We start from the raw sequence: 68,984 nt of genomic DNA on the forward strand, positions 1-68,984 counted from the left end.
GAAACCAACCATCATCCATCCAACCAGCATCCAACCAACCAGCATCCATCCAAACAGCATCCATCCAACCATCATTCATCCAACCAGCATGAAACCAACCATCATCCATCCATCCAGCAGCCATCCAACCAGCATCCATCCATCCAACCAGCATCCAACCAACCATCATCCATCCATCCAGCATCCATCCAACCAGCATCCATCCATCCAACCAGCAACCATCGAACCAGCATCCATTAAACCAGCATCCATCCATCCAACCAACCATCATCCATCCATCCAGCATCCAACCAACCATCATCCATCCATCCAGCATCCATCCAACCAGCATCCATCCATCCAACCAGCATCCATCGAACCAGCATCCATCCATCCAACCAGCACCCAACCAACCAACCAGCAGCCAACCAACCATCATCCATCCAGCATCCAACCAACCATCATCCATCCATCCAGCATCCATCCAACCAGCATCCATCCATCCAACCAGCATCCATCGAACCAGCATCCATTAAACCAGCATCCATCCAGCCAACCAGCATCCAACCAACCAACCAGCATCCAACCAACCATCATCCATCAAACCAGCATCCAACCAACCAGCATCCAAACAACCATCATCCATCCAACCAGCATCCAACCAACCATCATCCATCCATCTAGCATCCAACCAACCATCATCCATCCATCCAGCATCCAGCCAACCATCATCCATCCAACCAGCATCCAACCAACCATCATCCATCCAACCAGCATCCAACCAACCATCATCCATCCAACCAGCATCCATCCAACCATCATCCATCCAACCATCATCCATCCATCGAGCATCCAACCAACCATCATCCATCCATCCAGCATCCAACCAACCATCATCCATCCAGCATCCAACCAACCAGCATCCATCCATCCAGCATCCATTATCCAGCTTCCATCCAACCAGCATCCAACCAACCATCATCCATCCATCCAGCATCCAACCAACCATTATCCATCCATCCAGCAACCATCCAACCAGCATGAAACCAACCATCATCCATCCAACCAGCATGAAACCAACCGTCATCCAACCAACCATCATCCAACCATCCATGATCCATCCAACCATCTATGGATAATAACATAAACATTAGCATGCTAACCCCTCAGGTCAGTTGTTTTTCATATATTGTATTCATCAGCCACTTGAATTTCAAGATGGCTGCTGTTTATGAGCCTTTTAAATCAATTATTGACATAAACATAAAATGTCCTCCATTTTCATGACTTTATAACCTTCATATTTCTTCATACAACTTCAAAGTGATAAAATGTAGAAAATCAGATGTTGCTGTCATCAAGTGGAAGGAGAAGAAGAAGAGAGACAATCGACTTAATAGTTAACATTAGCTTATGCTAACACCTTCTGTAATGTGTATAGTGGCTTAGTATTAGCTTCTGCTAACTTTTAGTGTGTTTAGCAGTTTACCACTAATCCAATTCCAGTCCATTTGTCTAGTCAAAGTCCAGTTCGGTTGGTGAACGCTAATTGACCTCTGCCCTCTGGTCCTCCAATCCGCAGTCTGGGTTTGGTTTGAATGTGAACGCGAAGCGGACCAGAGACCGCTCTAAAAACAGGGAGTGGACTACAGCGAAGGGTATTCTGGGTAAATTCAACCAAAGCAAACATGTTAGCTTAGCGCTAGCAGCAGAAATGGCTCCTGGTCTCTAGCCAAAGACTAAAGAGAAATCTTCCAACACTAAAATCTGACGCCTCCATCTTGTTTCTGTTTGATGAAGAAGGAAGTTGCCCTCAGTGTCTTCAGAGACCCAGCAGGAAGGTTCTGGTTCTGCTCAGATGCAGACAGTTTGAGTCTGTTAAAGACTCAGAACCGGTTCTGGCCCAGCATGAGTGATCAGAACCTTTTAAATTCCATTCATCCTCTGTTGCTGTGAGGTTCTGTTACTGTTTTCAGAACCGAGCCAGACATGACCCTGGTTCTGTCCAGGAACGGGTTCATGGACCCAGAGGGACACGCTTTGGTCTCTGCCTTCCCCCCCCGTCTGGAACCGGCTCAAGGTCCACTTCCTGTCTGGCAAGATGGGAGTTCTGAGGAACCAGAACCAGAGATCTGGGTTCTGATTGGCGGTTTCCTTCCTCCCCTTAACAGAACCTCCCAGTAGAGGTGCTGACCCGTTTTCCACGACCAGAACTGACTTCTTCAAGAGGAAGCTGCTTGAAGATGACGAAGATCCTCTGTTCAACCTGTGGACCTACTGCCACACCGTGAGCTTTGACCCAAAGGTCAAAACCTATTGCCACACGGTGACCTTTGAAATCCTGAGTGCTGTAGTAACGTGTCTGTCCTCCAGGCGGTGCCGGTTCTGGAGGAGCGATCTCTGGTCCTGCGTCTCTCTCTGGAGAAGGTCCGTTTCCTGGACGACCCCGAGGCGTTTCTGCGCCGCTCCGTCCTCGTCAACAACCTGCTGCGCCGCCTGTTGCAGAGCGCCGTACCCCACGTCCTGCCGTCGCCCACCGGAGTCTCTATCGGACCGGACCGCCGCTCAGGAAGAGGTTTCGGGCTGCACAGCTGCCCCGCCCACACCTGTTGCTGCCTCTACGCAGCGGGACGCTTCCTCCTGCCGCCGCCGTCCGCCTACGGTGCAGAGGAAGAAGAGGAGGAGCCAAGAGACGAAGGCTGTGCCGCTGCTGACACGGTGAGACGTCTGAACAGGACGGAGACACTTCCTGGACAAAGAGACACGAGGACAGAGGAAGAAGAGGAGGAGGAAGAGGCTGACGGACCTGCAGGCGTCCACAGGTTCAGCTTCTGGCCCCACAGGACTCATAGACAGTTACCATCTCTGTCTCCATGGCAACAAGGTCCATCTGGTCGGACCTTCAGTCCCAGCAGGTCCGGTTCCACAACCCCGACCCGGTCGCTAGGCAACCGGTTGGGTTCTGATGTAGCTTTTAACAATAGACCCGACGCACCAGGCTGCAGCGCCACCGTGTGGAGGAACGCAGCGACCTGCGGGTTCTATGTGGTTCTGCTGCTCTGTGGTCAGACCCGGTCGTGTTTCCAGACCTTCATGTCCATCAGAACCTTTGGTCAAAGTTTAACCGGGTCACAGAAAGTTGGACTGAGCCCGACCCGGTTTTGGTTCTGATGTCTTTCCCAGGTTAATCTGAGTGAACTTGGCCTGCAGGTTCTGAGGAACCGGTTCAGGCCCGTAACAGAACCACCACAAGGTTCTAACCCTCACCATCTTCGAGGAATATACATTTTTTCACATCTGTTTCAAGTTTGGGACATCGCCATGGCAACTGCTGATTATTAATGTGTAGCCCCTTGAAGTTTGTTTAAACTGTTTTTGCATGCTAACCTCTCAGGTTTGATGTTTTTCAGATTTCCCATCAGCCACTTCAGTTTCAGGATGACAGCAATTTTTCAAGATGGCCACCGTTTTTGAGCCTTTCCAGGGGAGCCCAAAGTGGGTCCTGGAGGGCCGGCATCCTGCAAGTTTTAGTTCTCTCCCTGGTGGGGAGAGAACTAAAACCTATTCAGCTCATCAGTGTTGTCCTAACGATCCATCATTGGATCCAGGTGAGTTAAAACATGCCGGGCCTCCAGAACCCACTTTGGACTCCCCTGGTTTAAACCAATTATTTTTCTAACCTGTTGTGAGTTGGATGAATTACGTTTTCCACTTTGCTCATCCTGTTTATGAGACTTTAAAGAAATAAAATGGAGCAGAACCAGAACCTGATTTTCAGCTAATTCTGTTGGGTTTAATGTTAGCTAATTTCTGAAATGTTTATCATCTTCGTGTTAGCTTCTGCTAATTTTTCTGTTGCTGTTTTGATTAGCAGTGGCTAATAACTCCTGCTGATTTTCACAGAAACAGATACACTTCATTGCAGTCATGGTGGCCATTTTGAAAAATATCCACCAGAAAAAGGAAATAAGATATGACACTAAGAATATTCATCTAATTGATGATTTAAGTGCAAATTTTTATTTTCCATCTTGAAAAATCTAAATATTATTAGTAAACATGATTTTTTTTCTGTCTAATTGTGTATTATTTGACACCAAATTATACACAATTATTCACTTTTAGTGATTTTTATTAGTTTTTTTCAACAAAGCTAGCTCCTGGCAACATCAGTGCTAATTTTGGATCTGGTATCCATATGTTTTCTTTGTTCCTCCAACATTACGTGTTTCTAATTTTATGACACCTTAAATCAAATGATTGCTGAAATCTCCATGTGATGATGACTAATTTCTGTTTTGGTGTATAAAATCAAATTAATAATAATAATAGTGGCTAATTCCTCCTGCTGACCAGCACAAAGTTTTGACATTTTTAAACCCAGAGCCTAACAGCGTTGCTAATGAGAGCAGCGTTAGCTTCTGAGTGGCGCTGTAACAAAAACAAACTCTTCCTCCAGTCAACACTTAATATTAACAATTTTTATTTAATTATAAAGCATAAATATTAGGAGTCATTTTAAAGGTTAAGTTACAATTTAAATTAGAAACGACACTTTCAAACTAAATATTTAGTCAACAAGCTAAGCTTTAGCTCCAACCTAAAGAATTAGCTCTGAGCTAGCTAAATATTTAGCTATTGCTGAGTTTGAAACTGACATTTATAAATGAATGAATAATACGCTGAAAATATAACTTTAAAAATGAATCCTCAGTTTTGTTTCTTTTATGACAAAATAACCCAAATTATTGGCATTAGGTTTTGACTGAAACATGAGAGAATATTAAAGCGTCACTCGGAGCAGAACCCGGCCTGCGGGTCGGCCAATCAGAACCCGGTCCCAGTGTTCTGTTGTCTCCTTCACTGCTTATCCAACACCCCCCCCCCCACACACACAGAAGATGGGGTGTGGGGGATTTACCATCATTTGTCAACAAAGAACTGTGGCAGCTCTGCGTTGCCATGGGAACTGTGTTGGCGAGGACTGGCTTTACATCACAACGTCTGGAAATGGCCTCCATTCAGAACCAGAAAAACGGTAAAAACCCGAACCCGACCAGAACCAGAACCCAAACAGAACTGAGCTACGTACAGTTTCCACTGGAAGCAGGCATGCGGTGAAATGGCGCCCTCTAGTGTCCTGGATGAGTTTTGAAGTGTTTTCTACTCAACACGGTTTTGCTGCAGAGGTCCAAAAGGTTCTGGAGCATTTACTGATTTATCTTCAGCACCAAAGAGCAGTAACACAGTCTGGTCTGGTCCAGTTCAGGTTGGGTTCCGGGTCCGACTGAAACCGCTGGAGAAGATGCTCCAAGGTTGTAGGGTCTCCATGGCGATGGCTGCAGATGAAACGGGTCCAGCTGGGTCCATCCAGAACCACTTTGCCGCCACTGCAGAGCATAAGGCCTTTCAACCATGACTCAGCAAAACACGACAAGCAGCCTCATACTTCAGAGTTTTATTAAAAGATCAAGAATCAGAACCACTTCTGGACCGCAGATTAATCAGAACATTGTTTCAGAACCGGCCGGCCGGCCAACAGCAGCTCTTTAAATATCTTTGGCAGATTCATCGTCTTCAGTAATTTCATCACTGCGACGTTTTGGTCGGTGTTGCTTCGGTTCGGACCGCCGGCAGAAAGAATAAAAGGTCTAAAACATGAGGAAGCAGCTTCCTGTTGGCTCTCAGCAGCTTCAAGGCAGAAAGGAAACCGGTCTCTGCTCAGAGGAGGAATTATTGCCGAGACGCCCGGAACCGGCTTCAGGCTGTTCTCTTGCAGACGTGGATGAAGTAGCAGGGCGGTGGGTCCTGGCCCGGCCGGAAGGCCTTGAAGTCTCCGTAGACGGTGTGCTCCATGTTGGCGCTGAAGGCGTCGCTCAGCAGCTCGCCGAAGCTCTGCAGGCGGTGAGGGTAGTAGGACAGCCGGAACTTACTGCACAGAACCAGAACAGGGATTACTCAGGACGGTTCTCAAGAGTCGTTTACTGACATTATTCTGGTTGTCGGGTCAGACTGGAGATAAACAGCTCAGCGACAGACTGCCTGGCGACCGACTGCCTGGCGACCAACCGCCTGGCGACCAACCGCCTGGACCCCGCCTGGCGACCGACCGCCTGGCCACCGACCGCCTGGCCACCGACCGCCTGGCGACCGACTGCCTGGCGACCAACCGCCTGGCGACCAACCGCCTGGCGACCAACCGCCTGGACCCCGCCTGGCGACCAACCGCCTGGCGACCAACCGCCTGGACCCCGCCTGGCGACCGAGTGCCTGGCGACCGACTGCCTGGACCCCGCCTGGCGACCGACCGCCTGGCGACCGACCGCCTGGCGACCGACTGCCTGGCGACCGACCGCAAGCTCACCTGACTTCAGGAAGCTTCTGCAGCGCCGCCTGAGGCACCTGGATGGTGTAGTCCAAGGTGATCATGTGAGGCTTACTGTTGACCCATAGAACCGAGGTGGTGATGTCCTGGGTCAGGTCACTCTGCAACAGAACCACAGAACGGGTCAGACACGGTTCTGCTCAAGGCTCTGATTAGACCTGCTTCTGTGGCGTTAACTCTGATGAAACTAGTCAAAGAAAACTAAAGCTAATGAAACAAGCCAAAGCTAACTAGCTAAAGCTAATGAAACAAGCCAAAGCTAACTAGCTAAAGCTAATGAAACAAGCCAAAGCTAACTAGCTAAAGCTAATGAAACTAGCCAAAGCTAACAAAAGCTAATGAAAGTAGCCAAATTTAATTAAAGTAGGCAGAACTAATGAAATTAGCCACAGCTAATTAAACAGCGAGAAAATCATCTCCAGATTATTTTAATCCGCACTAAAGAAACTAAATCTGCAATTTGGGAAATTTATCAAAGTTTAAAATAATATTACATGATATTAATCAGGTGAATTCCCATAAATAAATCAAATATGGCAAAATATAAAAACAGAAAATAAAAATAAACTGAAAAATTAAAATAAAAACATGTAACCTGTCTGCAAAGTGTCAATTACAAATTTAACATGAATACTTGGAAAACAAAAATTTATTTAAAAAGTGATAAAAAATGAGAATAATAAAACTAAAATAGATATAGTTTAACATCTTAGCTTACACTTAATAATAAATTAGGGAAAAAGATTTTTCTAGTTTTATAGATTCACTGATAAAATCGTTCATCCAGAATCAGTTCTGATATTTGGTTCTGTTCGGACCGGTCCTGTTCAGCAGCAGAACCGGTTCTGGTCGGCACCACCAAGCAGGCCCTGGGTTCCAGTTAGCATGCTAACGATAGCATAAAAAGTTAGAATTAGCATGCTAACAGCTAGCATGCTAACACTAGCAAACAGGGTTACTACCACTAGGCAGCATGTGAACAATAACAAGGTTGAAGTTAGCACGATAACACTAGCATAGTTCTGTATGCTAGTGTAGGGTTAGCTCTGTTAGCAGAGCTAGCATCAGCATGCTAGTTAGCTATGACTCTTTAGTTGTTTTGCCTGGATGAGATGAATCCATGTGGAGCTCTGAGCCTCTGAACCAACGTTTAGCTTTTGCTGTCTGGATTTCTGAAGCTGCGAAAAACGCAGAGAGAACCGACTTCCTGTTACCTTGTAGTAAATGTTCTTGCCCTGCGGGGCGCGCCCCGTCTCCAGGATGTAGTCGTAGTTACGGTGATCGATGATGAGGATCCCGCCGGGTCGCACCATGCCGGCGATGTTACGGAGCGCCAGGCGCTGCTCGCTCTGGTCCCCTACAATGAACGGCAACGCATCACTGTCTGAAGGTCAAAGGTCAATACCGCACAGTACTGTCCAAACCTTTGAAGTCCGGCAGGTGAGCGAAGGAGTTCCCGAGGCAGATGACGGCGTCGTAGCCGTCCGCGGGTCTGTGGATGTCATCAGGCAACGTCAGCCAGTTGGCCTCTTCGATCACTGGACACACACCGAGAAGCTTCAGGACCGGTTCTGGCCAGTAGAACCGGTTCTGGTTCTGGTCAGTAGAACCGGTACTGCTCGGTAGAACCGGCTCTGATCGGTATAACCGGTTCTGTTTCCGGTCGGGTTCTGGTCCTACCCCACTGGTCGAAGGCGGCCTCCTTGCGGCGCTCCCAGCGCGCCTTCAGGGCGAACTTCAGCATCTTGTCGCTGGCGTCGACGCTCACCATCTGGAAACCTTCCTCCACCAGCATGATGGAGTCCACTCTGCACAGACGGGTCAGAACCGGGTCAGAACCGTGTCGGATCTTGCCGTTATTTACACTGGTGTTTTATTGAAGGCTGCCGCTGTTCGTGTGGTTCATAAATCATCTTGTTGCTAAGTGACAGCTGCTAACGTTTCTGGATTTAAAGGCCTGCGTCACCAGCCCAACATTTTCAGTTTGTGTGCCGTTGCATTGCTCTTCTTTGTTGTGTTGTTGCCAGTTTGCTAAAGAAAGCAACCTGGAAGGTAAACATCCTGCCTGGGGCCCTTCTGGCCCCTAAAACATCTGGAGACACACCTGGATTGATCTATTATTCACTCAGCTTCAGGTCGCTCAGAAAATCTCAGAGAACATTCAAAATAAAACATCATCCGGGTCACCTGAAACCCATCAGCTCAGCAACAAGTGGAAAACGTCACTACCGTAACTCATGGAGATGTCGCGCACAGCGAACCGCGGCTGGCCGCTTACCCGGTCCCGCAGGCCACGTCCAGCACCTTCCGCACGCCGTGCCGCTTCAGCAGGGAAACCACCCAGCTCTTGTATTCCTGGGTCCGGCTCTGGATATCTCCGATGTACAACTCCCACACTTTGGCCGCTTTCCCGTCTGCGTACTGATCCGGAAGTCCCTCGGCGGCAACGCCGAGAGAGCGGGTCCTGAAGACGCTGTCGACCGACATGCTGCCCGCCTGTTCCCCGCTGCGAGGGTAGTTCTGTGGGTAGAAGATGAGCTGGAGGCAGGCTGACCCTCCGGCGGGTTGCTGGTGTTTATATAAGAACCGCATCACGACAAACTTTCAGCCAATGGCGCTCTGCTGCGGAAGGACGCCTACTTTCTGATTGGCTGGCTCTCGGAAGCTCCGCCCCTTTATTGTTGACGTCAGCGGAAACTCCTCTTCAACTCTGCCCTGAGTTTAGTCTCGCAGGTTCTCCTGAAGCCGAGCTTTCTCATTGATTTTGCGCTAAAATCTGAGCAGATGTTTAGAGTTTTAAAGTGTTTTGGAGGTTTTTAGAGGTTTTGAGCTCACGCTGGATGTTATGAGGATTCTGGGTTCGTTTCCCGTGTCTTACCTGAACACTCACCTCTGACCCCGCCTGTCATCTGGAACATTTCGTACCGTTAACTGTGGAACATGAGGCGTTTTTTAGTATTTCAGTGAATTCAGATGACAGATTGTTAAAATAATGTTCAGAGGTAATTATTGAAGCAGTCGCAGAGTCCAGGAGCAGAAGTGGAGCTGGACCTATTCAGAACCTGCTCTGATAAAATAAACAAACTGTTTAATTATTAACAAAGATGATAAAAACTGACAGAAAAATATCCAACATTAATACTGAGTGTAGTGACTGCGATCACGGCGGCCGGATGCTAACTTACAGTTCATTCATTCTTCCCTAAAAATGAACCATTTTCAAATGATCATTATATAAACACAAAACCACTGTTTCTTCGTCCTTATGATCTATGTTGATTATAAAATGCTAACAATATTCAGAGAAAAATCAGTGTTGACAGCAGAATAATTCAGTTTTTCTTCATGAGGGATGATAATCTGAGGTCTGTAGGTTTAATGCACAAAAAGCTAAAAAAATACATAAAATTATTTCTGTTATTGGAGTATATAACCAAATTGATAAAAATATATATGAAAATGAAAAACAACCTGATTTTAGGATGATTACGTTATATCCTGACATGAATGTAGATAATTTAATAATCTTTATAACCAAACTGATCAAACAGAAAAACTCCAGGTAACAGAAAAGAGAGCGTTACCATGGAAACCATTAAACCCTGTCAGCTTGAACACTTCCTGTTTATGCAGAATAATAAACATATTTTCTTTTCGGAAGTAATCTTATTATTTACCACTAAATTATGGAAAAACTAATAATAACAATAATATTTAGTAACAAACAAATTCAAACAAATGATGCTAAACTCAATAATTCAACTGAAAGTGAATGAAATCAGATTTTAGACAAAAACATTAAATGAACTAAAATATTTTCTAAAGAAAACAGAATGTTATATTATTGATTAATATGTGGACATCTGAAAAAATGAAACAAGAAAAAATAATTTTAACTGCATCAGATTATTTTCTTCCTACTAATGAAATCTTTCTTACGTTGCATTTACGTTTTTTTACAATGTTATGATTTAGAAAAGCTCAGAACAGCAAAGACAACGAAAGGAAGAGATTCAAAATGAAAGAAACAAACGACGAATTAAGACAGAAAGTTTATTGGATATTAAAAATAACTTCCTCAGAGGGATTCATGTGTGAAAATATTTCTGAGTAAAAACTGAGTTTTTCCACTCTTTAATAAAATTAAGTAATTTGATAAACTAATACAACAAGGCTTGATTATTGATATAGATTCCTTGGAGGTTTAGAGAAATCTGCAGAAAAGATTTTCCTGTTTTCAGTTTAATAATTCTTCAGAAAGTCTTTGTGTTGTTGCCGTGGACAGGAAGTTAAATGTTATTTATTTTTTTTAGCATTGTGTGTTTCTGACTTGTGGATATTAAAAAGTAAATCTCTTAAACTGCTGCAGGATGAAGCCTGAGCCGTTTCTGCCCCGCAGGTTCAACATTCAGCAACCGCTGAGCCTCCTCCCGCTCTGATTGGCTGAGCCTCCTCCCGCTCTGATTGGCTGAGCCTCCTCCCGCTCTGATTGGCTGAGCCTCCTCTCGCTCTGATTGGCTGAGCCTCCTCCCGCTCTGATTGGCTGAGCCTCCTCCCGCTCTGATTGGCTGAGCCTCCTCCCTCTCTGATTGGCTGAGTGCAGCTCGGCTCGACTGCAGCCGGTACCGTCCGGGTTCGGTTGGAGCAGCCAGTCTTATCAGCGCCGAGCCGCAGCTGCAGCCGACCCGGTTCACTCTGAGCAGAACCTAAGCACCGGGTCAGCGGCCGCCCTACTGGGCCGGTTCCGGTCCGGTTCGACCTGAACCGGCAGGCCTGCAGGTGGAGAACTGAAGCAGTTTTCCTCCGCTAGAGGGCGCCGCATTCAGGGGACGAGAGGCTCCAACCAGAAGCAACATTATGGGATGCATCACCATGGAAACATCAAATCTACAGCTGGAGAATTTCTTCAAAATGTTAGTCACTGTTCTGGACCTGAACAGAACTCAGCGGGTCGGTTCTGTTCGGTTCTGTATGGAGCTAAATTAGGGCCATGTAGTTTTATTTTCTTTGAAACGGAAACAAATCTGAATTTAAACTGAACTGAAAAAAATAAGATGGGAAACAGAACAAAATGTTTTGAAACGTTTTTTCCCCTCAGATGAGAAAAACCGATTGAACAAACTAAAGTCCAACTCGGCTCCGTGGGGCAATGAGAAATAAAAGCCGTTGAACAAAAACAGAAATACTTTGTGTAAAAGCTTTAAACATGAGCAATAAAAACAAACAGTTACAGTTTGGTTTAAAATCCTAGTAAAAGCAGAAAATATAAAATAACATTTACTTATTGATTACTTTAGGAATCAGATCATTTCATTAGAATGAATGTTCAGTTTGTCTCTATACCATCAAGATTTGATCATTTCTCATAAACTAAATATCTGGAGATTTCTAAACATTTCCTCTGAAGGATTTTTCTGAAATTGCATTAAAGCTGCAGTTTATAACTTTTCTAAAAATATTTTCTACATATTTGTTTAAACTGCAGAGACAATCTGCTCTTCCTTCTCTGAGCGCTAACTCCAAACGACCAATCAGAGGCAGGAGGCGGGTCTTAGTGCTAGCGATGCTCCGATTGGTCTGTGCTGATTTACCTCATTTTACCAACATTTTAGACAAAAAAAATTGGTATTGGCCAAAATCGGAACTGGCAGGTCAGGACTTTTAATAGATCGGTGCAGCCAGACTTAGCGCTGTTAATCACAACCTGCTGTGGCGCTGCTCATCTCCCCCTGCTCTCTGCTACACTCCAGCTAGCACAGGCTGTCATGAATGCTAAGGCTAGTTAGCATAGCCACCGATGACGGCCAAGTTGTTTCTCTGCCATTAGCACATTTAGCGGCGAGTACATGGTGGTGATTAGCAGCACTAAGCTCCGCCTCCTGGCTCTGACTGACTGTTTTTGGAGGAGATTGATGTTTCAGATGATCTGTCTCCTAACAAACTGTTACGGTAACCATGGCAACAGTTTGAAGAAAAGTTACAAACATAATTCTACATGGAGAGAAGGCGGCCATTTTAATGTTTAACTACCGCCCTGAACGCCGACTGCCAGGTTCTGTCCTCCACAGCGTAAAGGTTCCAAAGCTGTGGTTCAGAGGTCCGGGGGAGGAGCGGAAGCGGCCGGCTGCTGGCCGGAGCTTCGCTCTCTGCGTTTCTGACGCCGAACAACGTAAAGTCTGAGCAGAAACACGGCCGCCACCAGAACCACGGCGGCCCCCACCCAGACCCAGAGGAAGGGCCCCGACGGAGCCGAGGCGGCCCTCAGAGTGCTGTCGCGATCCGGCGGGGTCACGACCTCACCTGCTGCCACGGCGACGCACCGCACCTGTCCAGTCAGCAGGAAGCCTCGGCGGCAGGAGCACAGGAAGCTGCCGAAGGTGTTGAGGCAGATCTGGTCGCACTGCCCCATGTGACACTCGTCGATGTCCTCACACCGCCGCTCCTCCAGCAGGAAGCCGTCTGCGCAGCGGCACGCCGCGCCGCCCGCCGCGCACACAGCCGGACAGCTCTGCTGGGCGCAGTGCGGCCTGCAGTGCCGCGGGTCCTCGCCGTCCGGGACGTAACCATGGAAACAGGAGCATCTGACCCCGCCCTCGGCGTCCGCACACCGCTGCTGGCAGGGGGCGTCGTCGCACCGGAAGGGGCCGTTGAAGAAGAGCTCCTGCTCCCAGCATGCATTGCTGTCTGCGGTTCCGCACAGAAACCCGTCGGGTCTGTCAGAACACGGCTGCTCCGTCCAGACCTGGTACCGGGCCAGCGCCACGCAGCTGGGCGAGCAGACCGCGGCGCCGGCCGCCCACCGGACCCAGGACGAGTTGAAGGTGCCGTTGGCGGCGCCGGAGGTCCAGCTGTACCCTCTAAGCGGTTCTGCCGGGTCGCTGCAGGACCCGGCCGGCAGCCTCAGTCCCATCCAGAAGCTACCGGACAGAACCGGAGCCAGCCGGGCCAACAGCCGGTGGCTGCTCTCAGCCTGCAGCGTCAGCAGCTCTCCGCCCCGCCTGCGGCACGCCGCCGCCGCCGAGTCAAAGTCCAGTCCGGCCCGGTTCACCGTCAGGCAGCGGCCTTCAGAACACAGCGGCAGGCAGGCCTGCTGCTGGCCCGGCCCGGCCTCCAGAACCGGCAGCATCAGAACCCACAGCAGAAGAGCCATTCCAAGAAGCAGCCGGCCGCCGAGGTTCTGAGCCTCGACCCGCCTGAGGCATCCGCTCCGGAAACCCGGGCCCCAGCCGGTCCCGGGGGCCCAGAGAGCAGGAAGGAAACCAGAGGCAGAGACCCGGATCGGAACCAGCACGGCTAAAACAAACACTCCCATTCTGTTCAGGGATCTGGTCACAGCTGGGCTGAACAGAACCACCAGAACTAGCAAAACCCAACAAAACCAACAGAACACAATGGGACTGAACAGAACCAGCAGAACTTCTAACCGTGTCTGTTGAGTCTGAGAAGGAAGCAGAACGTTTAGTTTTTTTTTTTGTTTTTTTTTTACCCCTCCAGGGGGTATTTTGTGGCTCTAGTGTCCCTTATATGACAGCAGGCTGACAGGAAACGGGGAAGGAGAGGGGGGAAGACATACGGCAAATGTCGGGAGTCGAACCCGCGACGGCCGCGTCGAGGACTCAAGGCCTCCAAATACGGGTCGCGCTAACCGCTACGCCACCACGGCACGCCCCAGAACGTTTAGTTAAAACCTGACAGAACCAGCAGCCCGGCCGTGTTCCTCTGTGGGTCAGCACCAGAACTTTAAACCGGCTGGGAGCCGGAGGAGAGACAGGAAGGACTGAGACAGCAGGAGGATTTATCCAGCAGGTCAAAGGTCGTTACAGTAACAGAGCAGGAGAGACTAAAGCAGGAAGGATTTCCTGCAGATCAGCTAGAAAAGTTTCTGTAATCAAACACAAACGGCCTCAACGTGAGTCGCAGCCTGATGACGAGTCAAACGAGTCACCTGGAGTTTTTCCTTCCATTTCACTAAGAAGGTTCCAGCATCAGGCCGATACTGTGGTGCAGAAAACCAGTTTCTGACTTACAGCAGTTTAAAACCAGAGAGTTACTGGGGCGACCATCACTGACCAGGAAAACATGAGGACATAAAAACACGTCCAACAGGTTCAACAGGTCCAACACGTCCAGCTGATGGAGTATAAATGAAAATACGCCTGAATGTCTTCGGTGTAAATGTGATCAGAGATATCTGAAAAGGACTGAATAATGGCAGCAAGTGGAATAATATTAAAAAAAAACCCAAAGCGGACCCAAAACGGAGCCTTGTGGGACCCCACAAGTTAAGGGGGCGGAGTCAGACGAGAACCGGTCCGTCTAAACGCAGAACGTCCTGATAAACACGAGCTGAGCCAGAGACACCAGCCAGGACCTGGTGGACAGAGTCACAGAGATCTGCTGAAACCAGCACCGAGCATTTCCCTCATCAGCGCCACTAACGGGTCGTTATGGACTCTCACTAAGGCAGATTCAGTGGAAAGGTGTTTAGAAAGCCAGACTGAAGGATCAGAGATCTGAGACTCACTAAACCAGGATCTGAGTCGAGTTTCTACAACTTTTTAAAGTAATTTACAGAGAACAAGAAGCTTTAGGTGAGACCGGGGTCAGGAAAAGGTCCTTTAAGAGGAATCTAATCTTTTAGCTAATAATTAATGTTAATTATTGACAAAACTGTTGGAGCGGTGGCAATTAGAGCCTGGACAAGCAGAGAGGGGGGAATATTTCCAACAAACAAGTAGAAAGTTTCATTCGACCAATTAGTGAATTCAGGCCAGTTAATGTAATTGGAAAGAAAAAAGAAAAGGAATCTGAACACTGAGGCTCAGCAGAGCTGCTCTCAGGTCCATGAGAAACTGAGCAACATGTTGCAGCCGTCACTTGAGGTCAAACATGATGCGCTGGAAGAGAAACAATACTGCTGACGGTATTAAATAACACTGTTGGGTTATTTTTGTTCTGGTGAATAATTTTGCTAAAATAAAATGATCTGGCATCACTAACGGCCTTGTTATAAGACTCAAGGAGATCTTTGAGATGTTCCCAGTGGAAAACCAGACCGGTCCTCTTCCACAGGCCATCTGTTTCCCACAAGAGCCTCTGAGCTCTCGGGTTTGATAGTTTAACCAGGATGAACCGGGATGAACAGACAGACCGTATCCTGGTCATTAAAAGAGTCAACCAGAAGCTCCACATCATCATCAGGAGCAGCTGTAAAGGAAAAGAGGGACGAAAACTCTGCAACTGCAACATTGTCAATAAAGCGTCTGCCTTGCTGGCAACTCGAGAAGAAGTCTCCAAATCAGAAGACATTTTAAAACAGACAGCCTGCTGCCACTGAAAACAACATGGTTTATAGCTGGATCGTTAAGACTGAGTCGGTAAGTAAAAACCAAAGTCAGACCTGCAGAGTGAGGCTCAGACATGCTGGGAGAAGTTAAAAGTCCATAACATTAAGAAAGTCCACAGCAGAACGATTTGAAGGATCATCAACATGAATATTAAAATCCCCAGTGATCAAGATCCTATTTAGCTCGACTGTCGAAGATAAAAAAGTCCTGGAAGTCTAAAAGAAAAGATGAAACCGGACCAGGTGGTCGTAAATCATATATAGGTTCTATCTTGCCGATTCAGCCCACGATCATCTCAAAGGAACTGTAGGAACTGAAGCGATCATTGGACATAAAAAAGTCTTGAGATGACAGAAGTGGCTCCACGACCTGTCAGGCCTCAGGACAGATTTACAGGATGTGAAGCATCATTTCCACACTGCCATGTCTCAGAAATAAACAATAAGTCCTGCTAGCCTTCAGAGAAAAACAGGTCATTCAGAATGAAGGACTTCTTGGCAATAGAGCGTGAATTAATTACCGACATTTTGGCGGAGAAATCCGCTGCCGGTGTGGCTCCGCAGACGCCCACAGCTTCAGATGACAACATGTCGGATCGTCCTGGAGCGTACAAACCAGCCCAGCACCAGCACACCCGAGGCTGAATCTCCCGGCGGCGCACCTAGAAAGATCCCACGTCTCCAAAGTCGCCGGAGCCACACGACAAAGCCGGGCCTCTTCCATGTTTCCTTCGCCTGCGCGTCCAAAGCAGCGGCGCGTCCACAGGTCAAAGATTGGAGATGCCGGGAGGAACACCGGAAGGAACATAACAGGAACATAGCAGGAACATAGCAGAAACACAGCAGGAACATAGCAGGAACACAGCAGGAACATAGCAGGAACATAACAGGAACATAACAGGAACACAACAGGAACACAGCAGGAACATAGCAGGAACATAGCAGGAACATAACAGGAACATAGCAGGAACATAGCAGGAACACAGCAGGAACAAAACAGGAACATAGCAGGAACATAGCAGAAACACAGCAGGAACATAGCAGGAACATAACAGGAACACAACAGGAACACAGCAGGAACACAGCAGGAACATAGCAGGAACACAGCAGGAACATAGCAGGAACACAGCAGGAACAAAACAGGAACATAACAGGAACATAGCAGGAACACAGCAGGAACACAGCAGGAACACAACAGGAACACAGCAGGAACACAGCAGGAACACAGCAGGAACACAACAGGAACATAGCAGGAACACAGCAGGAACATAGCAGGAACACAGCAGGAACACAACAGGAACACAGCAGGAACACAGCAGGAACACAGCAGGAACACAACAGGAACATAGCAGGAACACAGCAGGAACATAGCAGGAACACAGCAGGAACACAGCAGGAACACAACAGGAACACAACAGGAACATAGCAGGAACATAACAGGAACATAGCAGGAACATAACAGGAACATAACAGGAACACAGCAGGAACATAACAGGAACATAACAGGAACATAGCAGGAACATAACAGGAACACAACAGGAACATAACAGGAACATAACAGGAACACAACAGGAACACAGCAGGAACACAGCAGGAACATAGCAGGAACATAACAGGAACATAACAGGAACACAGCAGGAACAAAACAGGAACATAACAGGAACATAGCAGGAACATAGCAGGAACAAAACAGGAACATAGCAGGAACACAACAGGAACACAGCAGGAACACAGCAGGAACACAGCAGGAACATAGCAGGAACATAACAGGAACATAACAGGAACATAACAGGAACATAACAGGAACATAGCAGGAACATAACAGGAACATAGCAGGAACATAACAGGAACATAACAGGAACATAACAGGAACATAGCAGGAACAAAACAGGAACATAGCAGGAACACAACAGGAACATAGCAGGAACATAACAGGAACATAACAGGAACATAGCAGGAACATAACAGGAACACAACAGGAACATAACAGGAACATAGCAGGAACATAGCAGGAACATAACAGGAACACAGCAGGAACACAGCAGGAACATAGCAGGAACATAGCAGGAACATAACAGGAACATAGCAGGAACATAACAGGAACATAGCAGGAACATAACAGGAACATAACAGGAACACAACAGGAACACAGCAGGAACATAACAGGAACACAGCAGGAACACAGCAGGAACATAGCAGGAACATAACAGGAACATAACAGGAACACAGCAGGAACACAACAGGAACATAACAGGAACATAGCAGGAACACAGCAGGAACATAACAGGAACACAGCAGGAACACAACAGGAACATAACAGGAACATAGCAGGAACATAACAGGAACATAACAGGAACACAGCAGGAACACAACAGGAACACAACAGGAACATAACAGGAACATAGCAGGAACATAGCAGGAACATAACAGGAACATAGCAGGAACATAACAGGAACATAGCAGGAACATAACAGGAACATAGCAGGAACATAACAGGAACATAGCAGGAACATAACAGGAACATAACAGGAACACAGCAGGAACATAGCAGGAACATAACAGGACCACAACAGGAACACAGCAGGAACATAGCAGGAACATAACAGGAACACAACAGGAACACAGCAGGAACACAGCAGGAACATAGCAGGAACACAGCAGGAACATAGCAGGAACACAGCAGGAACAAAACAGGAACATAACAGGAACATAGCAGGAACACAGCAGGAACACAGCAGGAACACAACAGGAACACAGCAGGAACACAGCAGGAACACAGCAGGAACACAACAGGAACATAGCAGGAACATAGCAGGAACATAACAGGAACATAGCAGGAACATAACAGGAACATAGCAGGAACATAACAGGAACATAACAGGAACACAGCAGGAACATAGCAGGAACATAACAGGACCACAACAGGAACACAGCAGGAACATAGCAGGAACATAACAGGAACACAACAGGAACACAGCAGGAACACAGCAGGAACATAGCAGGAACACAGCAGGAACATAGCAGGAACACAGCAGGAACAAAACAGGAACATAACAGGAACATAGCAGGAACACAGCAGGAACACAGCAGGAACACAACAGGAACACAGCAGGAACACAGCAGGAACACAGCAGGAACACAACAGGAACATAGCAGGAACACAGCAGGAACATAGCAGGAACACAGCAGGAACACAGCAGGAACACAACAGGAACACAACAGGAACATAGCAGGAACATAACAGGAACATAGCAGGAACATAACAGGAACATAACAGGAACACAGCAGGAACATAACAGGAACATAACAGGAACATAGCAGGAACATAACAGGAACACAACAGGAACATAACAGGAACATAACAGGAACACAACAGGAACACAGCAGGAACACAGCAGGAACATAGCAGGAACATAACAGGAACATAACAGGAACACAGCAGGAACAAAACAGGAACATAACAGGAACATAGCAGGAACATAGCAGGAACAAAACAGGAACATAGCAGGAACACAACAGGAACATAGCAGGAACACAGCAGGAACACAGCAGGAACATAGCAGGAACATAACAGGAACATAACAGGAACATAACAGGAACATAACAGGAACATAGCAGGAACATAACAGGAACATAGCAGGAACATAACAGGAACATAACAGGAACATAACAGGAACATAGCAGGAACAAAACAGGAACATAGCAGGAACATAACAGGAACATAACAGGAACATAGCAGGAACATAACAGGAACACAACAGGAACATAACAGGAACATAGCAGGAACATAGCAGGAACATAACAGGAACACAGCAGGAACACAGCAGGAACATAGCAGGAACATAGCAGGAACATAACAGGAACATAGCAGGAACATAACAGGAACATAGCAGGAACATAACAGGAACATAACAGGAACACAACAGGAACACAGCAGGAACATAACAGGAACACAGCAGGAACACAGCAGGAACATAGCAGGAACATAACAGGAACATAACAGGAACACAGCAGGAACACAACAGGAACATAACAGGAACATAGCAGGAACACAGCAGGAACATAACAGGAACACAGCAGGAACACAACAGGAACATAACAGGAACATAGCAGGAACATAACAGGAACATAACAGGAACACAGCAGGAACACAACAGGAACACAACAGGAACATAACAGGAACATAGCAGGAACATAGCAGGAACATAACAGGAACACAGCAGGAACATAACAGGAACACAGCAGGAACACAACAGGAACATAACAGGAACATAGCAGGAACATAACAGGAACATAACAGGAACACAACAGGAACATAGCAGGAACATAACAGGACCACAACAGGAACACAGCAGGAACATAGCAGGAACATAACAGGAACATAACAGGAACACAACAGGAACATAGATAGATAGATAGATAGATAGATAGATAGATAGATAGATAGATAGATAGATAGATAGATAGATAGATAGATAGATAGATAGATAGATAGATAGATAGATAGATAGATAGCATTTATTGTCATTGAACAGAATTCAACGAAATTTCCATTGCAGCTCCCGTGCAAAAGGTCAAATATATACAGTAAAAATAAGCAAACACACAATAATAATAATAACAATATATACAACTAAATTAACTAAAGGCACTCAACCACACCAAAGAAGTAGCAGCAGGTCCAATTATGGCAAAGTACAGATAATGTGACAGTGCAAAGTACAGAACAATATGGCTGTGTGGGGGGTGGGGGGGGGGGGGGGGGGGGGGGGGGGGGGGGGTGGGGGGGGGGATATGTATGTGTGACTGCGAGGTTATGATATGTGTGGGAGGGGGGGGCGGCAGGGAGTAATGGCTCTGACGGCTGCGGGGAAGAAACTGTTTCTCAGTCTGTTTGTTGTAGTCCGTATATTCCTGTACCGCTTGCCTGATGGCAGCGGCACAAACAGTCTGTGGCCCGGGTGGCTGGAATCCATGGCTATGGATCCAGCTCTCTTCTTGACCCGGTCTGTGTAAATGGAGTCCAGGTCTGGGAGGGGGCATCCCACAATGCCTTGTGCTGTTCTCACCACCCGTGTCAGTTGTTTCCTCTCCAGTGCTGTGCAGCTACCATACCACACAGTCATGTTGAGGCAGAGGATGCTCTCGATCGTCGCCCTGTAAAAGTTCACGAGCAGCCGTGAGGAAAGTCCAGCCCGTCTCAGTTTCCTGAGGAAGAAGAGCCTTTGTTGTGCTTTCTTCACCAGGTGGGAGGTGTTTGTGTTCCAGGAGAGGTCAGAAGTGATGTGGAGGCCCAGGAACTTGATGTTGTCCACACGTTCCACCACTTCTCCATCTATGAGAAGGGGAGTGTGATCCGTCCTCCTGGACCTTCTGTAATCCACAATGACCTCCTTGGTCTTCCCTGTGTTCAGCACCAAGTTGTTGGCTGAACACCACTGAGTGAGCTGCAGAATCTCCTCTCTGTAGTGGGTCTCGTTGTTGTCTGAAATGAGACCCACTACTGTTGTGTCGTCCGCGTACTTCACGACTGTGTTGGTGGGGTGGATGGCCACGCAGTCGTGTGTAAACAGGGTGAAGAGAGCTGGGCTGAGCACACAGCCCTGCGGCGTGCCTGTGTTGAGGACCAGTGGGGACGATGTTGAGCCACTTATTCTCACCACCTGAGGCCTGTTGGTGAGGAAGTCTCTGATCCAGTGGCACAGTGAAGCGGGCAGCCCCACCTCGAGTAGCTTCAGCACCAGCTTGTCTGGGATGACGGTGTTAAATGCTGAGCTGAAGTCTACAAATAGCATCCTGACGTAGGTGTTGGGATGCTGCAGATGGGTCAGGGCTGTGTGCAGAGTGATGGAGACAGCATCCTCTGTTGACCGGTTCGCTCTGTAGGCGAACTGAAGGCTGTCCAGGTTTGCGGGGATGAAGTCTCTGATGTACCTCAGAAGAATCCTCTCAAAGCACTTCATGATCACCGGGGTCAGAGCGACGGGCCGGTAATCGTTCAGGCTGGTGATGGACCTCTTCTTCGGTACAGGGATGATGGTGGAAGACTTGAGGCACTCAGGAACCGTGGCGAGCTGCAGGGACAGATTGAAAATGTCCAGAAACACTCCTGCCAGCTGGTCGGCGCAGGTTTTCAGCGTCTGGCCTGACACCTTGTCCGGTCCTGGAGCTTTGTGGGTGTTGATCCTCCTCAGGGTGGACGTCACCTGATGCTTCTGTAAGACGAGGGGCTGGTGCTGCTCTTCCAGTTGGCGTAAATGTACGGCTTCTCTGCTGCCTGCCGTGTCAAAGCGGGCAAAGAAACTGTTTAAGGTGTCAGGCAGGGTGGGGTCGCGGCTGGTCAGCTGAGTGCTGTGTTTGTAGTCCGTCATGGTTCTAATGCCTCTCCACATGCTTCGGGGGTTGTTGTTGATGAAATGTTCCTCAATCTGCTGTTTGTACTGGAGCTTGGCCTGCTTAATACCTTTTTTCAGTTCCGACCGGGCCCTGCTATAAGCCAACCTGTCTCCAGACCTGTAGGCAGCATCCCGGGCTTTCAGCAGGGCCCGTACTGTGCTGTCCAGCCATGGTTTCTGGTTTGGAAACACTTTTATGGTCTTAACAGGGAGGACAGCGTCGGTGCAGAACTGAACATAGGACAGAACGGACGATGAGTATTCCTCCAAGTCTGCGCCGTCCCTGAACACACTCCAGTCTGTATGCTCAAAGCAGTCCTGAAGAGCAGAGGAGGCCTCCTCAGTCCAGACCTGAACTATTCTGGTGGTCGGCTTAGTTCTGCAGGCCAGAGGCTTGTAGACAGGAATCAGCTCCACTGAGATGTGGTCAGACATGCCCAGATGTGGAGCTGCTACAGCCTTGTAGGCTCCGGGGATATTGCAGTAGACCTGGTCCAAAATGTTATTGTCTCTGGTGGGAAAGTTTATGGATTTGTGGAATTTGGGAAACACAGCCTTCAGTTCCACGTGATTAAAGTCCCCCGCCACAATCACGGCCGCCTCCGGGTTGGAGTTCATCTGCTCGCTGATCAGGCAGTACAGCTCCTCTAATGCTAGCTTAGCATTAGCCCTCGGTGGTATGTAGACGGCCACGATCACAATGGACGAGAGTTCTCTCACCAACTTGAAGGGTCTGCATTTCACCGCCAGATATAGCAGGAACATAACAGGAACACAGCAGGAACATAGCAGGAACATAGCAGGAACACAGCAGGAACACAGCAGGAACATAGCAGGAACATAGCAGGAACATAACAGGAACATAGCAGGAACATAGCAGGAACACAGCAGGAACACAGCAGGAACATAGCAGGAACATAGCAGGAACACAGCAGGAACACAGCAGGAACATAGCAGGAACACAGCAGGAACATAGCAGGAACATAGCAGGAACATAGCAGGAACACAGCAGGAACACAGCAGGAACATAGCAGGAACACAGCAGGAACACAGCAGGAACATAGCAGGAACACAGCAGGAACATAGCAGGAACACAGCAGGAACAGAACAGGAACATAGCAGGAACACAGCAGGAACACAGCAGGAACATAGCAGGAACATAGCAGGAACACAGCAGGAACATAGCAGGAACACAGCAGGAACAGAACAGGAACATAGCAGGAACACAGCAGGAACACAGCAGGAACATAGCAGGAACATAACAGGAACACAGCAGGAACATAGCAGGAACATAACAGGAACACAGCAGGAACATAGCAGGAACACAGCAGGAACATAGCAGGAACATAGCAGGAACACAGCAGGAACACAGCAGGAACAGAACAGGAACATAGCAGGAACATAGCAGGAACACAGCAGGAACATAGCAGGAACATAACAGGAACACAGCAGGAACATAGCAGGAACATAGCAGGAACATAACAGGAACACAGCAGGAACATAGCAGGAACATAGCAGGAACACAGCAGGAACATAGCAGGAACATAGCAGGAACACAGCAGGAACATAGCAGGAACATAGCAGGAACACAGCAGGAACATAGCAGGAACATAGCAGGAACACAGCAGGAACATAGCAGGAACATAGCAGGAACACAGCAGGAACATAGCAGGAACATAGCAGGAACATAGCAGAAACATAACAGGAACATAACAGGAACACAGCAGGAACATAGCAGGAACACAGCAGGAACACAGCAGGAACATAACAGGAACATAGCAGGAACACAGCAGGAACACAGCAGGAACATAGCAGGAACATAGCAGGAACACAGCAGGAACACAGCAGGAACAGAACAGGAACATAGCAGGAACATAACAGGAACATAGCAGGAACACAGCAGGAACATAACAGGAACATAACAGGAACACAGCAGGAACATAACAGGAACATAGCAGGAACACAGCAGGAACATAACAGGAACATAGCAGGAACATAGCAGGAACACAGCAGGAACATAACAGGAACACAGCAGGAACATAGCAGGAACATAGCAGGAACACAGCAGGAACACAGCAGGAACACAACAGGAACATAGCAGGAACATAGCAGGAACACAGCAGGAACACAACAGGAACATAGCAGGAACACAGCAGGAACACAGCAGGAACACAACAGGAACACAACAGGAACATAGCAGGAACATAGCAGGAACACAGCAGGAACACAACAGGAACATAGCAGGAACACAGCAGGAACACAGCAGGAACACAACAGGAACATAGCAGGAACATAACAGGAACACAGCAGGAACATAGCAGGAACATAACAGGAACACAGCAGGAACATAGCAGGAACACAGCAGGAACATAGCAGGAACATAGCAGGAACACAGCAGGAACACAGCAGGAACAGAACAGGAACATAGCAGGAACATAGCAGGAACACAGCAGGAACATAGCAGGAACATAACAGGAACACAGCAGGAACATAGCAGGAACATAGCAGGAACACAGCAGGAACATAGCAGGAACATAGCAGGAACACAGCAGGAACATAACAGGAACATAACAGGAACATAGCAGGAACATAGCAGGAACATAACAGGAACATAACAGGAACACAGCAGGAACATAGCAGGAACACAGCAGGAACACAGCAGGAACATAACAGGAACATAGCAGGAACACAGCAGGAACACAGCAGGAACATAGCAGGAACATAGCAGGAACACAGCAGGAACACAGCAGGAACAGAACAGGAACATAGCAGGAACATAACAGGAACATAGCAGGAACACAGCAGGAACATAACAGGAACATAACAGGAACACAGCAGGAACATAACAGGAACATAGCAGGAACACAGCAGGAACATAACAGGAACATAGCAGGAACATAACAGGAACACAGCAGGAACATAACAGGAACACAGCAGGAACATAACAGGAACATAGCAGGAACACAGCAGGAACATAACAGGAACATAACAGGAACACAGCAGGAACACAGCAGGAACACAGCAGGAACACAACAGGAACACAACAGGAACATAGCAGGAACATAGCAGGAACACAGCAGGAACACAACAGGAACATAGCAGGAACATAACAGGAACACAGCAGGAACATAGCAGGAACATAACAGGAACACAGCAGGAACATAGCAGGAACACAGCAGGAACATAGCAGGAACATAGCAGGAACACAGCAGGAACACAGCAGGAACAGAACAGGAACATAGCAGGAACATAGCAGGAACACAGCAGGAACATAGCAGGAACATAACAGGAACACAGCAGGAACATAGCAGGAACATAGCAGGAACACAGCAGGAACATAGCAGGAACATAGCAGGAACACAGCAGGAACATAACAGGAACATAACAGGAACATAGCAGGAACATAGCAGGAACATAACAGGAACATAACAGGAACACAGCAGGAACATAGCAGGAACACAGCAGGAACACAGCAGGAACATAGCAGGAACACAGCAGGAACATAGCAGGAACATAGCAGGAACACAGCAGGAACACAGCAGGAACAGAACAGGAACATAGCAGGAACATAACAGGAACACAGCAGGAACATAGCAGGAACACAGCAGGAACATAGCAGGAACATAGCAGGAACACAGCAGGAACACAGCAGGAACAGAACAGGAACATAGCAGGAACATAGCAGGAACACAGCAGGAACATAGCAGGAACATAACAGGAACACAGCAGGAACATAGCAGGAACATAGCAGGAACACAGCAGGAACATAGCAGGAACATAGCAGGAACACAGCAGGAACATAACAGGAACATAGCAGGAACATAACAGGAACATAGCAGGAACATAACAGGAACATAGCAGGAACATAGCAGGAACATAACAGGAACACAGCAGGAACATAACAGGAACATAGCAGGAACACAGCAGGAACATAACAGGAACATAACAGGAACACAGCAGGAACACAGCAGGAACACAGCAGGAACACAACAGGAACACAACAGGAACATAGCAGGAACATAACAGGAACACAGCAGGAACATAACAGGAACACAGCAGGAACAGAACATACAGAGCAAACACAACTTGACTGAGGCAAAGCCAAACACAGGCGCCATCTTGAAAGTCCGGAAGAGGTCCGAACATTTATTTACATCTTATACCACTTGATTCTGCAGCTTCAGTTGCTATGACGATGACATCGGAGTATCACTAACAAGAACAGTCCAAACTGATGATGATCTGATCTCATCAACAGCGAAATTCTGCCGTTTATTTTTGTTTCATCACAAAATCTCGGTGAGAAAATTATGGGATGTTTAATGTTCATCCAGCGCAGTGTTTGGACCGGAACCGTCTGGTCCAAACAGGTCAATTATGTTAATATGTGAAGTTATTGTGACATAACAGTAATAATAAATCACAACTTGTGTAAACGTCTCATTATGTGGAAATCGTGAAACTGTTTGGTTATTTAATGAACCTTAAAATAAACTCATTCAGCTTCCAGGCTGAGATGAAGCAGAAACGATCAGAATATCCGAAAAGTTATTGTTTTACAGAATTCCTAAAAATTTACAATTACCTCAAAAATTTAATATCTTTACTATATTTTTTTCCCTTATGAAGGTCGCCTTTTCTTCGTCTGCGCAATGCATGCTGGGATGATCACAGGTGGTATACAGTGGACTGAAGCCGATAAACACCCCCCCCCCCCCCCCCCACACACACACACACACTTTGTGGGGACTTTCCATTGACTTCCATTCATTTCTAAAGCCTAATCTTAACCAACTAAAACTCAATTCACACCTTAGTCCTAAATTTGACCCCTGACCCCAAAAACTGTTTCCCCTTGTGGGTCCCGGCTTCGGTCCCACAAGGGGAAACTGTTTTTAGGCCACGTCTTGCTCAGGGGCAACAACAGCAGAACCGCCTGGTACCTGGGGGTCGGGCTGCAGGGTTCTGGGGGGTCGGCGGTTCCTCTATGAACACATGGAATCATGCAAATTACTGGAATTGCTTTGAGTCCTGCTGGTTGGAAACCAGTTTCTGTCTTGATGTTTCTAGCAGCTGCAGGACTGAGAGGATTTTATAACCTAACAAACCGATTCCAGATGTTCAACCACAGCTGCACAAACGGGGTACCGGGACCAGGAGACCAGGACCGGGACCGGGACCAGGAGACCAGGACCGGGACTGGGACCAGGAGACCGGGACCGGGACCAGGAGACCGGGACCGGGACCAGGAGACTAGGACCGGGACTGGGACCAGGAGACTGGGACCGGGACCGGGACCAGGACCGGGAGACCAGGACCGGGACCAGGAGACCGGGACCAGGAGACCGGGATCAGGAGACCAGGACCGGGACCAGGAGACTGGGACCAGGAGACCAGGACCGGGACCAGGAGACCGGGACCAGGAGCGGGACCGGGAGACCAGGAGCGGGACCGGGACCGGGGGACCGGGACCAGGAGACTGGGACCAGGAGACCAGGACCGGGACCAGGAGACCGGGACCAGGAGCGGGACCGGGAGACCAGGAGCGGGACCGGGACCGGGGGACCGGGACCAGGAGACTGGGACCAGGAGACCAGGACTGGGACTGGGACCAGGAGACCGGGACCGGGACCAGGAGACCGGGACCAGGACCGGGAGACCAGGACCGGGACCAGGAGACCGGTACCGGGACCGGGAGACCGGGACCGGGACCGGGAGACCGGGACCAGGACCGGGACCGGGACCAGGAGACCGGGACTGGGACCGGGACCAGGAGACCGGGACCAGGACCGGGACAGGGACCGGGACCAGGAGACCGGGACCAGGACCGGGTCTGGGACCAGGACCGGGAGACCATTGTTGGCTTCATTGTACATTATAAAAAGTTGCTCAGCTGATTTCTTGCAAGGAAACAATGGTAAAGGTCAAAGGTGAATTCCCAGCAGCAGCTCTGTCCTGCATTGTGAGGCGGCACAATAACAGCTTTCTGTTTCCAGCCTCTGGAGTCGGCTGCAGCCGGAGACATCTGGAGGAGCAGTCATAACAGAACCCTGCCTCTCATTGTTTTCTGCTGCAGAACGGAACCGGCCCGGTTTCTGCTGCTGGACAACACTTCCGTCTTCAGTTTGGCTCCCAAACAGGATGCCTGCTGAGAGCACCGACATCTCAGCAGGCTCACATCAGTTCTCCTTCAGCCATGACTGGACCGCTGCAGACCGGTCTCCATTCTCCCTGAAACTCTGCACAGATCCAGCTTTGTTGCTCTGAACAGCAGCCATGTTGCTGATCTTCCTCCTGCCGCTCATCAGCAGCTTGAAGGGATCAACTGGAGCCAAACAGGAGATGCTGTGCACCTCTAAAGCCTGCTTCGTCCTGAACATGGAGCCCGTTGGCTTTCACAAGGCCCAGAACCTCTGCGAGGACGACGGCGGGTACCTGATGACTCTCAGAGACAGAAAGGAGGAGGAAGATCTGCGCTCACTTCTCTCGCTGGTTGAAAAACAACATCCTGACCAGGTTTTAAAGGTTTGGATTGGATTGAAGCTGAAGAAAACGGACTGCGTTTTCCCTGACAAGCCTCTCCGAGGATTCAAATGGGTCTCTGGGGACAAAGATTCCCAATATTCCAACTGGGAACAAGAGCCTCTCGTCACATGCACCTTTGAGAGATGTGTGAAGGTGATTTACACCTTCTCAGACCAGGATCAGCTGAAATGGACCCAAGGAGTTTGTAGAAAAGAAGCTTCTTATGCTTGTAAGTTTTACTTCCAGGGAATGTGTCCCTCTCTGGTTCTGCAGGGGCCTGGAAAGATCGTCTATGAGTCGATTTTTTTAAAACAGCCTCTAAAAACTGAGCTGAAGCTGCTTCCGTACGGGACGAGGGCTGGAGTCTTTTGCGGTGGCCAGGAGACGACGTCCTCTCAGTGCATAAAGCTGGACGGCGCCTACGCCTGGAGCCCTCCGGGGCCGTTCTGCAAGCCAGAAACCCAGAACTGTCAGAAGAACAACGGAGGCTGTGCACAGGAGTGCCGGCAGGAAGGAGGAGCTGTTCGCTGCTCCTGCAGAGAAGGTTGGGAGCTGGAAGAGGACGGGTTCTCCTGCCGGATAACGGACCTGTGCCAACCCGATACCTGCGAGTACAGCTGTGTGACGGGCCAGGCCGGCGTTTCCTGCAGATGTCCCAGTGGCTTCAGACTGAGTGAAGACCAGCGGAACTGCTCCGACGTGGACGAGTGCCTCTCTCAGGCCTGCCACAACGGCGGCTGCGTCAACACGCCCGGCAGCTACAGGTGTGTGTGTGGGGACGGCTTCCGCCTGACGGGCGGCGAATGCAGGCATGTGAACGAGTGCGACAGCTCGGTGTGTGAGCATGGCTGTGTGAACACTGGGGGATCCTTCTCCTGCCTCTGCCAGCAGGGTTTCCGTGTGTCCGGAGACGGACCGTCCTGTGTGGACGTGGACGAATGCGCCGGTGACCCCTGCCCCCGTCTCCTCACATGCATCAATACGGTCGGCAGCTTCAGCTGCTCGAAGCTGGAGACTCGGGAGACCGTGACCTCCGCGTCGTCTCAGTCGCCCGTCACCTCAGCCGCCCCGGCAGAGGACAGGAGGACACACAGGACGGCCGTGGAGCTGCAGCACCGGTCCCCCCACACCGAGGCCCCGCTGCCTGAGCTGGTCAACGTCACAGACCAGATCGGCAACAGGTCGCCGGTGTCAGCTGAGGACGCCTCGGCCAGGAACAGGGTGCTGATCTGCGTCCTGGGCTCGGTTGTCCCGCTGCTCGCCCTCGTCGCTCTGACTCTCTTCATCGCCATCTTCCGCTGCAGTCGCTCCAAAACGGAGGTGAAGAAGAAGAAAAGCACGGCGGACGGCTACTGCTGGGTGTCCTCGGGTCTGGATCCACGGCTGGAGAAGCTGTACGAGTCCATCCTGACTGATGACCCCTGACCCCAGAGAGAGAGCAGGCACTGCATTTCATGTTAATTTATGGAGATCTGTATGGATATCATCAGCATATTTTCATCCAGATTCATTTCTAAATGCTTTGTAAGTAAAGTTTATTACAGATGTAAAAACAAGCCAATAAAAACACAGCAGGTTGTTTAGATTTTATACGTTTAAATAAAATAACGTCATCCACTGTGTCGCCATGTTGTTTACGCCACAATGCATCCTGGGTAGTTGACGTGTGCTAGGTGCTAATGCTAACACAGTAAACAGATTAATGGCTGCCCTGGTCAGCCTCCACCACCCTGACTGTTTTGTTTATGTGTGTGTGTTTGTGTGCGTGTGTGTGTGTTGGCGCGTGGGGGGTGTGTGTGTGTCCCCGTGTGTTTGTGCGTGTGTGTGTCAGGAACACCTGCAGGAACTGGAGATGACTGATTTATAGCTGACAGCAGATATTGACTTTAATCCAACAGAAACTCATTTTTCAGAATGAAGCGTCTCTGATGACAGAAACAATTTGACAGATCCACAATCGGTACTGTCTCTTTAAGCAACAGGTAGCTCACCTGGAGGCTCACCTGGTCCAGGAGAGGCATGATGGGAAGGTCTGACCACAGTCAGGAAGGAATCGGTTCCAGTTCCAAATAACTTCAGGTTGAGGAAATAAAAGTTTCTATTGGGTGTATGTAAACTTGTGGTTTCATCACATGATCAGCTGACCTGGACGGACCTGAAGGTTCAGGAAATCAGTGAAGGTCGAACCTGCTGCCGCCGTTAGACGCCAGGTGAATTCTGGGACATGTTATGGAGGACAACCTCATATGAAGCGTCCCAGTGTGACCCGGTTCTTCTGGTTCTTCTGCTTTGCACACATCAGCCTGGCTGTCAGGTTCGACACCTATTAAAGACAAATTAAACAAACACAGGAAAGACAAGAGAGTTAGATTCTTTTGATCTCGCGAGGAGAACGGATAGAGATGTGTTTCCAGTCACAAATCTCCGACCGCTCTGAAACACATTTGTCCGCTCCTCTCTTTTTATTACTTTCGGAGTCCCTATCACAGAGAGTACTGCAACTCTAAGGGGTGGGGACAAAACACTTCATCACTTAGTTGCAGTGCTAATGACAATCACTAACTAAACACATGTTATCTTGCACTAGATTATTCTGTTCCAGACACAGGATAACACAGAGCTAGTTGTACATCTTCACAGTGATGGTTTTATAGCTATCTAGCAGGTCAGGATGCAGAGGTTTCTGCTGAGCGATAACCTGTTGCCCTGTTCCTCTCTGCTCTTCCTCAGAGAGAAAGGAATCAAAGTAATTCAACAACACAGAAACATTCTTTATGCTAAGATGAAACAAAACAAATTAAGGCATACAAGACAAGAACATTATAAAGGCACATGAAACAACAAATATTTGATAATAATATACAATTTACCTAACAGTGGCCTGGAGGAAGGAAGCCAGAGAATCCTGCGAGCCGCGCGGCGCCACCTCAGGATGCTGCTGGGATCCATCAAGCTGCTCCTTCGCAGCAACAGGCCTTCACAGCAGCAGGCTTTCACAGCAGCAGGCTTTCACAGCAACAGGCGTTCACAGCAACAGGCTTTTACAGCAACAGGCTTTCACAGCAACAGGCCTTCACAGCAACAGGCCTTCACAGCAATAGGTCTTCATAGCAATAGGCCTTCGCAGCAACAGGCCTTCACAGCAACAGGCCTTCGCAGCAACAGGCTTTCACAGCAGCAGGCTTTCACAGCAACAGGCGTTCACAGCAGCAGGCTTTCACAGCAGCAGGCTTTCACAGCAACAGGCCTTCACAGCAACAGGCTTTTACAGCAACAGGCTTTCACAGCAACAGGCCTTCACAGCAACAGGCCTTCACAGCAATAGGTCTTCATAGCAATAGGCCTTCACAGCAACAGGCTTTCACAGCAACAGGCCTTCACAGCAATAGGTCTTCATAGCAATAGGCCTTCACAGCAACAGGCTTTCACAGCAATAAGTCTTCATAGCAATAGGCCTTCACAGCAACAGGCTTTCACAGCAATAAGTCTTCACAGCAATAGGCCTTCACAGCAACAGGCTTTCACAGCAATAAGTCTTCATAGCAATAGGCCTTCACAGCAATAAGTCTTCATAGCAATAGGCCTTCACAGCAACAGGCTTTCACAGCAATAAGTCTTCATAGCAATAGGCCTTCACAGCAACAGGCTTTCACAGCAATAAGTCTTCACAGCAATAGGCCTTCACAGCAACAGGCTTTCACAGCAATAAGTCTTCATAGCAATAGGCCTTCGCAGCAACAGGCCTTCGCAGCAATAGGTGTTCACAGCAATAGGCCTTCGCAGCAATAGGTCTTCATAGCAACAGGCCTTCGCAGCAACATGTCTTCGCAGCAACAGGTGTTCACAGCAATAGGCCTTCACAGCAACAGGCCTTCATAGCAATAGGCCTTCGCAGCAACAGGCCTTCGCAGCAACAGGCTTTTACAGCAACAGGCTTTCACAGCAACAGGCCTTCACAGCAATAGGTCTTCATAGCAATAGGCCTTCACAGCAATAGGTCTTCATAGCAATAGGCCTTCGCAGCAACAGGCCTTCACAGCAACAGGCGTTCACAGTGTGGAGCGAGAAAAATTAACAAAGTCCAAACCTTGTTAAAGAGAAAGAACAAAACACAGCTTTATTTTACATCTGCACAGATGGAGAACTCAGCAGAGATCTAACTAGACAAAGGAATCACCTCTCTATATAAACTGTATACTGTCCTTCTCGCACAGACTGAGTGTCGCCACCAACATCCCAAGGAGCTAATCAGATTAATACACACACAGAGAAAAATGCAACTTTCAGTTAAAAATGGGTTTCAGATAGAATATTCTGTGTCTAATAATAATCGCTGAGTCGTCGGTCTGGTCTGTCCCTCCGCAAGGTATGAAAACTATTTACTTATCGCCTGTTGCTAAGCTTCTGACCCAGTGAGGCAAACTGTGAAGGCTAAAAAGAGAAACAATGACTCTGTAAGACTGAGTGAGACATAATAAACTAATTAAACATTGTAAGATTAATATTAAATAAACTTCTAATAAAAGTAAACACACTGTGAATAATTATTTTATTCCACAACAGCAACAAGCCTTCGCAGCAACAGGCCTTCGCAGCAACAGGCCTTCGCAGCAACAGGCCTTCACAGCAACAGGCCTTCACAGCAACAGGCCTTCACAGCAACAGGCCTTCGCAGCAACAGGCCTTCACAGCAATAGGTTTTCATAGCAATAGGCCTTCGCAGCAACAGGCCTTCACAGTCTTCCTGGTTTGTCCACACTGCGATTCACGCAGCAAAACAAATGAGAGATCAGTAAACCCTAAATTTGCTTCAATGAACTGAATGTCCAACCAGGGAGTTTCGCTGTGAATCAGCTGTTGGTGCAACAAATCCGTTACAGAGTCGTTCTGTTCTGTGTTTGTGTCAAGGAACCAATAAATGAACTGAAATCGAAAGTGTTCAGTCGTGCTTCATGTAGCTCTGCTCAGAGCTTTATGCTTTCAGCTCACGCTGCTTCCCTCCCAGCAGAAACGTGTTCCAGCAAGAACACTGATCCAAATCCCAACCTGGGCCAGTAGAAACACATCCCAACCTTCCTCCTCCTCCTCTGCTTCACTTCTCATAAAACACTTTGGGCAGTGACCGCAGGCTCCCAGCTCCTTCAGCATTAGTGCTGCACAGGGCCGTTTCTCTCCATGCTGTGACCTCTGCAGCACATTGGAGCATGATGTGTTGCATGGCGCCCTCTGGCAGTCGTTTCCTGTCCTGCTGGACGGCTCCAGCACCTGACTCTCCTCCTGGCAGGTCAGCAGCTTCTACAGCAGAGATTCATCTAGAAGCTGCTGACCTGCTGGAGTCTCTCCAACAGGTACAGAACATGTTCACACCTGACGGCGGCTGGCAAGAGGCCAAGCTGTTCCTGTAACATCTACGGTCTTTCTAGAGAAACGAACCTGGGGGAGGAGGAGGAGGAGGAGGAGGAGGAGGAGGAGGAGGAGGAGGAGGAGGAGGAGGAGGAGGAGGAGGAGGAGGAGGAGGCCTTGTTGATTGTAAAAGGACTTACTGACAGATTTCCAGCCCTGAAAGCCAGAACACCTGTTGCTCTGTTCTCCGTCTGATCGGAACGTTTTCTCCAGAACCCGTGAGGTAAAGTCTTCATTTTGTCTTTAATATCACAGTTTTGTGTTTGAAGCCTGATGCATAAATCTCTCTTGTTGACGACTTTCATTGGAAACATCAACTTCCTTATTAAGATTTGCAGGAATAATCAGGTGGACCCAAAGGAAGGAGGAAGCTGGACGAATCCCTCTGTGATGAGGGAACGCTGCTCTGATCCGCATCATAATGTTGATCTTGTTTCCTAATCAGCGTCTTCACAGTGACTGGATCCTGATCGAGTCTGAGGGCCGACACTAACTGGTCCTGTTTGAAAAATAATCAACCCTAACCCACACTAACGTCTCCTGTCCGGTACTGTCAGGGTGCAACCCAACAGATTTACTTTCACTAGTGGAGCGTTACGGCTTTCACTGGATTAGAAATGACTTTGGGTTTGTTAAGATGTGAAAGACATGGAGACAGAAAACAGAGGAAGGTGATAGAAAAGGTTTAAAGGGAAAGAAGGAGCTAAGAGGAGACCAAGACTACGAGACAAACAGAAAGAGAGAGAAACCACAGCAGCAAATACATGCAGAACATACAACGCGCCGATTTCCTTCATTTTGGGAGATGGGTTACTGGCCCATTTTCACAAGTGAAGCTGATCTTATCCACCGGGCAAAGGTCAAAACTCAGCCGCTGTCCTCTGTCTCCGTTAGAGAGGTTTGACTGACTCACCAACCAGGTCATTTGAACCTTTACAGTTATCAACCCAGTGTTACCAACTCAGCAACTTTCTTGCGACATGGAGCAACATTTCACACAAAATAATGGTTCAGGTTCTCCTTGCTTCAGCCCAGGTGACTTCAGTTCAGTTTTTGCTGACTTGCAATCAGCCGAATCAGGGAAACGTGTGAAACATGCAGTACCAACTACAACATCACTGAGAGCAGGCAGTACAAGTTAAACAAGATGCTTTAGAAGGAGCCGCAGCCCAAGGAAGAGCATCTCAGAAACACGGGAATCTATATCAGCCTGACGCACTAACTGGATGCTCCGGGCTTGGACTAGTCAGTCGCTTTCTCCTCCGCTGGATCTCTGGATCAGAGCTTAGAGATTTCTCATCCTACTTCATGTTGTCAGCCAGGTTCTGTTTCCATGGTTCTACAGGTCTGGGTGTAGCTGGTGGATCGAACCAGAGGAAGAATGATTTAACACACACACACACACACACCCACCCCCACACACACAAGCACCCACACACACACACACACACACACACACCCACCCACGCACACACACACACACACACACTCTATATCACCTGTGCTTTCCTTTCTCTGTGATTGTGCTGATAGCATAGCTCGTTGTTAGCTCCTCTCCATATGGACTGACGGAGCTAACAGGAGGACGATGTGTGTGTGTGCCAGACCCCGAACCAGCAGCCATGCCTCTTCACGGTGTGTGTAAGAACATCATGAGCGCTCGGCAGAAGGAACACGGCTATGGGACATCACAGAACCCGGACCGGTTCCAACAGCAGGACTACCTGCAGCTGAAACGGTTCCTCCTGACCCAAAACAAGCTGTTCAGAGACGAGATGTTCCCTCCGGACCAGCGCTCCATCGGCCAGGGCAAGCTGGAGCCGGCGGAGCTGGCCCAGGTGCAGTGGCTCAGACCAAGAGTAAGCACAGCTGATCTTCCTACTGGATCTACTGGATCTGTTGACTCTGTTGAATGTGAATCTGCTCAGGCTGACTGACCTCTGGACTTGGCCTCGTTGGAGGCTTTTCAGAAAAGTTTACATTTCTTTCCTGCTCCAACATTTAGGAACAACTGAATGATTTTTTGTCATTTATTTCAGGACATTTTGATGTCCAATCCGTTCTTCATCCTCGATGGCGTCTCCAGGTTTGACTTCGGTCAGGGACAAGTTGGTGAGTTAGGTAAACCAGGTATCTGCAGGCGTGCGATCCGTCGGTCACCAGCTGTCTTTTCTCAGGAAACTGCTGGTTCCTGGCGTCTCTCGGAGCGCTGACCTTCCACAAAGAGATCTTCAAGCTGATTGTTCCTCTGGACCAGACCTGCGTGGGGAAGGACTACTGTGGGCTGTTTCACTTCAGGGTAATGGACAGAAGGGGGCGCCTTCCAGCAGCCTGTTTGCCATGAATCGGCCGAATCTTCTCCAGGTCTTCCAATTGCATCTCCAACCTGATCTGCTCCAGTCCGTCTGCAGCCCAGCTGGCCTCAGATCAGCTGGGAAACGTTCCACATCTGTTGAGATGATAAAATAATGAACTGATAGCGCCTCATATAGGTGGAAAGTCAATAATTCCCAGCAATAATGTTGGTTATTCGGTCTACTATGAGCCTGTCAAGAGAAAAACTAACTGTTTAGTTTTCAAGCTAAACGTTTAGTTAGAATATTTAGCTTCAATATTAGAAAGCTTATATTGAAGCTAAATATTTAGCTTAGTGCTAAATAAATGTAATATTCAGTGTGCAAGCCAACCAAACATTTAGCTTGAAGCTAAATCATTTTCTGCAGACAAGGTATCTTCCTCTCCTCTCTGTCCGCTGAGACAAACGTCTGCCTCTAAATGTTCCTTCCAGTTCTGGAGGTTTGGGAAGTGGGTGGACGTGGTTATTGATGACAAGCTGCCAACAATCAAACGGAAACCCATCTTTGCCCGTTCCAAAGACGAGCGTGAGTTCTGGCCCGCTTTGCTTGAGAAGGCCTACGCCAAGTATGTAAAGACCTCCGGTCTGTTCCTCAGAGATAGGATCAGTGAACTGTCTGACGCCAGACATAACCTCCTACCTGAATACGGCAGGGTTTGCGGATCCTATGCGGATATGACGTCTGGGACTCCGGCAGAGGCCATGAGGGACTTCACCGGCGGCGTCCACATGTGCATCCAGCTGTCAGATCCTTCCCCTGATCTCTGGAAGCTCCTGTGCAGAGCCGGACGCTCCAGGACGTTCATGAGCTGCAGCACCATCCCAAAAACGGTGAGAAAGTATACAGACCCGAATGGGGAACGCCGTGCAGACACTGACCTGTCTTTCCTACAAGGCTGCCGCCATGTTGGAGGACAAATGTAGCTGATTATCAAATGAAGAAGGGTCATTTGTTCTGATATGTAAATATGATCAGATTGATTTAAAATTTCACTGCTGGAAATAAAAGTCCTGAAAGACCAGCAGTGAGACCAGCGGTCCTCAACTCCAGGTTGGGTGTCCGGCTTCCTGTCAAAGCGTCTCTGCTCCAACACACCTGAGAGAAACAATGAGGTCATCAGCAGGATGGAGAGCCTGACTGAACGCCGTTTGGTTCCGGTGTGTTGGACCAGGGGCCCGTCTACAGCGGACGCTTCAACGTCCCTTAATGTTTTCCAAATGTTCTCTGGCGGAGGGACCACACCCACCATGGAGACCCCCCAGGGAGAATCTAAGACCTGTGCTTGTGTGTCTTCATCAGGAAGCAACTTCTGGCGACAGGCTACCGAACGGACTGGTCCCGGGCCACGCCTACACGGTGACGGGTCTGAAACAGGTAACGGCTCTCTGGAGCTGACCTGAACAGAACCTGAGTTCTCCTTTAGCTCATCTCTACCCACTCAGTTCATCCATGAAAAGCTCGAATTTAACCTAATTAAAATAGTTTTTACTTTCATTCCTATGCAACCCAAATCGATCAGTTACCCCAGATACACAGGGTAACCATGGCAACTGAGATTCAATAGCTTTACATACAAATGCAGACCTCAGGACAAACTTGGAGGAGTTGATGTCAGTGCTGACAGTGTGTTTGTATGCTGACCAATCAGCTGCAGAGCCAGGAGACGGAGGTGAACCTGGTGCGCCTGTGGAACCCCTGGGGGCACGGAGAGTGGAACGGAGACTGGAGCGACAAGTGAGACCTCGCGGCTGGCAAACTCGTTTATTCTGCTGAAACCTATAAATAAATGCTTCCTCCTCGTTCTGCGAGGTCTCCTCTGTGGCGAAGCGTCAGCACAAAGGACCGCGAAAAGTGCCTCACTGTGGAGAATGATGGAGAGTTTTGGTAAATGACTGAAGTTACAACTTCTGTGAATTAATGTGAAATATTGAAAACGCTCCAGTGCACAGAATACAGTCAGTATATGAAAATGTGTTCAGGATGAGCCTGGAGGATTGCTGCAGATATTACACCAACATTGAAATCTGCGGCATGAGACCCGACTTCCTGGACGAAGAACCGGCCTGCCACTGGAAGACGTCCATGTACGAGAACCGCTGGGTGGCAGGAACCACGGCTGGAGGCTACATCAACCACACAGGTAAGAACCAGAACCAGAACTCCACCATGGCCCAGCATCTCTGCTCTGCAGTCAGGACCTTTGACCTGCTAACGGAGGCCTGTGCAGCCAGAGGTGGACCTCTGGGTCGTTTCTCTGAGCTCCACTAAAACGTTGCTGTTATGGTCCTGAACCTGTGAAAGTCTCCTGGTAGAGAAACTGCTGAGCCTCGATGTTTTCCTTTCGTCGGTTCAGTTAAAGTTCCACGTTCCTGTTATTCCAGAGACTTTCTGGACCAATCCCCAGTATCGGATCAACGTCTGCGGAAAAACCGATTCCTCTCAGACCAGGAACACCCTGGTGTCTCTCATGCAGAAGTCGGACAAGAGGAACAGGCATTTGGCGCAGCTCTTCTTCATCGGCTTCATCATCTTTGAGGTAAACATGTTTCTACAGGAAGTATAATGTCCTAACTTTCCATAACTGGATCAAACCAGCAACTCGATTTTTCCATTTTGTTCAATGTTAGACATTTATAATTCTTCACCTTTTTTTTTCTCCAACATGGACAATTTTCCACTGATTTTCCTCAAGGTGTCAGAAAAAGTAAGTGTGTGTTCTGAGTAACGGCTCCCGGAACCCGCTCCAGAAATAACCAGGCACGTTCATTTTGCTGCAGGATGAGAAACGCGCCGGAAAGTTCCCGGCATCGTTCTTCAGCAGCCATAGACCCGTTGCCCAAACCAGGAAGTTGATGAAGTCCCGTGAAGTGACGGAGTTCCTCACGCTGAAGCCCGGAGAATACGTCATCGTGCCGTGCACCGACGAGCCCAACCAGACCGCCTCCTTCCTCCTGACCATCTTCTCCCGGGAGGAGACCCGCTGCTAGTAGGTCCAGACATTTCCAGGGTGCAACTCATCAACCCGTCAGAAGAATCTGGACTGGGTCGTTACTTATCCATCTGTTAGGTCTAAGATAGGAGAGCTGTTGGTGAACTGGTGAACGGCCCCTGACCAGGTTCTCAGGGCCCTCGGAACTGGTTCATTGACACTGGTTGGTTTCTCTGGACCTGCCTGGTTTTTGTTATTTGTCTCTGGAATAAAATGACAGTTCATAAATGGTGGATGTCCATGATGTGGAAACTTTTTTTTATCTCTTTCTCCCCAGTGAAAACTCTGGACACAATTTGAACAATCCAGTTGAAAAGGTTTGTTTCTGCAGACACGTTTTATTGATCCTGTTGTTGAGATGTTTTGATCTTCACATTTCTCTGAACTGCTTCATTAACAGGCGAAGAAAGAGAAAAACTGCCAGCATGTTGAAAATAAAATGCTACTCTTCCGTCAGTACTCAGACAAGGTAACCTGCTTTAGACCAATGCAGCCTCCAGTGGTGAGCACTGCTAACTGAAATGCTAGCTGCTTTGACACTAAAACATTAGTTCCGCTAACGCTAAAGCGCTACACCAACACAGTATTTAGTCCAAACTGAAGCACTATACCAACATAGTAATTACTAGAGGCTAATGCTAAAGCTACTATTGATGATGTTGCTACTGACCATGTGATACTGACAATATGTGCTGCAACATAAAGTGTTGCCCTCGTCAGGATCAAATTTGTCATGATTTAGCTTCCTGTAAGGTTTGGCTTCAGTTCCTGATTCTCCTGGTTTCAGTTTTATAGTTGCTGAATTTTACTAAATCTGCTGCTGATTTTGTTTACTGTAGAGCTACAGCGATGCATTCTGGGTACAAAATAAATGTCATCTGGCGCACCGTGTCATATGTGGAGAACATGAGGAGCGTTCTGCAGCAGAATAAATATATAATTACTTGAATAATTCTTAACAGTTGAAAAGCAGAACTTTATTCAACTGAAAGATTACAAAACAGCTGAGTAAATTAGTGCTTTAGAATTTATCTGGAAAAGTAAAATGCTTTTAATATTAGCTAAAGCGTTAAGCTAAATATTAGCTTTGCTTTTAGCTCATTTACAGACTAGCAGAAATGTGTCCAATATATTTCAAACTTAAACGTTTTTATTTACTGAAATCAGTTGACCCGATTTAATACAATCTGAGGTTTGAAAGTCATTGTAGGAGGAACCGGTCGTTCTGTTGTCTTGCCAACGTGGATCTGTTCAGCTCTGTTCTCTTTTTCAGTATGAAGAAGTCGATGCTGAGCTCCTGCAGCAGCTTCTGAAAGGTTTGAACATGAAGGGCAGTAATGCACAGATTAAGGAGATCCTGCCACAATGAATAACCTCTGACCTTTTCCCTGCAGGTGACCTGATATCAGGAAGCTTTAGCATCGATGCATGTCGCAGCATGGTGGCTCTGATGGATGTATCCTGCTAGGGTGGAAGGAACTTCACTGCTTACAGAGCAAACTCTTGTTGCCTTAACAGCTCATTCAACAGGAATCTGGAGATGGAAAGCTGGACAGTCAGGAGTTTGGCTATCTGTGGCACAAGGTTATGAAATATAAGGTAGTAGAACCAAGCCAAGGTGAAATCTGGGCAGTGTGGTTCTGTTTTAGTCTACAGATATTAAATAGTTCCTGTTTCCTTTCATCAGCGAGTTTTTGCCAAAATGGATGTTTCTCAAACGGGAACGCTGTCACTGACGGAGCTGAGGAACGCTTTGAGAGACTCAGGTAAATCCATTCCAAGAACGTTAAGGAGCCTCATGTTTCTGTGCAGAGGATCAGGGTGACTGATCGGAGTCTGAGACTGAAGACTTAACATCTGCGCTAAAGTCATTAGCTAAAGTCTTGAGCTAAAGCCATTAGCTAAAGTCATTACCTAAAGTCCTGAGCTAAAGTCATTAGCTAAAGCCATTAGCTAAAGTCCTGAGCTAAAGTCATTAGCTAAAGCCATTAGCTAAAGTCCTGAGCTAAAGTCATTAGCTAAAGCCATTAGCTAAAGTCCTGAGCTAAAGCCATTAGCTAAAGTCATTAGCTAAAGCCAGTAGCTAAAGCCATTAGCTAAAGTCATTAGCTAAAGTCATTAGCTAAAGCCATTAGCTAAAGTCATTAGCTAAAGTCATTAGCTAAAGCCAGTAGCTAAAGTCATTAGGTAAAGTCATTAGCTAAAGCCAGTAGCTAAAGCCATTAGCTAAAGTCATTAGCTAAAGGCAGTAGCTAAAGCCAGTAGCTAAAGCCATTAGCTAAAGCCCTGAGCTGTTTTCCAGGTATGAGCATCAGCGATGAACTGCTTAACCTGATGGCGGTTCGTCATGGCGCCTCCTCGGGTCACATGACCCTGGAGAACTTCATCAGCCTCAGCCTCCGCCTGAGCCGCATGAACAGTAAGTGAAGCTCTGAGCAGACATGTTGAACCCTGACCCTGGGTCAGTGGGTCTGCCTGGTGTAAACCTGCCCCGGTTTGACAGTCGCCTTCCTTCTGTTTGTTCTGCAGAAATCTTTACGGAGCTGTCGGATGGGAGAAACGTCACGCTGTCCAGGTCAGAGGTAAGAAAGCTCCAGGACAGATTTCACTTCCAGATTAAATCTGAATATTGATGATTCTGGTCGCCGATGATGGTTAATAATCTGCCTCTGTGTGATTTTAGTGGCTGTTTCTCTCCATGTACACCTGACCCAGCAGGTAGAAGACAGGAGAGAAGATCTGCAGAAACACTTTGTTGGAATTTCAGAGGAAATTTAACTTTTTTACTCTTTTTCATAAAAACCTTCTGTGGTGATTTACTTTTTGTCTTCCTTTAAATGATTACATTTTGAAGAACATCTGAGCTGCTTTATCTTTTATTACTTTATTGCAGGGGGGCCCAAAGTGGGTCCTGGAGGCCCGGCATCCTGCATGTTTTAGTCTCTCCCTGGCTTAACGCACCTCCATCCAATGATGGATCGTTAGAGGCCAAAGAAGAACATTGATCTGCTGAAAGGTTGTTGGTACCAGGGAGAGAATTAAAACAGCAGGATGCCGGGCCTCCAGGACCACTTTGGGCTCCACTGCTTTATTAGTTTAACATATGGAGTCCATCGTCAGTCTTGCTGGTTATTTTAACTCCACATTTGATGCTATTTGTCTTCAGTGTTGTTGACCTTTTACCTGGCCTGGAGTTGTAGGCTTTCTTAATAATAATAGTAATAATGCATTTTATTTTTTGGTACATTTCTCTGCACTCATGGATTCCTTACAAAATTAATAAAATCAAATAATAAAATCACTTGAATAGAGAGCAAACAGCATCAGACAGAATAAACAGTTGTAGACGTGTTTCGATGTGAATTTGATTTGATTGGTTCCTCTGATCTGCATGGCAGACGAACCTGATGCTCTTCTTGGTGACCTTTGACTCTGAAAAAACAATTGCCAACTGGGAAAGTCCAACGTCAGGTTGCATCATTTCACCGACCCTGTATGAGCTACTTCAATCCAATTCCAGTCCATTTGTCTAGTCAAAGTCCCGTTCAATTGGTGAGGTTCAAATGCTAATCGACCTCTGACCTCTGATCCTCCAAATCTTGGTCTGGGTTCAGTTTGAATGTGAACGCCAAGCGGACCAGAGACCGCTCCAAAAGCAGGAAGTGGACTAGGGTGCAGGGCATTCTGGGTAAATACAACCAACACTAACATGTTAGCCTAGCGCTAGCAGCAGAAATGGCTCCTGGTCTTTAGCCAAAGACTAAAGAGAAATCCTCCAACCGCTAAAATCTGACGCCTCCATCTTGTTTCCATTTAAGAAGGACCTGGCTGAAGCAAACAGGAAGGGCGGGACGGACCACCCTGAGTCTCTTACCTAATTTGGAAATGGGGCCATTGCACTCCAGAAGTGAAAGGGGCGCTATTTCCTATATTATCCGCAGTCTCTCGTTTTTATTTTCTTTTGAAATCTGTGATATATCTTCATCTTTATTAAGGGTTAGGGTTATAGCGACAGGGCTAGTCATGACTGAAAGAACAAGGTCGAGGATACAAGCGGCCGAAATGGGTTTTCTCCGTAGGGTGTCTGGGCTCTTCCTTAGAGAGAGAAGCTCAGTCATCCGGGAGGGACTCAGAGTAGAGCAGCTGCTCCTTCACAGCGAGAGGAGCCAGTGGAGAGGCATCTGGTCAGGATGCCTCCTGGACGCCTCCCTGGTGAAATGCTCAGGTCCCACCGGGAGGAGGGGAAGACCCAGGACACGCTGGAGGGACGATGTTTCTCGCTGGCCTGGGAACGCTTTGGGATTCCCCTGGAGGAGCTGGAACAAGAGGCTGGGGAGGGAAGTCTGACCCTGCGACCCGACCCCAGATAAAGCCGAAGAAAATGGATGGATGGCATAAGACTACCAACAAAAAGTCTCTTAGAATAACAACACCGTAAATGCAAAAATGTGAATTTTATCTTGTATCTGTTTAACAATCCTAGTTGTAGCAACCAGATTTGTTGTTCTTTATTGACGTTTGCTCAATTAAATTTCTGATGTATACATTGTAAATGGTATTTTTATCATAGTTCATCATGTTTTTCATGTCTCATTAAATTTATTCCTCCTATAATTGATGGAGATATTATTTATAACATATGAAGGTCTTGTTTATGTCATGTAATTAGCTCTACATCCTTAAGAAAATGAAAAAATATGGTGTTTTATAATTTATATTTTACGGGTCCAGTAATGCCGGAATTAATAGCAAATTCTGATTTAGTAATGTGATTATATTAGTTGTGTTACCACCCCACACCACTAGAGGCAGTATCAGGCCAAAAAAGATGCGACTAAGGAGCAGATTTAGAAGTTCACAGAAAGTTACAGAATCTGTTAAAAACTGTGAGCTGCGCTGAAGTAAATAAAAGAGAGAAGTTCAAATTCATGCTGAGAGTGAAAATCCTTCCTAAAGATGAAAACATATCACAGATTTCAAAAGAAAATAAAAAACGAGAGACCGCAGATAATAGAGGTAATAGCGCCCCCTTCACTTCTGGAGTGCAATGGCCCCATTTCCAAATAAGGCAAGACACTCACAGTGGTCCGTCCCGCCCTTCCTGTTTGCTGCAGCCAGGTGAACTTGTTCCATTTGGCGAAACAGGAAGTTGCTCTCAGTGTCTTCAGAGGTTTTTGTGTCGTTTCCGTCAGTGGTTCTTGGTGCAGCGCCCCCATAGGCCAGGAAGGGAACAGGTAGCTCAAAGCAGCTAGAGATGGAAGAAATGTTTTGGTTTCTGCAGAAGTGAGTCCGGACCATCAGGAGGAAACGTCATGAAATTGGGAATCCTTTGGGATCCTCAGAATGAGCTGGAGGGTCGAGGATCTGCCACCTCTCCCACTTCCTCTCAGACAACCAGACAACAAGGAAGGAAGGATAAACCTGAGACCACCTGCGACATAAATTAAAACCATCATGCAGTAAAATTTGAAATGTGTTTTTATTTAATCAGTTGTGAGGTTGTAAAGTTTTCCACAGAAAATACACATGAAATTAATTGAAGGTAGATTTTTCTGGCTCAGTTTGAGGTGAGAGGGAACCGATCTTCTTCCTGTGTGCCTGTCCTCCTGCAGACTCACGTGTACATGGAAACGTAGATCCACTGGAAACAGAGAGAGCAGCATTAGAAGTTCCTTCTGCTCCACTCAGAGGAGTGAGGCTGACGTCTTCACCTCTGACTCCTGCAGGCTCATCGTTTTCCCATCAGACAGCTGCCGGAAGATCTCTGGCACAGAAACCGAGACGTTAGCGCCTTTAAACCCGATTAGACGTTTGATCTGGACCGGAACCGGCCGACTCACTGAACATGCAGTCCAGACGCAGGATGAGGCTGATGAAGCTCTCCAGCGTCATGTGACCAGAGGAGGCGCCGTAGCGCAGCGCCATCAGGTTCAGCGTGTCATCAGAGACTCTCATCCCTGGAAACACACAGACACAAACCGGGTCAGGATCGGGTCAGAATCGGGCCCAGCTCAGAGCCAGGTCACATGATCAGGAGGTTCTGCAGAACCTGGAGTACCTGAAGCGACGAGTGCGTTCCTGAGCTCCGTCAGCGACAGGGTTCCGGTCCGAGAAACATCAGTTTGAAAGAAAATGTCCTGACAAACAAACGCCAATAAAACACGGAAGTTTGTGGAACAGGAACGTGGAAACACGTCTGGGTTTGAATACTTCAGGAAAGCCGTACAGCAGCTCAGAGCCAGAGTTGATGTTGTTACCTTGTAAATGATGACTTTGTTCCACAGTCGGATGAACTCGCTGCTGTTCAGTCTCCCCGTTACTGACGTCTTTAAACTGATTGTAAAGGAAGAAAACATCTGACCTGCTGCTTCTCATTAAACCTGCAGAAACCTCAGAAAGCAACAAATGATCCAGTTCTCATCAAACTGGCCACAGACGGGGTTTCCCACGGCTTAGTACAGGGGCCTTTTCTATTTAATATCCATTAGCTCAGGTTATAACTCAAATCTGATTAGTTACCGTGACGACGCAAATGATACACACCTCTACATTACAATGTCACCAGGTGACCTTTGACCCCATCTAATCACTGAACAGACAACAGATCAATGTGTGAAGGTGACAAAACTTTCTCCGGCTGAACAGAAACTGAAGTTATCTTCGGACCTAAAGAGGAACGCTCTAGAGTTACAGATCTAGAGTTACAGATCTAGAGTCAACACAGCTTCAGTTCTTCCAGCTGGAAACTAGAGATCCGGCTGACCTCTGACCTCTGCCCTGACCCTCCATTGCCACATAAAGCTGGTTCCAAAGTGGGTCTTCTAGCAGCTGCAGAACATTTCCAGAACCAGAGGCCTAAAGTCTCAGATCAGAGGAGCTCATCCAGGCGTCTAGTGGCGTTGATTCCTGCAGATCTGTGACGCGGTGGAGCAGCGTGTTGTAAGTTCACCATGGAATTTGTTGGATTGTGTGTGAAAAAACAAAATGAACAAACTGAATTAACAACTGCAGCAGCGTCTTCACAGGTCCTGGTTCTGACTTGGTTCCCGGCCTACTTCCTGCTGTCAGACGGGTTCTGTTCACATCATTTCATGAGGTTAGAGGTCAGGCAGCTCTCAGGTCTGGGTGTTACTATGGCAACTCAACAGAAACAGTTTGGTTGTTTTTCTCTTATTAAATAAAATGTTAATTTAAAAGCTGCTTTTTGTGTTTACTCCATTTATCTGTCTGACGTTAGCAAAGGAGAACCCTGCCAAGACGGGCTGGGCGGTTCTGAACATGGCAGCAGGATACGTCCATGAGGGCCACCATGCTCCGACAGGCGTCGATGCTGAAACCTCCGGACTTCAGGTCTCCTGCAGATCCAAGCGCAAAGCGTTAGCATAGCAGCGATGGCAGTGATCGTTGGCAGCATCAGTTAGCAGCGTTAGCAGCGATAGTTAGCAGCGATAGTTAGCAGCGACAGTTAGCAGAGTTAGCAGCAGTGTTAGCAGTGATAGTTAGCAGCGACAGTTAGCAGCGATACTTAGAAGCAACAGTTAGCAACGATAGTTAGCAGAGTTAGCAGCAACAGTTAGCAGCAATAGTTAGCAGCAATAGTTAGCAGCGACAGTTAGCAGCAACTGTTAGCAGCAACAGTTAGCAGCGATAGTTAGCAACATCAGTTAGCAGCAATAGTTAGCAGCGACAGTTAGCAGAGTTAGCAGCGACAGTTAGCAGAGTTAGCAGCGACAGTTAGCAGCGATAGTTAGCAACATCAGTTAGCAGCAATAGTTAGCAGCGATAGTTAGCAGCGACAGTTAGCAGCAACAGTTAGCAGCAACAGTTAGCAGCGATAGTTAGCAACATCAGTTAGCAGCGACAGTTAGCAGCGACAGTTAGCAGCGATAGTTAGCAACATCAGTTAGCAGCGACAGTTAGCATCGATAGTTAGCAACATCAGTTAGCAGCGATAGTTAGCAGCGACAGTTAGCAGCGACAGTTAGCAGCAATAGTTAGCAGCGGCAGTTAGCAGCGATAGTTAGCAGCGATAGTTAGCAACATCAGTTAGCAGCGACAGTTAGCATCGATAGTTAGCAACATCAGTTAGCAGCGATAGTTAGCAGCGACAGTTAGCAGCGACAGTTAGCAGCAATAGTTAGCAGCGGCAGTTAGCAGCGATAGTTAGCAGCGACAGTTGGCAGCGACTGTTAGCAGTGATAGCTGCTCATGTTGATGATCACTGAAGGATTTCGCGGTCTGGACCTTTCAGAAGGTTCTCGTTTAGGATTCTCTGGAGCTGCTCTGCATCCATCTCTTCATACTGCAGGAAACAAACGACACTCAGCTGATGTTTCTAACCCGGCGTTTCTGCAATCCGTCTCTAAAAACTCCAAAAACTCAGAACTGTTTACCTGTGTCTGGATTAAACTAGTGGTGGGACTCATTAAATTGTTTGAGTTAATTGCAGGGTCTGTAATTAATCATATCAACATTTTCAACTCAAAACTCCTTTATACACATAAATTATTGAAAAAAATAACATTTATGGTTTTTAATCTTCAGGTTCTTCAACCACCACATTGGAGTAAAACGTTCATCTTTCCTGAGTTTCAGGAACTCCAGATCATTCATGGAGCTTCTGCAGAAATGTGGACTGTAGACGCTGACATTAGCGTTAGCTGCTACATGTTTAGCATAGAGATGCTATTTTAGACCAGAATAGCTTTGCTGATAGGCTAACTCCTTTTAGCCCAATTTGAATGGAGAGTTTTGTCTTTTCCAGCGTCCAATCAGATTGTTTAGAAGCAGATAAATGCTCAAAACAGCAGCTATGTTGTCCATTGCTGCCTTTAACGTTATGTTGAAATATTTAACTCATATAAAAGCCCTGTAATTAATTAATTGAAGTTAAAGTACTAAAGTTCTGGCCTTGGTCTAAATAAATGTTGATAAATGTACCTTGTCTGAATGTTGACGGAAGAAAGCGTTCTTATTTTCATCCTCCTGTCTGTTCTTCACCTTCATTGGCTGAAAAACACATCGGCCATGTTTGAATTCAGTCAATGCCTCGTCAGCCAGACATGATCTGTGATGATGTGATCTGGTACCTCTGGAACCGGTTCTGGAGAGCGCTCACCAGAGTTCTCACTGTGAGCAAAAACATTCACACAAAGTGTCTTTACAAACAAACACTCCTTATTCCAGAGTAGAAGCTGAGCGTCCGTCCATAACAGACGTAGGACAGGACGACCGTGTTGATGATGCAGAGACGTACTAGCAGCGGGTCTCGGTCTTGGACAGGATGGTCAGGAGGAAGGACGCCGTCTCGTTGGGATGGAAGGTGGACGGGACGATCATGTAGTCTCCAGGCTTCAGCGTCAGCAGCTCCATCACTTCCCGAGCGTTCATGAAGGTCTTCGTTTGGGCGACGGGTTGTTGAGAGCTGAAGAACGAGGCCGTGAATTTCCCCCTGTGTGCCCGATGCTGTGGCAACACAGAACGTCTCAGGTCTCCAACGCTGATTTATTAAATATGAAATGAATGTTGAAACTGTGAAAATATGTCTTACCTGTTCTTTCACCTGGAAGCAAATCAGATGAAAAGAAATCAGCTTATATTTAGACATGAAACAAACAACCTTATGCTTACCTGCAGGGTGCCAACAGAGAACCACGATGGATTTATGTCTCCTGTATATTCATAGGATGCTGAGCTATTATTTACTCACAGGGAACCGTTGGTGGCGGGTTCAGGGTGTCTACAAGTAGTGTTGTAGAACTGGAGACCGGTCTCAGTCTTGGGCGTTGAGGATTTTATTTCAAGACTCGTCAAAACCACAACTGTAAAATTATCACTAAATTGTCAGCAAACTGTCCAGTTTATTTGTTGTCGCATGTACGGGACAACGCTGTGACCAAAAGTCTGCAATACAGTGATGTTACATTCATGAACGATCTGATTTTACTAAACGGGTCTTTACTAAGAACGATGGGACTGGAGCCTCACTGAGAGCCGCTCTTTGTTCTTGTGATGCTCTGGTATTCTGCAGTAGCTATGATCATTTTATTTAATTATATACATTGATATTTATTAGTAAATAAATAAAACCCAAGAACTTAAGAGCAGCAGAGCATGCTCATTGCTCTCTGACTGTTTCCGTCTCCTGTCAGATGTTACAGCTCTGAGCTGCTGGGCTTCATGCAGCAGGAGAGAAAGTCGGTCGCCTTGTGCTTGGTTCCTTCTGGCTTGTTGCGCCTTGCACGGTGTTCATAGATGAACGCCGTTTACCGTCGGGGAAAGGCGTTAATTCTCCGTTTAATGTGCAGACAGTGGTGGTTTCTGACATGGGCCATATGGGCAACCGCCCAGGGCGCCGTCTTTTTGGGACGGCACAAGACCAGAGATGGAAGCAAGGCAGAATGAAGAAGAGTTTTTATTGATAATGATACTGGTTAAATTTATTTCAGCTCTAAGTATTTAATATCTAGGTGTTTTTTATGGGAATGTGAATCTTTCAGATCAATTTGAGAAGCAATTTTGATCATATTTCACATTTCATTGGGTCGTGTAGCGCGGGGCGCTGGTCTTGGTCTCGGGTCAGGTGGTCCCTAAAGGGCTCCCAGGGTCCCAAATGTTTCCCAACATGGTGCTCCAACCTGGTTCACACAGCGAGATTTCTCTACACATTTCCCCTGATCATCGAGATGCTGTGAAGATGATTTTCGGAGAACTGCAGTGTAATAATTAGAGTAATCTGCTGGATACCTACTGAACAGCAGGTTGGTAAATCACAGATTTCCTGACTTCTGGGGACCACCAGCAGGAAACGTGCAGGTTACTGTCTGAGGAACCAGCAGTGCTTTTGGTTGTGAATCGGCCTTCATTTTTAAGAAAAGCCAGAGGAAATGCTTCCTGTGTGCAGCAGGATTCGGTCTCAAACTCGACATGTGGAGGAAAACTAACTCAGTGGATTTACTGGTGTGTGTGTTACATGTTCCTCTGATAAACTGGATTCTATGGTGCAGAACCAGCCTCCTCCTCCATGCTCACAGCTTAAACTGTTCCTGTTTGGTGCAACTGAAACACAGCACTGACCCAGATCTGACCCAGTCAGTAGGAGGACTCCTGGTGTCAAACGGCTGAGATTTACCTGAAATATGGAGAAGCCGATGTGGAGGTTCTGGACCAGGTGTCGGTTCCTCTTGTCAGGTTTTTGCATCAGAGACACCAGGATGTTTTTCTCAGCCTTCTCGCCACACAGCTTGACTCGGTACTGCGGATTGGTCCAGAAGCTGTCTGCAGACAGAGGTCAGGCTTCTCAGCAAGGAATGGACAACTAAAGCCAAGAAGCTGCATGAACTGGGTTAGTGAGAAGAAATCTGTCAGATTTTCTGCCTTGCATCGTGCTGGGGTCCTGTTCAGGGTTCAGGGTTCAGGGTTCAGAGCTACGCTGCGGTGCGCAGCACTCCATCAGCCAGAGTTCAGGGGAACCTTCTTCATGCTGTACTATGTACTTTCGGTCATAAAGGTCTGACATTATTTAACTTGTTTTGTCTTCATATGTTTGTCTTACTGGGAAACTGGATCAGTTTCAGGAAAGCTGCAGTTTTTATTGACAGAAGACTTTCTGTTTTCTGATGTTGAAACAATGTGTCATAAACTTCTACCTGCTCTTATCAGAAACAAGTTTACTGAAGTTCATGTTTGAATTTTAAGAATTAATCATTAAAACTGAAACTGAAAACTTGGACTGAGATCTTTTCTGTTGGACTCCTGCTGAACCTTGTGCAGGTTTTCAGTCCAAAGTGACGTCTTCCAGTTCGGCTTCATCCAGCTGCCTTCATGTGACCGACCAGAGCAGAGACGTCGCTTCGCCCTGATTTACATCCCAACATCTTCCCATCAACTGACCAGTTTTCAAAACTTCAGTTTGGATGGATTATGTAAGAGAAAAGTTGCTGCTTCCTTCTACATATCTATCTTTACTTTTATTCTAAGCAGTTGTTTTTCCCTGGAATATTTTAATTCACATATTTGACTGTAAAACCTCCAAACAGTTTTAGTTTTGTCCACACTGAGCCTTTCAGCCTTTCCTCTGTTCGATTTACTGGAAAGATTGCTTACATTGTTTAAAACATTTTGGTATTTTCTGCAGCAGTTGTAATCGATTACCTTTGTAATTCATGCAGCCTCCAGCCGTTGTTCCCGCCACCCACCGGCCCTCCGCCACAGAGGTCGTCCACTGGGAAGACGAGTCTTCGTCCAGGAAGTTCGGGTTCAGACCACAGATGTTAAGATCTGTGAAGAACTTGGAGAAGTCCTCCAGCGTCATCCTGTCATCATTAATGATGTCAAATAAAACGTCAACTTTAAGCTTTTAGGGGAAATAAAACGAGACGTCTGGATAACTAATTTAACTGAGTTCACTCACCAAAACTCTCCGTCGTCGACCACTGAAAGGCATTTCTCTCGATCTTGGGAGCTCACGGTTTGCCACAGAGACGAGCTGTAGGGACAGCAGCGGTCGTTAACTGTTTGCATCATTATTTAACATCAGATGAATGAACCATCTTCAGCTGCAGAGCCATTTATCATGAATCAGAGATGAAGTTCTTCACCGGTCGCTCCAGTCTCCGTTCCACTCTCCTTTTCCCCAGGGATTCCACAGACGCAGCATCTTCACCGGCTTCCCTCTGCTCATCATCTGACCAGCAACACACACCGTCAGCAACAGCCATGTTTATTACGACCATGCCTGCTGGGGGGGGCCTTCACCTGGACGACGCCAGTCACAGTGTAGGCGTGGCCCTGGACTAGGCCGTTGGGAGACAAGGTCAACGAGGATGACTCCTACAGATGCAAAACAAGAATTCATGTTTCTGAGAGCAGTAGATGCTGCAAATCCAACATGGATGGTGGTTTATTCAACCCATTCCAATTAGATGTTAGTAGAAAACTAATAAAGAAACTAGAAAAAAGCTTTCTAGGTTTTTAATGATCTTTTTTAGATAAACTGGCATTCCTTGAGGTGAACGTCATGAGAAAATGGAGGACAGATTTCTTCGTACCCCTTGTGGCGTACTACAGCTGAGCAGAGCGCTAAAGTTCCCGGCTCTGGACATCAGCCCCCACAGGTCCGGAGGAGGATCCGACAGCTGGATGCTCATGTGGACGCCTCCAGTGAAGTCCATCATGGCCTCTGCAGGAGTCCCAGCATTCATGTCGGTGTAGGAGCCACAAACCCTGATGGAGGAAGGCATGAACGTTAACACACAGACCACAGAGAGGAAGCTGCTGAACACCAGCGGTCCGAGTGTACTTGGCGTATGCTTTCTCCAGCAGGGCGGGCCAGAACTCGTTCTGTTTCTTGGAATGAACGAAGATCAGGCTGCCGTTGATGGTTGGCAGCTTGTCATCAATCACGACGTCCACCCACTTCCCAAATCTCCAGAACTAAACAGAGGAAAAACTTTCTGTTATCCCAGAGAACCAACTGCCAAATACACATTTGTGTTCAGAAGTTTACATACGCCTATCATGGTGACTACGGTCAGAACAATCGGAGGTTCTAATGTTTTCTGTTTGAACTTTATTTCCTCCATAGTTTTCCTCACTTACAGGTTTGGATGTTCAGGAACAATCCAGACTACGAGCTGCTGCTCCTCTGTTCAGAGGAAACAAAGACTGAACAATTACAGATCTCAATTGTAGATCTCAATGAAAAGTCAGGCATGGTGGTGGCAGTGTCATCCTGTGGGACTGTTTCATTAGCAGCAGTCCTCTGCATCGTACAAAATGACTAACGAAGGAGGTCAGGCTCCAGATTTAGCTCCAACCTGGACCCAGTTGGACAACAATCCCAAACACACGTTACGGTTCTGGTTCCCAACGCTCCGACCTCAACGGACTTCAGCGCCAGGAAACCAAGCCGGGGTCAAATATCCACCATGTTACTCAGCCAAATGCAGAACCTTCTGCCTGTGGGGAAGTTGAACCTACAACCCTGTTTGAAACTGGATGAGGAAATATGCAGACGGAACCAGAGTGAAGAAAAACCCACGGACTTCATCAGACTGCAGCGGAACGGAGAAGAATGAATGAATAAATGAATGAAATTAATAAAATTAAAATGAGCTCAATAAGTCCAGTTTGGACAACGGTCGTTAAAGACACGTTTCCCTCAAATATCAATGAAAATCTGGGGATTTTGCCCATTTTCCCTATCCAAGCTGAAATATTAATATTGAGAATCATCATAATCCATTTTAATTATTGTTCTTTTGTTTATTTAAAATGTTTTACAGCTCCATTGTTGAATGTTCTTGATAATAATTATTAGATTAGTTGACGATGGTCTCAAAATGACAGCTATATTGCTGCTGGCAATAGAAGAAGAAGAAGAAGAAGAATTACTTTATTCATCCCAGCAGGGAAATTATTTCACAGTTACAGCAAGAATTTTTTATACACAGATTAACACACACACGACAGGAGCTGCGTCTGCAGGCAGCCAGCTGAGCCGGCGCCATTTTTGAAGGAGGACATGCGGCAAAGGTCATCGGGACCGGGAGTGGAACCCGCGACGTCCGCGGGTCTAAGGCCTACAAATGTGGGGTGTGCTAACCCCCTGTGCCACCACAGCACGCCCCAAATTTCTGGGACAGTAAATTGAGTTATTGCGTCGCAGACAGAAGAGACCAAGCCGGGTCGGAACGGCTCCATCCAGGACGTTACGGTTCATCGAGTGTCACTCAGAAAGCCACACCGACGGCCTGGCAGGACGAGCACTTGTAAAAACCGCTGCCAGGCCTGTTTCCATGGAGACGAACGTGTTTTACCCTGAAATGAAACAGGCCGCAGTAGTTCTCATCAAAGTCTTGTTCCTGAGGGACGACCTGCTGGAGGATTTGATCCTGGAACGTCAGCGCTCCGATCGACGCCAGAAACCAGCAGTTTCCTGCTCAGAGAAACAAACAAGTTACCAGGAAATCCGATGGAACGGCGTACAACAGGAACGGCGGCCTCACCCAGAACTCCTTGACCAAAGTCAAACCTGGAGAACCCTTGCAGGACGAAGGACGGGTTCTGAGCAATTCTCTGCAAGAAGCAACAAGTCAACCAGATTTTCATCTGACACCTGCAGCGTCTGATCAACCTAATCCGAAACCACTCACCGCTGGCCGGAGCCAGACGACCCGGGCCAGGTCCGAGGGGCTCAGGACTCCCTGTCCGATGGACTTGCTGTCAGGAGGGAACATGTCGTCGATGAACTTGAGCCGCCTGCCGACACAGAACTCCTTCAGCTGCCGGAAGTCCTGTCCGAAGAGTCGGCCGGGGCTGCAGGCGTGGCCGAAGCCGTCCCGACGCTGGCGGGCCTCCATGATGTTCAGACAGGCTCCTGGAGGCGGCATGGCTGCGGGCCGACGGCTGGTTACAGGTCAAAGGTCGCCGGACTCCGAGTCAATTCGAGGCCTAGTTAACCTAAAGCTCCAGTAAAAAGCTTTATAGGAGATGAGAGTAAAAGAAAACAGCAAAACTCAGAGCTGGTTCATCAGTTCAGCAACAAGCTGTAACCATGTGCTGCTGTGGTGGAGAAAGTACTCAAACAATGTACTTAAGTAAAAGTAAAAGTACCACATTAACATTTTTACTTGAGTAAAAGTAAAAAAGTACTGGCTTTTAAAAATACTTAAGTATTAAAGTAAAAGTACTTGCTGAATGCATTACCTAATCGCTAATACAATATCATTAAGTGTATCCATCGTATTTAATTTTAATACATCATAAATGTTGCATTTTAATGAACAATGACACAGATAAAGCATGTTGTTGTTGTTGTGTTTACTCTGTAACATATTTAGACTTAGATATGTGATTCTATGGATCATAATTTCAGGGATGGAAACATTTTGTCTCCTGTTCTAACATAGAATAAACTTCACTTTTTTGCCACTAGTGGCATTTATTTTGAAAGAAATCCATCAGAAAGGGGATGGAAAGAAGGTGGAGGAGGACATGCAACCAAGGCAGCAGTGTTGTAGTCAAGGCCACTGAACCTGAGACCAAAACGCCGCGCTACATGACTCTATAAAATTAAGTGCACTTATAAAAATTGCTTCTCAAATTGATCTGAAAAATCCACGTTCCCATAAAAACACCGAGATATTAAATACTTAGAGCTGAAATAAATGTAACCAGCATCATTATCAATTCAAACTCTTCTTCATTCTGCTTTGCTTCCATCTCTGTGCTCTGAAGGTTTCCTGCCACCCCTAAAAAGATAACGCCCTGGGCGGCTGCCCACGTCAGAAACCACCACCGTCTGCACCATTAAACATAGAAACTAAGACAATGTATTAACGGTAAACAATGCTCAACTATGAACACTGTCCACGGCGCAACAAGCAAGAAGTAACAAGCAGAAGGAAGTGACTGTTGTCACCGTCTGCCACCATGACAGGAGACGAAATCAATCAAAGAGCAACGAGCAGCTCTGCGTTCTTACGTTCTAGTTTTATTTACTCGCCAATTAAATAAATCCATATATATTTCAATTAAATAAAATAATAATAGCTACTGCAGTGTACAGTATCACAAGAACAAAGAGCGGCTCTCAGTCTTATTGGACTTAGTAAAGATCCGTTCAGAAGAATCGGATCGTTGGTGAATGTTATATCTCTATATTGTAGACTTTGGTCACAGTGTTGCCCCATATATGTGACACCTCAGTCAGTCAACACCTCACAATAATTCAGCGTATGAGAGACAACTTTTATTCATATTCATATGAGTCTCTGTACAGCTAGCTTTGCTAACATCATGTTAGCTTATCTTTCTTTTAGCTTCCTTTCCAAGTGACAATAAAAGTTGGACGAAGCGCTGCTGATTAAATCTGATGATTTATGTAACAGATTTCTATTACTGACTGACAGAATCTTCTCCCGCTCAGAGGAACCACTGCGCATGTCTGCAGGAGGCGATGGGAGACAACAGAATCAGGAAGTCAAGTTACTGCTGGGATTTTACGGCGCCACGTTCAGGCCCTGAACTTCACATTTTAACGGAAAAAAGCTCAATGCGACTCGGATGTAACAAGTAACGAGTAACGCGACGGTTTTGTAGAAATATAGTGAAGTAGAAAGTACAGATACTTACTGTAAAATGTAGTGGAGTAAAATTCGAAAGTATCCATTATTAAATCTACTTAAGTAAAGTACAGATACAAGAAAATTGCACTTAAGTGCAGTAACAAAGTACAAGTACCCACCACTGGTAACTAGTAACTAGTTACTACCCACCAGTGGAGACATTCAGGACTGCAGGTCCAGTTTCATATTCCAGTTGATTTCCCAGAGAACAGCGTTTCGGTTGTTCTGCAGTTTTCTACAGCAGAATCGTCTTTATCCTCTCGTCTTTCTAAACCTTTTTCCTTTCAGGTGAAACTTTGTTGAGCTCCTCATGTTTCCTCCAGACTCTGACCTTCATTCCTAAATAAAATCCAAGGTTTCCTTTCATCTGAATTTCCCTTTGGGAAAGGAGGACTGAAGGAGGACTTTGGACCCCAACGGTCCGGTCCGTTCTCTCCGGCCCGGTTCTGATGTATCTGCTTCAGAAGCCATTTAGCATAAAGATGGCTGGAATGTCTTCCCATTAACGTACTTGGATGCAGCATTCTGCACAGTTAGTGTCTTTAGCATTGACCTACTGTCTGGTCAAAAACAGCAGACAACAGGATTTAACTAGGCCAACAGGTTGGATCCTACAATTGGATCAGGTGGTGCAATGAGGAGCTTCTCATTTCTTACACACATCCTGTGTTTGATCTTTGGCATCAAGCAGAAGAATCGTCTACAAAAACTCCTAAAACCGGGTTAAGGAAAGTCCAAGGCTGAAATACAACAGGAAGGAAAGTGGGAAGCATAGAAAACCCAAACTAGAACTCAGGAATGGAAATAAAAGCATGTCCACACCATGTGAAGAAACTGGAGAGACAAAGACTGAACAGCTCACCAATCAGTGAGAAAAACGCTGATTGGTGAGCCTATTAAGGGGTTTACCCATCATGCCTAGCGCCTCCTGCACCTGTCTGCCATGTGGTTCTTACAGGAATGCAGAAATCATCCGGAGCGAAGCGAAGAATCATCAAGGAGTCTCAGCAGGTCACAGCGTTAGCTCCTCAGATGAAACTAAACATGTAAATAAGATTCCTGCGGCTAGCCGCTAGCAGCTAGCCGCTGCTGTGTGTCCTGCACTGAGAACCGGAGCAGAGACAAGTTAGAGCTTACCTTGGAGGCTGAGAGCGCGCAGGAGAGCTGAGACTTTAGGTCTGAAGCAACAGAGAAATGTTGTGAGCCACACCTGGAGGCACCTGCAGCCGACTGCGGCTTCCTGGCTGACGAGCCAACAGGTGAACCTGCTGCTGCGTTTATGACTTTCTGACAGGTAGAGCAGCAGCTCGCCTGTCAATAATTACCTGGATAATCAAAGCAGTTGGAGCAGCAGAGATGTGACCCTGAACCGTTTCCTTACAGAAACACTTTGCCACCCTGCTGTGAGTTTAACAGCTCTGAACTGTTTGACCGGCTCAACAGCATCACAACATTCAGTGGTTTCATAAAGTCTCTGGCTTCACTTCTCCTGGTGTCTGCTGTTCAGTTTTCATAAAGCTGCAGAAGCAAACAGCCGCGCCTTCCTTCTTCATGTTCAGCTCTTCCAGAGTTACTGAGGAATCTGGGTTTGGCCTGATGTCCCACAGAAACACCTCTGTGCTGGTTCTGGTTCTTGTCGCTGGTTTATTCCAGCCGTCTCTCTGAACTCGGCTTGTTGGACCACAAAACTCTTCTGAGTTTTACAGACGCCTCAGTAAAATTCCCTTTTAAAGCCTCCAAAATACAGAAGGCTCTGTCCTACAGGATGTCATGGACTCTTCATACAGACTGCTGGAAACATGATGCTAGTTTTAATAATGTTTAACTTTAGCACATGTTGAAATATTAGACGGATCCTGATTGTTTAGGTTAGTTTTAGATTCATGGTTTAATCAATACATAACTTAATCAGTAGAACATTTTCTTAGATATAATGATCATGGTTTAATTAAAATTAGTCTAATCAGTAGTTTTTATATTAGATCACATTCTTAAGAGTGTAGAAGTTATATATTCATCTGAAAATGTTTTAGTTCATTATAACTAAGAAGTTGAGAACTAATCAGAAAATATTAAGTGTAACAAATGTTTTGGTATTGAAATAAGCTCATGTCTGTTTTATGAGAGTTTGAAGATATTATATGAAACGTGCAAATTTTTATAATCAAATCTGCTGTTTGACGCCCTGGATCAGAGGTCAGAGGTCAGAAAGCTCTGTGGGCTCAGAAACCAGTTTGAACCAGTTTGAAATGAAACACAGATAGCTGATAAACTTTGGTTCCACTTTCTTGAGTAAAATGTTTCCATAGGAAATGAACATCTATTGTTGGTTTGCTGGGAAAGATCAGGAGGATCAGCAGGATGGATTCATCTTGACCTTGGTAAAACCTGCCTGGTCTCTGGCTGCAAACAGCAACATTACAGCATTAAACACTATGTTGGACCATCAGACAGTAGAAATGCCTGGATATAAAAGGAATGGAGCTAAACCAGCCAATCAGATCACTGGATCTGCCTGAACTGCCACTCAGTGTCTCTGAAGGCGTCTTCATATTCTTGTATTTTTCCAAGGTAATTAATTTCTTCTTTGTGGCTTTGGTTTCTGGAGACTATGTTGAGCTGTTGATGTGATTTTATGCATTTGATTGTTTGAATAAATTCTGGTTGATTGTGAAGTTGAACAGTGACTGCTGTCTTTGTGGTTTCACTTTTACACACGACATTAATGGACTGGGGAGACGAGAGAACGACGAGCAACAGGTAGAAAATGTAAAACTTCTCAACAAGACACAGGAGTAAATAAATCTCCATCCATCTGAGAATGTAGCAGAGCCTAGACGAGGCCAGCAGAGGGCAGCAGAATCAGCATGTGGTCCTGGTTTAGGACTCGCCTGTTTCTAGATGTTTCTGTGGAACAAAACTACAATTATTCCAAAATATTCAAAGAAAAAAGCTGAAAAGCCACAATGCCACTCCAATCGAGCAGCACCATTCATTTCCCTCGGTGCTGTTTGGCTGAACCTCCATGGCCCGAAGGCCAGAACCACCTGGCTGCAGGATCCCCTCAACCTTTGACCCCGATGCCGAGGCAGCAAAGACCCGGGATCAGTTCACCTAATGAACGTCTTGCTTCACAGCCACGTCTTCTTGGCTCTGTCAGAGTCTCAATCTGACCAATCCAAACAGACAACATGGAAAAACAGCTGGATGAGTCTCTGGCAGCTGGAGCCAGAACCAGGCCCTTACACTCCTCACCTCTGCTCTGGAGCCTGCTCACGGTTCCACCATCTTCTCAGCGCCGTTCTGCTGGCATCTAGGAAGAAAATGAGTGCAAGACATTTGGAGGTTAAAAACTCCTTCCTCGACAGTTTTAATCTCTGATGTGCTTCAGGGTTTTCTGCATCTTTTCCAAGAACGCTTTAAGAATCCAGACAAGCGTGTCTGATGGTCCCACACCTGGCTGAGTTTCATGCTGAGGCGCCAACATGTTCACCGACAGAGATTCACTTTACAGAGGAACTGAGGAAGAAGCTGCTTCTGCAGGTGATTCATGCTGTTTGTACGAATAGCTTGGAGAAATTCACCAATCTTTGGCAAATCATTCCAAAAATTTCTGGTTTCATGCATGGCAGACTGTGCTGCTTACTGAGTGTGCAGGTCTGAACGCTGTTCCTCTGGTTTCACCTCCATCCAATGGCAGCTCAGCTAACGAGTCTGTTGGAGAACAGCCTCAGGCGTCAGCCGCTCTATAAAGGAGCTGCAGCTTCTCCTCAGTCTGCCCCCTCAAACTAGACTCAGAGTCTTCCCAACAGCAACACCAGGTGTGAAGAAACTTTTAAAAGGTAACTCTGACTGCAGGAAGCTGCTTCAGTGAATAGAATGATCTATGAAGTATTTGCTTTAGTGAGAACCGCAGTGAGTGTCAGGGTTATGTGTCCTCATGGGCGCCTCTTCAGTGGATGTTGCTGTTGCTTCGAAGTGATGTGTAGAGGCAGACTGGTTGTGTTTTCTGCAGGACGCTGCAGCCATGCTCGCTCCAGGCGTCTGCATGGACATCATCAGCGCTCGTCACTCTAAAGACGGATATGGAACCGTTTCCAACCCCGAGAAGTTCCTGAACCAGGACTTCCAGCAGCTGAAGGAGTACTGCGTCATCCGCCGGGTGAGGTTCATCGACGACATGTTCCCCCCCGACCACCGCTCCATCGGCAGGGACATCCTGCAGCCGGCCGACCTGGTCCGGGTGGAGTGGGTCAGACCGTCGGTGAGTTCAGGTTCTGAACATGCAGAACGCAGCTGGAGGTCAGAGGTCAGAGGATGTTTACTGAACTAAAGAGGCTGAGGATGAATCAGGTTCAGAGAAGGAGGCCTTCTTTTGATGTATTTTTTAACTGGAAAATAATTCAAAACAAGAAATATAAAAGATAAACTAAACATTTAAAGCAGGAAATTCAGAAGAAATGTAAAAGGGAGGCAAAGTTTCTGCTGCTGGAAGATCCAGAATCCATCATGTTCCTTCTGCTAGATCAGGCCTGCAGGGCCTGAGTCTCTGCTTCATCACCGAGTCACTTAATGAGGTGATTAGCAGAACCGGACCGGACAGAACCGAGGAGGAGATTCAGCTGTTGGACTGGAGCGTGTTGGACCAGGGAGACCTGGATCCCCCTGGTCAGAGGGAAGGAAGAACCTGCTGAGACGCAGGAACCAGAGAGGCTGGAACCGTCCAGAGGCCCATTTAAACTGGGAACAGTGGTTCTGAAGGAAACCCATTTAAACTGGGAACAGTGGTTCTGAAGGAGTGATGGCCAGACTATGGAGGTCCAAGCAGGACTCAGGTTTCATACTCCTTTACTGAAACATCAGAGCAAATATGTGTTGTTTCATAAACACTTCCTGGGGTCTCCAGGTCAAAGGTCACAGCAAACTGTTGGTCAGTGAACTAAACAGAAACAGAAAGCTAAGCAGAAGAAATGAGCTGAATGCTCTTAAAGTTTGATGCCTTTAAATGAATAAAGGTCACAAAACGTTTCTGAAAGATGAGCTTTAAAGAAAAGCTGCTGTTAGATGTTCTGCTCATCCTGGTTCTGGATGTTTGTTCCTGTTCAAAACGAGTCATTTCTGTCCACTGTCACCACATGCTTGCTGAGGAGGACGGGATGTTAGAAACGATGGCTTCCTTTGATATAACACACAACAATAACAGATAATAACTTTGATAAACTCCATGCGACTGCATCCTGTTATATCCAGGATTAAACTGGACAGTAGTGAGCAGAATGTGAATATGAATATATTCTCTGTATAGAATATGTGAAACCAAAATACTCCAACTTGTCTTGAATTTGTCCAGCTGTAGTCATGCTGTTTGGTTGCTCTGTCAGTGAATCTGTCCAGTCTTGCTGAGTTTGATCTCCTGTTATCAGAGCTGCTGGCTGCATTCAAATGTCAACTTGTTTGTGCTGTTTCAGAAAATAGTTCCCAACCCTTCCTTCATTGTTGACGGAGTCTCCAGATTTGACTTTGGCCAAGGAATGGTTGGTAAGGAAATCTCTTTAATCTTTCTATAATCTGCCCCTAAAGCAGATTTTTGTTCATGCGAGTTGAGGCAGGAGATGCCGATCAGTGGAATCTGGACATGTTCAAACCGTGTTGAGCATTCCTTCAACACCTCATTAAGTTTATCTTCATCATTTATCAACACCAGCAGGATCCCTCCCTCCGCCGCAGTTTGAACTGTTGTTGCTGAAATGTTTTACACAAGTGAACCTGCCTCGTCTTGCCTTTCAAACGCTACTGCATCCCAACTATTCACAGCTTCATGTTCAGATGTTTTTCTGTTGTTTCCTAGGAAACTGCTGGTTTCTTGCCTCCATCGGAGCGCTGACCTTCCAGGACTTGGTCCTGAAACAAGTCGTTCCTCTTGAGCAAACATTTGATGAAGATTACTGCGGCCTGTTCCACTTCAGGGTTCGTTCCACGTTTTGTTCTCCAACTGGCAAAAACCTGAAATCATGTTTAAGATAACATTATTTACAAACTTATTACACTTATTTCTTCAGATTTAAACTGTTAAACAGGACAGGAAGTGGGTCAAAAACATAAACAGAAGAAAAACATTTGGAAACTCTAATGGCTGCAGATTTTCCAATAATTAATGGAGACAATGATTTCACCACTAATATGTAAAAATATTAGATATTGGACTAAAATATGTGCAAAATAAAATGTGTGTGTTTTTATTTTGTTCATATTGTTCAGAGTTTATGTATGAGAACATCAGTTAATTTTTTACGATCAGATAAGAAAGATCTTTTTTAGGATCCTTTTGGTCCTTTTAATCTAGAAATGATATCTGTACTGGATGTAACTTGAAGCAAACTGTTTACTTTTGAAGAACAGGTTTAACTTTTTGGACCTTACATGGATCTGTGATGATCAGGTTAGTTTTCTGGAAATTTCCAAGAACTGGTGAGTTATTTTGCCGTCCTGCAGGTTAGCTGTTGGAGTGAGCAGCAACTCCAGATTATTGGCACAAAACTTTCCGGTTAATCTCTGGAGTTCGGAAATCTGGACCTTATTTCAGGGATTTAATGAACTTAACAGTACTTCTTAGACTTGAAATGTCACAGAAACTGCAAGTTACTTTATAAAAATTACTTTTCAGACATGTAGATGTACTTTCCAGAGTTTACTGGTTACTTGCTGAACTTGTTGCTGTGAAAGTTCTGGAAAGTTAGGTGGTATTTTTGATCAGATGCCAATAACAGCCTATGAGCTTTAAGAACTCCTCAGAGAGGTTAATAAAGTAAGTTTTTAAAAGTAACCATGTAATCTGTAAGATCCAAAATGTTACAGAAAGGAAGTAAATCGTGACTCACATAGTTTCACTCTGGATCCAGCTGATATCTTTCCAGACCTCACAAGTTACTTTGGTACTTTTCTGGGTTAGCAGATTACTTTTAGAAACATCCAGGCTAGTTTCTAGATTTGACAGATTCATTCCACACAAGTTCCAGAAAGTAACCTGTAGGTTCTGGAAGGTTCTGGAAGGTTCTGGAAGGTGCTTAATGGTGCGTTCACACCAAACATGTTTTGAGCATCAGGCGCGTCTGGTTTACATTCAAAGACTACGTGGAGGAGCGTCCAGGGTCATTGTGGCGCGTTTCAAGCATCTAGCACGGCGTAATTTGAACTGTTTGGAGCGTTTGATGAGTCAAGAGCCTTCAATGCACAACAGGAAAAAAACATTTGGTTTGAAAGTAAACCAAACGCATGAAATGTTAGTTGTAGAGAAAAATGTTGAGTTTTCATGGTTTAAATGAAAAGTTAAACCAGTTAATAATCCGTGTACAATTCAACACAATCCACCAGATTTTGACATCCGATTCAGCAACAAGGCGAATTAAGGCAGCTGAAATCAATAAGTATAGTCACTCATGCTCACTTTAAAAACAATAAATAAACAAATAAGTGTTATTTAGAGTAGCATATTAGTACAATAGCACTTTGAGCGCATGCACATTCAAAGTGCGCACGCATCAGACTTGAAGCATCGGACGCAGTTTTTATGCGCGTAACGCTTTTGGTGTGAACGCACCATTACCCAACCAGAGACCAGGACCAGAATAAAACTATGAGGGAAGCGAGTCCAAGTCCAAGTTCAGGTCTAGACCAAAGAAAGACTATTTTCCAGAGCATTGCTGCAGTCGTAATAATGGAGTTGTTGCTACAATTGTTTATGGCAATTTGTCAGCAAACCAGCCCTTAGCAGCTATCCGTCTTGTTGGCCAGCTAGCCCTTAGCAGCTATCCGTCTTGTTGGCCAGCTAGCCCTTAGCAGCTATCCGTCTTGTTGGCCAGCTAGCCCCTAGCAGCTATCCGTCTTGTTGGCCAGCTAGCCTCTAGCAGCTATCCGTCTTGTTGGCCAGCTAGCCCTTAGCAGCTATCCGTCTTGTTGGCCAGCTAGCCCTTAGCAGCTATCCGTCTTGTTGGCCAGCTAGCCCTTAGCAGCTATCCGTCTTGTTGGCCAGCTAGCCCTTAGCAGCTATCCGTCTTGTTGGCCAGCTAGCCCCTAGCAGCTATCCGTCTTGTTGGCCAGCTAGCCTCTAGCAGCTATCCGTCTTGTTGGCCAGCTAGCCCTTAGCAGCTATCCGTCTTGTTGGCCAGCTAGCCCTTAGCAGCTATCCGTCTTGTTGGCCAGCTAGCCTCTAGCAGCTATCCGTCTTGTTGGCCAGCTAGCCCTTAGCAGCTATCCGTCTTGTTGGCCAGCTAGCCCTTAGCAGCTATCCGTCTTGTTGGCCAGCTAGCCCTTAGCAGCTATCCGTCTTGTTGGCCAGCTAGCCCTTAGCAGCTATCCATCTTGTTGGCCAGCTAGCCCTTAGCAGCTGCCAGCTAGCCTCTAGCAGCTATCCGTCTTGTTGGCCAGCTAGCCTCTAGCAGCTGCCAGCTAGCCTCTAGCAGCTATCCGTCTTGTTGGCCAGCTAGCCCTTAGCAGCTATCCGTCTTGTTGGCCAGCTAGCCCTTAGCAGCTGTCCGTCTTGTTGGCCAGCTAGCCCCTAGCAGCTATCCGTCTTGTTGGCCAGCTAGCCCCTAGCAGCTATCCGTCTTGTTGGCCAGCTAGCCCCTAGCAGCTATCCGTCTTGTTGGCCAGCTAGCCCTTAGCAGCTATCCGTCTTGTTGGCCAGCTAGCCCTTAGCAACTATCCGTCTTGTTGGCCAGCTAGCCCCTAGCAGCTATCCGTCTTGTTGGCCAGCTAGCCCTTAGCAGCTATCCGTCTTGTTGGCCAGCTAGCCCCTAGCAGCTATCCGTCTTGTTGGCCAGCTAGCCCTTAGCAGCTATCCGTCTTGTTGGCCAGCTAGCCCCTAGCAGCTATCCGTCTTGTTGGCCAGCTAGCCCTTAGCAGCTATCCGTCTTGTTGGCCAGCTAGCCTCTAGCAGCTATCCGTCTTGTTGGCCAGCTAGCTCCTAGCAGCTATCTGTCTTGTTGGCCAGCTAGCCCCTAGCAGCTATCCGTCTTGTTGGCCAGCTAGCCCTTAGCAGCTATCCGTCTTGTTGGCCAGCTAGCCCTTAGCAGCTATCCGTCTTGTTGGCCAGCTAGCCCTTAGCAGCTATCCGTCTTGTTGGCCAGCTAGCCTCTAGCAGCTATCCGTCTTGTTGGCCAGCTAGCTCCTAGCAGCTATCTGTCTTGTTGGCCAGCTAGCCCCTAGCAGCTATCCGTCTTGTTGGCCAGCTAGCCTCTAGCAGCTATCCGTCTTGTTGGCCAGCTAGCCCCTAGCAGCTATCCGTCTTGTTGGCCAGCTAGCCCCTAGCAGCTATCCGTCTTGTTGGCCAGCTAGCCTCTAGCAGCTATCCGTCTTGTTGGCCAGCTAGCTCCTAGCAGCTATCTGTCTTGTTGGCCAGCTAGCCCCTAGCAGCTATCCGTCTTGTTGGCCAGCTAGCCCTTAGCAGCTATCCGTCTTGTTGGCCAGCTAGCCCCTAGCAGCTCTCCAGACTCTTGAACTGCCACAACATTTAGGTGGACCCTCAGGAGTTCCAACACCCACCTAATGCTAACTACAGTAGCTCGTTAGCTGCAGGTGGAGGACTTCAATCCTTCAGAGTTCCTTCAATCTTCTCTGGAAAATCTTCCTCTCAATATTTAGTTTCAAAATAACACTGTTTTCTTTACATTTCAGTTCTGGAGGTTTGGAAAATGGGTCGACGTAGTCATTGACGATAAGCTGCCAACAATCAACGGCCAGTTAATTTTTGTCCACTCTAAGAACCCGACTGAGTTCTGGCCCGCTCTGATGGAGAAGGCCTACGCCAAGTACGTGAGCTGCTGATAAAATGTTGCTGCCGACGTGTTTGTGTCTAACCTGGCCCTGCTGTGTCAGGGTCTGTGGCTCCTATGCAGACATGAATGCAGGAACTCCAGTGGAGGCCTTGGTGGACTTCACCGGCGGCGTCCACATGTGTGTGCAGCTGTCTGAGCCGCCTGCAGACCTGTGGGAGCTGATGTGCAGAGCCGGCCAGGCCAAGTCGCTGATGGGCTGCGGGACTCCGCAGGGAGTAAGAGACGATCACACCTCAGCCAACTGCAAACTGAGAAATCCCTCCAGGCTGCGAGTTTGAGCAGATCTGGACCTGCTATAATACACCATAATAACACACAGAGGAACTTGTTCTGGATGTCAGCCAGTTAGAGAAAAACCTGGGGCTGCCACCAACCGACTGTTGATAAAGGATTAATCTGCTGACAGAAAGACGAGGTGAAGGTTTCGTGAGAACTTCCAGGATCCAGGAAGCTCTCAGTTCAGACACGCAGGACTCAGATTTCATCTTTTCACCCCAAGGATAGAAAGATGAGGACAGGACATAAACACTTAATCTACCTTTTTAGAAACAAAGTTAAACAACTGGCTCAGTAATAACATTAAACCCGTCCAAACCTCTCTGACCAATCAGAGGTGGGTTCTCCTCCAGCCGGGTCGCTCCAGCACCAGTCAGCACCGCACAGATTCAGAACTTAAACCTTTTCATCAAACTCACTGGGCAGTTTGTCACTTCAGTTATTAGGAAATATGATGAAACAACTGAAAAAACATAACCAGAAAATTCAAGGCAGAAATGTTGGGCTTCATAATAAACTGTCATATCGGGGGGCGTGCCGTGGCGTAGGGGATGGAGCGACCCACGTTTGGAGGCCTCGAGTCCTCGACGCGGCCGTCGCGGGTTTGACTCCCGGACCCGACGATGTTTGCTGCATGTCTTCCCCCTCTGTCTCCCCCTTTTCTGTCAGCCCACAAAAGAGCCCACACTAGAGCCCACAAAAGACCCCCTGGAGGGGAGGAAAAAACAGCAAAAAACTCTCATATCGGTTAACATTTTGACCAGCTTGATTAGAAGTCGTGTGCAGGTTAGACCTCAGCTCTATCCGGTGGGTTAATCTGGAAGAACAATCTGTCAATCTGCAGATTAACAGCCACTTACACTGAAGCTCTTCAGGTTTTGTTGTTGTAAGACAGAGAAGCTGAAACGTCTCACTGACTGATGGGAGCAGCTGACGTCCAGCTCAGGCTTTATATGACATAATATGTACATTTAATGACTTTAATCCTGAATTTACTCCTTTCTTAGGAGACTTCTGCCAACACTGTCTTACCAAACGGCCTAGTTCAAGGCCACGCCTACGCCGTCACTGGAGTCAAGGAGGTAAAATATGGATTTCAACTGGAACTCCAACATGGAGAGAGTCAGCCTAGTTCAACATGTGAGTGCTGCAGTCAGACCGATCATCTGGTGAGCGCTGTGTCTGCTACCTGTCGGCCAGGTGCTGAGCAGAGCGAAGGCTGAGCGTCTGGTGCGTCTGTGGAACCCCTGGGGCCAAGGAGAGTGGAGCGGAGACTGGAGCGACCGGTGAGAACCAACTCCTCTGTCCTCCATCCTTCATGCCGACAACCTCTGGCCTTTCTGAGTGAAGGAGCAGGATCTCAGGCAGGAAGGGATCTGAGGATGAACTAGCAGACGGATGAAGGGATTAAAGATGGATTCTTCCTGTTCTGGAAGCTTCCCAGGACCACCAGCAGGAGGCGTCCTTTAACAACCACTTTACATCATCAAACTCGGTTTGATCTGTGCAAACATCTACCGTTCCCCAGAGGCTCACAGCAGAAACACACTCAGTTTGGAGTCAACACCGCTCCAGTGGCTCCAAACTGGTTCTGACCCATCAGAAAACCAGCATAGCTCATTGGTTCCCATTTGAAACGGGTTTGATGGTGCTGATGCACCAGTGTCATTATTATCCAGGCAGCGGCCATTACAACATGGCTGCCCTCCCTTAGTGGCTCCATCAGAACCGCACTGACCAAAGTTCTGGGCTCCCTGGTACCGGGCCCAAAGGCTCAGGCTCTGAAGTGAGCTCTGAGTGGAGTGATGATCCGGAGTTGAGGATGTTTGTGGTCATGTTGATCCCACAGAGTTCGGTTCACCTGTTCCTGTTCTGTTCCTGAAGGTCGCCTCTGTGGCAGACGGTGAGTCCTCAGGATCGGGAAACCTGCCTTTCAGTGCGTGAAGACGGCGAGTTCTGGTGAGCTGGACCCGCTTTCTCTGAGCAAACTGCTGAGAATAAACTCTGCTCTTATTGTTTCCCATCACCTCACTCCTGCTGTCACATACTGTCCTTTCCAAGGATGACTCTGCAGGATTTCTGTAAGTTTTACTCTGACCTGGACATCTGCTGCTCGTGTCCGGACTTCCTCGATGGGAGCTCGTCCTGTCACTGGAAATCCTCGTTTTACGAAGGCCGATGGGTCGCAGGGATCTCAGCTGGAGGCTGCATGAATCACCCTGGTACGAAGAAAAAATTAAAATGAAAAAGAAAACAGCACAGGGCCGGTCCAACTCTGGATCGGTTCAACCTGCTGTCAGACGGTCAGGGTACTGTTAGCTTTGGGTAAAGGAAAACACAGAAAAAATAAGGAAAACACAGAAAAAA

At 47.2% G+C, this 68,984-nt stretch overlaps 6 protein-coding genes across 7 annotated transcripts in view; 4 read left to right on the top strand and 2 right to left on the bottom strand.

The window, feature by feature from the left end:
- Positions 1-1,968: 1,968 nt before the first annotated feature.
- sertad4 (SERTA domain containing 4) lies at positions 1,969-4,103 on the top strand. Its single transcript, XM_032547595.1, has 3 exons — positions 1,969-2,059; positions 2,151-2,266; positions 2,353-4,103. Exons 1-3 carry the CDS (start codon positions 1,969-1,971, stop codon positions 3,148-3,150), a joined length of 1,005 nt encoding a protein of 334 aa, XP_032403486.1. The 3' UTR covers positions 3,151-4,103.
- A 1,486-nt stretch (positions 4,104-5,589) lies between these two features.
- LOC116708699 (glycine N-methyltransferase-like) lies at positions 5,590-8,971 on the bottom strand. The gene is made up of 6 exons (XM_032546655.1): positions 8,643-8,971; positions 8,045-8,172; positions 7,789-7,902; positions 7,579-7,721; positions 6,344-6,465; positions 5,590-5,911 (listed from the first exon to the last, which is right to left on the bottom strand). The coding sequence occupies exons 1-6, from the start codon at positions 8,954-8,956 to the stop codon at positions 5,740-5,742; spliced, it is 993 nt and encodes a 330-aa protein (XP_032402546.1). The 5' UTR covers positions 8,957-8,971; the 3' UTR covers positions 5,590-5,739.
- An 18,978-nt stretch (positions 8,972-27,949) lies between these two features.
- Positions 27,950-30,245, top strand: LOC116708698 (complement component C1q receptor-like). The gene has a single exon (XM_032546654.1). It carries the CDS (start codon positions 28,382-28,384, stop codon positions 30,053-30,055), a length of 1,674 nt encoding a protein of 557 aa, XP_032402545.1. The 5' UTR covers positions 27,950-28,381; the 3' UTR covers positions 30,056-30,245.
- Positions 30,246-34,130: 3,885 nt separating this feature from the next.
- LOC116708692 (calpain-A-like) lies at positions 34,131-42,730 on the top strand. The gene is made up of 22 exons (XM_032546641.1): positions 34,131-34,256; positions 35,639-35,892; positions 36,073-36,145; positions 36,211-36,332; positions 36,822-36,955; positions 37,043-37,220; positions 37,690-37,764; positions 38,039-38,124; positions 38,200-38,274; positions 38,370-38,530; positions 38,772-38,926; positions 39,083-39,094; positions 39,168-39,376; positions 39,657-39,696; positions 39,780-39,848; positions 40,653-40,695; positions 40,774-40,835; positions 40,910-40,978; positions 41,067-41,145; positions 41,682-41,798; positions 41,909-41,961; positions 42,063-42,730. Exons 2-22 carry the CDS (start codon positions 35,656-35,658, stop codon positions 42,087-42,089), a joined length of 2,076 nt encoding a protein of 691 aa, XP_032402532.1. The 5' UTR covers positions 34,131-34,256; positions 35,639-35,655; the 3' UTR covers positions 42,090-42,730.
- A 2,109-nt stretch (positions 42,731-44,839) lies between these two features.
- Positions 44,840-57,778, bottom strand: LOC116708693 (calpain-8-like). 2 transcript variants are annotated; one of them, XM_032546642.1, is made up of 22 exons: positions 57,646-57,778; positions 54,535-54,860; positions 54,388-54,457; positions 54,199-54,317; positions 52,680-52,813; positions 52,429-52,603; positions 52,136-52,210; positions 51,979-52,064; positions 51,792-51,866; positions 51,533-51,693; positions 50,511-50,656; positions 48,930-48,941; positions 48,636-48,844; positions 48,469-48,508; positions 48,320-48,388; positions 47,624-47,681; positions 46,673-46,734; positions 45,637-45,705; positions 45,438-45,516; positions 45,220-45,336; positions 45,091-45,143; positions 44,840-45,020 (listed from the first exon to the last, which is right to left on the bottom strand). In XM_032546642.1, exons 2-22 carry the CDS (start codon positions 54,769-54,771, stop codon positions 44,994-44,996), a joined length of 2,073 nt encoding a protein of 690 aa, XP_032402533.1. In that variant the 5' UTR covers positions 54,772-54,860; positions 57,646-57,778; the 3' UTR covers positions 44,840-44,993. The 2 variants fall into 2 exon arrangements, with proteins under 2 accessions (XP_032402533.1, XP_032402534.1); XM_032546643.1 differs by lacking the exon at positions 57,646-57,778 and adding an exon at positions 57,443-57,639.
- Positions 57,779-60,225: 2,447 nt separating this feature from the next.
- Positions 60,226-68,984, top strand: part of LOC116709144 (calpain-1 catalytic subunit-like) — a 20,732-nt gene continuing 11,973 nt past the window's right edge. Inside the window, exons 1-10 of the mRNA XM_032547498.1 lie at positions 60,226-60,350; positions 60,524-60,772; positions 61,977-62,046; positions 62,357-62,475; positions 66,181-66,314; positions 66,382-66,556; positions 67,625-67,699; positions 67,818-67,903; positions 68,502-68,576; positions 68,679-68,839. Coding sequence (XP_032403389.1) covers positions 60,536-60,772; positions 61,977-62,046; positions 62,357-62,475; positions 66,181-66,314; positions 66,382-66,556; positions 67,625-67,699; positions 67,818-67,903; positions 68,502-68,576; positions 68,679-68,839 — 1,132 coding nt within the window. The 5' untranslated portion in view covers positions 60,226-60,350; positions 60,524-60,535. The remainder of the gene's footprint in view (positions 60,351-60,523; positions 60,773-61,976; positions 62,047-62,356; positions 62,476-66,180; positions 66,315-66,381; positions 66,557-67,624; positions 67,700-67,817; positions 67,904-68,501; positions 68,577-68,678; positions 68,840-68,984) is intronic.

The sequence above is a fragment of the Xiphophorus hellerii genome, chromosome 19, assembly GCF_003331165.1.
Source record: "Xiphophorus hellerii strain 12219 chromosome 19, Xiphophorus_hellerii-4.1, whole genome shotgun sequence".
NCBI lineage: Eukaryota > Metazoa > Chordata > Actinopteri > Cyprinodontiformes > Poeciliidae > Xiphophorus > Xiphophorus hellerii.

What these genes read in the sequence shown, in the direction of transcription:
- sertad4 (XM_032547595.1), top strand. Translation starts at nt 1,969, where the DNA reads ATGACCCTGGTTCTGTCCAGGAACGGGTTCATGGACCCAGAGGGACAC. An exon ending in CCGTCTGGAACCGGCTCAAG is followed by an intron (nt 2,060 to 2,150) that starts GTCCACTTCCTG and finishes TCCCCTTAACAG; the next exon opens with AACCTCCCAGTAGAGGTGCT. An exon ending in TGTGGACCTACTGCCACACC is followed by an intron (nt 2,267 to 2,352) that starts GTGAGCTTTGAC and finishes TCTGTCCTCCAG; the next exon opens with GCGGTGCCGGTTCTGGAGGA.
- LOC116708699 (XM_032546655.1), bottom strand. Translation starts at nt 8,956, where the DNA reads ATGCGGTTCTTATATAAACACCAGCAACCCGCCGGAGGGTCAGCCTGC. An exon ending in TCACCTGCCGGACTTCAAAG is followed by an intron (nt 7,722 to 7,788) that starts GTTTGGACAGTA and finishes CGTTCATTGTAG; the next exon opens with GGGACCAGAGCGAGCAGCGC. An exon ending in CAGAAGCTTCCTGAAGTCAG is followed by an intron (nt 5,912 to 6,343) that starts GTGAGCTTGCGG and finishes GGTTCTGTGCAG; the next exon opens with TAAGTTCCGGCTGTCCTACT.
- LOC116708698 (XM_032546654.1), top strand. Translation starts at nt 28,382, where the DNA reads ATGTTGCTGATCTTCCTCCTGCCGCTCATCAGCAGCTTGAAGGGATCA.
- LOC116708692 (XM_032546641.1), top strand. Translation starts at nt 35,656, where the DNA reads ATGCCTCTTCACGGTGTGTGTAAGAACATCATGAGCGCTCGGCAGAAG. An exon ending in GAGAATGATGGAGAGTTTTG is followed by an intron (nt 38,275 to 38,369) that starts GTAAATGACTGA and finishes AAATGTGTTCAG; the next exon opens with GATGAGCCTGGAGGATTGCT. An exon ending in CGGGAGGAGACCCGCTGCTA is followed by an intron (nt 39,377 to 39,656) that starts GTAGGTCCAGAC and finishes CTTTCTCCCCAG; the next exon opens with TGAAAACTCTGGACACAATT.
- LOC116708693 (XM_032546642.1), bottom strand. Translation starts at nt 54,771, where the DNA reads ATGCCGCCTCCAGGAGCCTGTCTGAACATCATGGAGGCCCGCCAGCGT. An exon ending in GTCGACGACGGAGAGTTTTG is followed by an intron (nt 51,694 to 51,791) that starts GTGAGTGAACTC and finishes TAATGATGACAG; the next exon opens with GATGACGCTGGAGGACTTCT. An exon ending in GCGTCTGGACTGCATGTTCA is followed by an intron (nt 45,144 to 45,219) that starts GTGAGTCGGCCG and finishes TTTCTGTGCCAG; the next exon opens with AGATCTTCCGGCAGCTGTCT.